This window comes from Falco punctatus (genome assembly GCF_963210335.1).
Source record: "Falco punctatus genome assembly, chromosome: 5".
NCBI lineage: Eukaryota > Metazoa > Chordata > Aves > Falconiformes > Falconidae > Falco > Falco punctatus.
The window spans coordinates 55,067,735-55,121,601 of NC_137584.1; the positions used below are offsets into that span (position 1 = coordinate 55,067,735).

Sequence of the window (53,867 nt, forward strand, 5' to 3'; positions counted from 1 at the left end):
TGCATAATCTGTCTTTTATTCTGTGGAAGTGGATGAGCCTATTTCTTTGGTGGGTTAATGCCGCCTATGCTGCCACGTAAGGACTATGCCATAACATCATCCAATTGTTGACAGATCTCCTTTTTGGCTAAACAACAAACAAGGCTGGAACAATGGAGAGAGGGAAAAACAGAACCTGGAATACTGATATATACAGTGACAATGGCAGAGCAAACAAGTGAGAAGGAAAAGCTGCTAAAACTCTGGGGGTAACCAGAACTGCTTTCTCGATTTTCTGACACCACATTTTGCAACTATCATTAAATAACAGTTTAATAATTATCCACCTCTGTCCCCCTGCTTTTGGTGTCTGTTTGGTTTACCTAGCCAAACTCTGTCAGAATGCCTTTGTGTGTTTTTTTTTTCTTCTCCACGTTTCAAAAAGCAATGAAGGTAATTAAGAATTGTAAAATGAGAAGGAGTTGCTTCATCAAATGATGAAGATTGATTGCTCAACAATGACCTCAAATTTTCCAAATTAAAATCTATTGGATTCTATCAGAGCTAGTTGCTGGCCTCAAAGTCCCTATATTTTCTTATTTTTAATATTTTTATATTTTTCCTTCTGTAATTTTGTATTTATTTATCTGAATAAAATATTGCCATTTAATTTTATGCCCTTTATAACTCTTTATCATTTCTAAATGGTCTGGCTTAAGTTAAAAAGATTATGTATTTGCAGGTACTACTTAATTAAAGATTGGGCTTTGAAATTATAATGTCAGCTCATTTCATTAGTGCAGATGAAATGCATATAATATGGTCTTCGAAAATTAAACAGAAAGGCAAAGTAAGACAAAGGAAGATTTGAAAATAAGTTGATAGTAAACTTTTTTTTTTTTTTTTTTTTTTGTTAGGAAACATTAATATTGGGAACAGATTTTTTCTCTGTTTATTTAAAACATATGCTACAGTGTTAATTACTGCTGCTGGAGACCAAGTACCAGCCTAAAAAGCATGCAAATGGTCAATACAGTTTTTTTTAAACAAATTTGGTTTACAGGCCATTCTGTAATATAATTAACCCATAAGCTTGTTCAGGCTGGCAACTGTCAACCATCATAATTTTGACAGCATCAGGTGTAATAGGAACTTAATCTCATTTCAGGTTCTGTAGCAGATATTTTAATTAAATTAGCAAATGGAGATGATGACGACAATAAGAGGAATTCTTCCTGATGGTGGAATGCATCAGTAAGAACTACCTGGAGAGCCCTGCTCAGCAGTTCGCCGTCGGTACAAAATACTGGCAGCATTGCTCTTAATACCTAAAGGTAGAGGCACTCAAGTAAAATACGATAGCAGAGGATGAGATTTCCCCATAAGGTAAATTACACACCACGCCCTGGAAGGAGAACACTCATCAGGAATACGAGGCCAGGGCTGGGCTGCTTCCCCTTCATTTCATCATGCGTTGTGCAGGCATGGGGAGCTGCACGGAAATGAGTGCTTCGCTCCTGTGTCACCAGCAGCCTCAATGCTTGTGCCACCCACACTGCTGGGCCCACGTATGTACTGGTTAGGTGTCAGGGCAGAAGTAGGAGAGGGGAGGCAGAAATACAGATTCAGGAACATGGGACAGATTTGGATACTGGGCTAGGAAGAAGGTGTGCTCTTTCAAAATTGAACTGTGCTGGTGTGGTTTAACTTCCAACTCTTTCAAACATCAGATATCATACTGAGTGTGGATTCTTAAACAGCATGTGTTTGAAGTGACATCCCTTTTAGTTCAGTTTTACACACAATAACAGGAATATAACTAGCAAATACTCTGATCTTTGGTCAGTGAATATCCAGAGCATTCTTCATGGTATGCCGTGCCTATGCATAGCAGAGTCTCAACATTTTCCCCTTTCTTTCCCCAGAGCTTTCCCTGTTTCTTTGAATCAATTGATATCTGATCACACTCCAAAAGTAACAGTAAAAGTAAATGAATACATGATTCTGAACTCAATCTCCAGGCAATGCTGTTGGAAGCTCTAGAAAGAAGCTGATGAAATCAGTTTAGAGATAGAATTGTATAGCAGCACTTCATTTCAGCATCTCTGACAGTAACATTTAGAGATGGCTTCTTTACAACTCCTCTCCGTGCACCATTGCTAGCAGAGGAAACTGAAGGAATCTTCTTGTTTTATATAAAAGGGCAAAACAGTGCACATTCTCCAAGTGAATGGCTTTTCTACAGGAGTAAACAGAAATCTTCCAAGGATATAACATGCTCTTAGCGGTATCTGATCTATAAATAGGACTTTCTGGCTGGTCTAGTAACTGTATCTTCATAATCATTCCATATGATAATATTAAAGAGGCTATTTAAATATTTTCATAGTACGGACAACATTTTAATGAAAAGTTTGCTTTAGAATCCAGATTTTCCTCCCAGGCTGTAACATCTTTGCTGGAACCGGTTAAGTTAAAGAATCATATCACAAATATTTTTCATTATTTAACAATAAAAGGTGGATGATGATGGTAAGTGAGCTAACAGCAGGTGAACACCAACATTTTGTTCATAAAATATCCAGCATCAGTAGAAAGCATTTGGATACCCCTTTTCCATAGCATGAGAATGAACATTGATCAGTGATGACTGTGATGCTTCAAAAAATATACCCAAGTAGTCATTGCAGATGAAGTATTCTCAGTAATGAAGAGTCACTTCTTCTAATGGGAAATGCATATTTGAGATCAGATAGCAAAAGATTTATTGTTTTGTGGAGAAAAACTGACAGTGATTTTATCTGAAGGTTTATAAAGCAAGAGTGACTGGGCTTTCACTGGGCATTCAGAAGGGATGTTCATTATACTCTCATTAGTGAACCATCTAGTGAGATCATTTTTTATCAGCTTCAGTATGTCAACAGCATGGGGGCAAACCCCTGCGCATGTAGCAGCATTAAGATTACTGCTAATCAAAATAACCTATTAAAACTAGAACGAAGATGTATACAAGATTCCTGCAGCAAACAGAAGTATCACAATGGTTTTTTCCTTAGTAACTGTAATTTATGGAAGTGAGAAAGACATTTCTAAGCACCAGTTAACATAGGAACTAAATACAGGCATACAAGTCTCAGAAGGTATGTTGTCTCTCAGCATGCTTTGAGACACATCAGGAATCACCTATGTAAAGGGTAGCCTTGTCTACTTCAGGCCTCAAACTTCACTCTATTGCGCTAGCAGTTTATTGGTCTTTTCTGTTAAGTGTTATTTGGTTAAGATGTTATTAACATTTCCACTTCTCTAGTTATTTCTAAATCCTAGCAATGACCAAGATCTGTGATGTGGCAGAAATAGACTTGCACTTTCCAGCATCTGCAGCTCTTCCCTAGGCAAGGTTGGGCTTTGTGGGGGAGACGGTGTTCCCAGAAATCAGGTGCCATGTGCTGGTTTGTCTGCGGTATTTAATGCACTTGGGGGTACGCTGCAGATGAAGCAGCCTAACCCTGGGGCTCTGGGGAGCACCTGGTCCTGTAACTTTCCCTCTGAGGAACTGGGGCGGATACAGAAGCACCCCAGCTGCTCCACAGGCGGCCTCAAGGCTCACCTGTTGCTTCTTGCCAGGCAGCTGGCTCAGGCGGAGGGCAGTTTCCCTGTGTCCCTGCTCCCGTCGCTCCCAGGAGCCACAGCTGCCGCCGCCCTGGGGCCTGCTGCCGCGGCCTGCCCAGCCCAGCCCAGCCCAGCGCCGGGCACCGTGTCGGCGCACCCCTCATCTGTCATTGTTCTGGCATCGCTTGGCCCCTCGCTCAGCTAAATATAAATCTCTTCATCTAGTGGCACCTTTAAATGTACTTTTTCGCTCACCTTTTACTAAGTGTCCATTCTCATTTAAAGACAAAGAGACTAAACTGAAGGCAGCGCTTCAAAGCGGGGTATTAATGTACTACCACTGTATTTTTCACTGTAATGTTGTTTTCTTACTCAGGTTTTCCCCTTAACCCCCGGCACGACAGAACCTTTCCCTTACATTACACTCTCCCCCGCTTCACTTTTGCCACCCGCACAGGGCTGCGGCTCCCGGAGGAGCCTGCGCGGGGCGGGATCTGCCCGTTCCCGGAGGGAGCCGACGGGCCCTGTCAGCAGCCGCAGGCCCGAGGGGGGCCGCCCCTCAGGCGCCGCAGCCGGGAGACCCGCCGGCCCGGCCCCGCGGCCCCGCCCGCCCAGCCCGCCGGGCGGTGCAGCGGCACGGCCCCGCCTCCCCACGCCTCCGCCGTCACGGCCGGCCGGGGCGGGAACGGGCCGGGGCCTGGCCGCCCCTCCCCGCCCTGCCGCCGCCGCCGCCGCCCGCCGCGCCCGGTGGGAGCAGGTTCGTCAGGGCCGGGTAAGAGCAGGGAGTACCGGCTGGGTGCTGGGGGTGTTCGCCGCCCGCCGGGAGGAGGGGGCGCTCAGGGCGGTGTCCGGCTGGCCGGGAAGGGGCGGCCGGCCCGGGAGAGCCTGTCAGAGGGCGGCGGGCAAGGCCGCGGAGCCCCGCGGGCCTCGCTAGGGTCGGGGCCGCCGCCCCCTCCCCCGGGCCGGGACGGCCCGGCGGTGCCGCCTGGCCTGGGGCGAGAGGGGCGACTGTGGGCGAGCGGGGGTGACCGGGCTGTGAGGCGGGCAGGGCCGGGGCTGCGGTCGGTTGTGTCACCGCCACCCTTTCCCCCGCACCCATCGCCGTGACAGCCCCCCGGTGTCGTGGCCTTGGGCTTGGCCTTGACCCTGATGCTCCAAGGAGAGACTCGGGGCCTACAGCCGGGGTTTTACAGCAGCTAATGTCGAACTGTAAGGCGGGATGGCCACCTTTGCTGTGTTGAAATGCTCTCCGTGCTGTTCCAGATCCGAGGTGAGCAAAGCACATCAGTAGGAGGAAGGCAGATATAAAAATCACCTGTGTAAACAGCGAGCCTGGGCCTGGTACATCAGGCCCCAGGCCCGATGTTATGACTGCTTGCCTGGTGAACCACCTACCGCTGCATCAGAAACGGGCACTTCTTGAAACTGTCGAAGGAAGCGAAGGGTTTCATCCTGCTTTGCATGGAATGCAAGGTTCTGTGGCTTGACTGAAGCTCATTTATAAAATCCCAGGATACTTTTCCAGGAGTGATGTGCTCACGTGTTGCGAGCCTCTCCACTGATGAACAAGCTGTGCAAAGGCAGCATGCCGTGCCAGCAGGGCGAGCAGAGCCCTCCTGGCCGATCGTCATCCAGGTGTGTGCTTTGCTGGCAGCACAGCCCTTCTGCTTGGAGCTTGAGGTTTTGTTCAAGTGCTGTTAATAGAAAAGAAGAAGAAAAAAAGTTATATGCTATATGTTAAAATTAGAAGAAAGTGATGCTAAATGGTGGCATTGTTACAAACTGTATTTGTGTTCCTGTCACGAAGACATCTCTTGTGATCTTGTATCTGAATATTAAGTAACGCTCTTTTTGGTGGCATACATTGAAGTGAAACTCTTTGGGGGAGGAGAGGAAAAAAAGGAGACCATGAGCTATATGTAGTCATTGGCATCCTGGTTGACCTCAGAGAGACTAGACATCCAGCACAGTCAGATTTTGTGCGAAGATACCTTCTGCCTCAATGTTCTTTATCTGAGCATTTGGTTCAAAGTGAACAAGCTGCTGTTAGGAACTGCTGGACATCTTGTGGTTCTGGTCCTGCTTCGTTTTCCCATAACATGTTGTTTGTCTACTAACAGTACAAGAAACTGTTGTCTTGGGTCTGTTTTCAGCCCTCCTGTTCCCTCGCCTCCACAGTAGTTCCAGTGCCCAGTGCTTGTTTTCCTATCTACTGTCAGGCCTCTAAACGCTCTGTGCACTCCTAGGGAACGTAATTCCCTTACTCAAGGCATTTCCTCAAGAACTGATATGTTATGTTATGCTTCTGAAAGCTATGTGCTTCCTTCACCTAGTTCCTTATAAATATCGGCGTGGATGAATTAGACCAGCATAATTTTTTTAGCTGTATATGCTAAGTGTTGGTGATACGTTACGCTTGATAGTATTTTAGGCTTCTGTAATTTAGTTTTGCACATTGGGCAGTTCTAAATGCCACTGTGTTAAATTACGTCTTTGTTTGTAGGGAAAATGACTAAAACTAACCAGTGGCACAACCTAATAATTTTTTTTTCTTTCTAAAAAAAACCCCAACTTCTAGCCATTACACGATGTAAGCTTGACTTTGGTGTGTTTCAGGATGACTAATGTGGCAAGGCTAAGAGAACTGGGCAGAATGGAACAAAAATTGCCCTTTGTCATCTTTTATGTTAGTGTTGCTGCAGTAGAGCAAAGACAGTTTTAAATAAAATGAACTTTGCTTGCTTTTCCCTACCCTGTATGGTTTCAAGTTTGACTTCTGCCTGAAACTTGATGATAAAAGAAAATCTGGAAACTTTTTTTTTTCTTTCAGCAAAAGGAAGGATTTAATTTACTGCTATTTTGTTTGCTTGTTTATTATACTCCATGGTTGGTTTTGTATTATGGAAGTCTCCAGCCTGCCTTTGTGGACCAGGATTCCAGCACATTAGAAGTTGTAAAAACACCAAGCAGGAAATGCAATCTCTATTTTTAAATATTTCAGCCTAAATATAAGAGGAAAAAAATAGTTAAATTCAGAAAAAACTTCACCTCCGTCATCCCCACTAGAGGAAATAGTGACAGATTTAATGCTCACCTGTATATTGCAAAGTCAGTTGGTATGAGTCAGTTATAAGAATCCCTCAGGTGCTGTAACAGAGTACTTATCTTACAGCATAGGGTCTGCCCTTTATTCCAAGAGTGCTGGGGGGGGGGTTAAGGTTAATTTTGCTTGCTGCAAAGCTGCTGCTAAGGTCAACAGGAGATGCTGTCTGAAGATGGTGATGTGTTTCGAGTTGGCTTAGGTAGGTGCCAGAGTCACTGCAGCGATTTACCTTGTCTCATCTCAGTATTCGGGTGGTAAAACCTACTGAGGTGAAATAGATCAAGCAGTGTTACGTTGCAGAAATTGTACTAATCATGGACGTAACCATGATACAAATTTCCTGTAGCTAACATTGTGACTGGCTGCAATATTTTTTTGCCAAAGTTTTTCAGCAGTTTTTCATCTTTGCCTGTGTTTTCACCCTGTTTGAAGGGTTTTCACTCTTTCTGGCAGTAGTTTACAAAGGAAGTCCCATTTAGAAGTTATTTGGAGAAGCTTTGTTTCTGTGACTTTTATTTAGGAAAAAAAATAATCACATACAAGTCCCATGACTTGTCTTTGGATATTTAAAGGCATTAAATCCTAGTTCAGATCAGATTTAAATTTTCAAGTGTTTCTATGGAATGCAGCATGTACATTTTGTTCTTTGAAAGTGAAGGATCCGTGTAAACGTTTCTAGGTACTGATGCTAAAGAATTGCTTAAACACTAAAATTATTGCTTAAGGATTCTTATCGTAGTGTATATGGGCTAGATTTATAGGACAGAAAGAAAACTTAAAATATCTAAATGAGAAAATACAGAATAGATTAGGTATTTATAAACTGTAGCAGACTGGAGCCTGCAAGATATTTAGGCAGCTACTGCTGAGATCTAACGTGTGCTGTGCTTCTCACATTGCATTATTTTGTCCTGATGGAACTTTTGAGAATGGCATTGGGGAGCTGCTCGGTGGTGGAGTTCCTGTATTCTTGTCTCTTTGTTCGACAGTGATCTGACTGGAAATACCAGAGGAAAAGTATGTCTTTTCCTATGACTGACAAACAACTTTTCTAGAAAGCATGTTGATGATAAGGTTCATTTTTCGCTTGGATACGGAGTGACAGTGTGATGCAGGAAGCAGTTAATGCAGAAAATTAGGAAAAATGTATAGCAAACCTTTGAATTCTTTAAACTTCAGGTATGTACAGAGAGGTCTTGCTTCAGTGAGCGTTGATGAAGTGTTCTGATTCTTTGTTTTGTTTGTGCCAGTAGTTCTTCAGACTTCCTTCAGCAGCTTGACAAGCCCAGTTGCTGCTAGGTATACTTCCATTCAAAGACAGAGATGTTGAGTGGAAGATGAAAAGTACAATCAGAAGCTTACACCTGACTGAAACCTTTAGGGGAACTGAAGACTTACCACAAATGCAGCTCTGTTCCAGTTTGAATGCAAAGTGTACTTCCCTCAACTGCAGCAGGCTATTAACTTGCCCATTTAAAAAGTTATGCAGGCAATAATACCAAAATATGTCATGACAAGGTACTTAAATGCTGTGGAAGTGAGAAGGGGTAATTTCTATGGAAGTTCAGAGTCTTGATGAATGAATGATCCTATCACCTTGGTATGGAAGGAAATGCTTGGTGCACATTTGTTTCCTTGTGATTGAAACCCTGACCTTGTCAAAGTCATTAGCAAAACTCCAGTTGACTTCCCAAGGGCTCAGCTATCTGTGCTTTCAGAGGAGTTTGAGTAGCTCATCGCTAACAAGCTAAGGGTGCGTGCGTAGAAGTAGGGTGTTAGTTTGGTTCAGATGCCCATGTTGCTGTGAGAGGTAGAATGGGAAGGATTCACACTTCCCGTTTAATAATAATCAAATACAAAATGTATCTTCTCTATGAGCAGTTCAGTTTTGTTTTTCTTGACTTGGGGAGTTTGTGGTGAAGGCTGGAAGGTGATGAGAGCTGATGGCTGAACCATTACCTTTCTGTCTGTTCCCCAGACCAGTAGCTTACCTTGTTACCAACCTGTATTATTAATGTGCTCAGAAATAGCATTGCTGGTGGATTGATGAGTTTGCATGGAGTGAAACAGCTGTGAATTTACACTGCTATCCTTCAAATTTGCTATACATTTCAATTGAAATATGTGTGTTGATACAAAGAATTGTATCAACAATAAAAGAGATCTACAGGTGCAGTCAAAAAGCTGAACTATATCCTGTGGACTTTGTAGTCATTCATCTGAACATCCTCTCATTATGTGTTGTGTTTGGCTGCCCAACTATGTAGCTAGAAAGTTGAAAAGATCAAAGTCTTAAGTATTGTACAATTTGTCCATTTGTCAGTGTAGCTAGTTTAAAGAAACTTGGCTGTAGAAATTGTCAAGACAAAAAAAGTAAGTCAATCACTTCTTTTGTCAAGACTTGGATGAAATATTCTGTGTCTATCTCTTGATTGTAATGCTGTTGCTGAGGACAGTGTTACAGGCAGCTGTCTGGTGAATACAAATATGAAGGAATTAAAACCAATTGTAAAGAATGATTTCAGTTAGTTCTGTAGGCTTTCTACACAAGGTAATTTGGTCTTTTGATGTCTCTTCTCCCATACAGCTGCATTTTAATGTTTACCATTTAACATTAAATATAATATTTAATTAAATGCATTTTTAGCCAGTGCTAGTGATGTAGTTAGCATGCTACTAACATATCTAGAAATAGCTATAACTTTAAAAGAAACTGTCAACAGTTCTGAGAAATCTTCTTTTTCAAACTAGCTTATTTTAGGTGGCTTCTTTGGATTTTATGCCTACAATTGTATTTTCCACTAAATTTGTAGGTTTTCCTTACATGTGAATACACCAAGGCATAGAGCCATTTATTTGCTATAAAGTTTGCATGGGTTTGGTCTTACAATACAAATTCAATGAAATATTACCTAGAATTTCCAAAAAAGATCAAGGGTTGTTATGCCAGCCTCAGACCAGGTAAGTGGGATTTAGGCTGGTTGACTGACTACGGTCTTTGTCTGTACCACATGCAGATTCAAGTTATTTTGGGTCACAGACTGAAGACAGGAAACAACACTGCAGAGAGCTAGCATGGCTTGGACACTGTTGTGCAGCAAGTATGTAGAAGAGTGCAAATACACTCCCTGTGGCCTCATCTGCAATCAGGTTGTTCATTACTAGGGGATACTTCAGGGCCTGAAGACTCCAAGCACAATTTGGGACCCTCATGCAGCAGCCATTTCAGAATCATGCAGGGTTTGTCTTCATGGTAGCTGCAGCTTATCCAACCAGCAGAGGTAACGTAACCTGCAGGGTGGCAGGGACGAGCCTGACCTCTGTAGTTACATCCCTGGTGAAATTCTGGTGGAAAGTGCCTGACCAGTGCAACGTCTTGGCAGCTCCACTCTCTAGAGATACTTCATATCAGAGAGAGATGAAAACAGTCATGTTTTAAAAAAAATCAGGATGTTGTTGTGCTGTTAATACAGGCATTTCCAAAGGTAAAAGAATATATTTAGCAACAGGGACTGTTTATTTGTTTTAAAAAAAAGTTTGTAAGGACTTGAATCTTCAAACTGTAGCACAGCTGGTATCACACTTGACAAATCAGTTGGCCTTTTCATTTCCTTCTTTTCTTTTTAAACATTTGAATGTACTTTTTTTCTCTCCCTGAAACTGAATTGTGGCAGTACCTGTAACCAGAAGCTGACAGGCCAGGAGAAGAGGCTGGTGCTTGGAAGGCATGTGGTTTGGGTTGAACAGTGTAACTGCAGGGAACTGGTGAAGTTAAAATGTTCAACCCATGAAACTGGTGTGCAGGAGGGTGGAAAGGATAAAGTTAAGACTAAGCACAGCCTGGGTGAAACTGGGGGATTGTGTTGGGTGTGCATGTGTTTGATTAGCCTGCATTCTCACTGCAGAACAGATAAATTGCCACTGCATGTTATCCTTAGGTGTGTACTGTTAATTTAGATTTAGAGTATCTTTGAGCTTGTGGTGAAATGGGGTCTGTATGGATGGAAAGAAGGCTAAGACATCCCTAGTAGTTACATGCTGCATGATTGTATATGTGGGCTTTTAGTTCAAATGAATTGGTGTGTATTTGTGTTGTCAGATTTTGATCTGTTTAGATAAGATATGATAGCTCTGGGTGCAAAAAAAACCCCACCTCTAAAAATGGATTTGTGTACCCACATTGTTGAAGAATTAGTTTGTATTGAGAAACACAGCAGCTGAAACAGGATAAAACAAATGATTGCTGTTTAAAGGGAAGTAGGTACCTCCTTCGTTCTGATCTCTTGTGTGATATCTGCTGGATTTTCTTCCAGTGGTTTATATATGCTAGGTTATATTGGTGGGATGGGTGATGCGTGGTATGGAAATAACCATATAATTGGCTTGGGATGTAATTCATCAGAGGACTTGGCATGGACATAAAATGTACAGCTTTTTTCTGGAATGGCAACTAATGAAAATGCATACTTCTTCTTTGCTTACAGTGGGGGAAATACATAACAAGTTTGTCAACTGATGTAATTTCTGTGATATAGCTGCTGTAGAGTAATTGCAGATCTGAAGCCATGTGTATTACTAAGAATCTTAATAGATTTATTATAGGAAATTCAAAAAGGATGTCATATTCTTATTTAATACTTTTCCAAGAAAGCATTCCCTTAAATTCTGCATTTGCAGTACTGTGTTTTTGGAGAGGCTAAATGTTAGTATACGGAGTTTTCTGTAATCTTTTCCTATGTATTATTCTTTAAGATTACGAAGACATTTGTAAACCAATGACCAAGACATAACTCTGTTTTCTGGGGTGGGGGGGTTGGTGTCCTTAACAGGTGGAGACTGTCTGCCTTATTCCCATCGTGGATGACTGTGACAGCAAATCTACTCAGCCATGTCATACAGTGCAGGTTTTGGGGATCCTAATCAACTAGCCCAACGCATAACTTCTAACATCCAGAAGATCACACAATGCTGTAAGTTGCATTTATGAATGTTTTATGTAGAACTTTAATAATGGTGGTGCCCCCCATTCAAAGTTAGCTTCTCAGATCCGTTCATGGGGATTCATTCTTTGACTTCATCTGCTCATTTGACAGATTTGTGGCACCCCACACAGCAGATGGTAGATTGAGATGTTTGCTGAGCAAGGATTGTGTCAAATATTTCCTGGAGCTTGAATTGTTTAGCAGGGACAGAAGCTGTGCCTTGCAGCTTACCCTTGGAAGTATATATTAGATATGAAATAAGGTTTTGCAAGATTTAATATACCTGTGCTTAGATTAATGCCACCTAATTTTTTTAGCCACCTAACGGGAGTGTTTGTGTTAGCAGTAAGTTAGGCTGCTAAGATTTTCAGTCCTTTTCCCTTACCCTCCGTTTTCCATTATATTTTTAATGTGTGTGTATATATAAAGCAAATAGAACTTGATCTCACAAATTAAGCCAAGTGTACTGTTCATCAGAAGGGAGCTAACCACAAATAGCATATGGCTAGGTTTTGACATGCATGTTTTTAATGTTGTGCAGGACATAGTGTGCATGAATAAACTGGTAATTTATTATTAGAATTCATTTGCAGTTTTGTTTGGTGAAGTATGTCAGTTTTTATGAAAACTTTGGTCTTTGTTTCTCAAGACAAGTTCTAGGAGTTGGTGTTTATAGCACAAATTAATGGCACAGATTGGGCTTTTGCCTGGTTTTTCATCTACTTTTTATTTCTTCCAGAAAGAATTTCTTTAAATCTCAACAGGAAGAAAATTTGCAATTTTGCTTTATTGAAAAGTTTCTGTTCATCTGGGTTGTATTTCCTCAACTTAAAATTCTCAAACTGTCTCTATAAAAGCTCTTATACTTTGTTTCCTAAAATCTGCTCAGTGAACTCACTCAGTCTCATGGTTTCTAACTTGGTATTCCAGAGAGGCCTGCCAATTGTGACAGATACTGAGGGTCCAAGATGTAGAAAAGAAGTCTCAGTTGTCAGGTGAAAATGTAAAGTGAAATCAGTGGTTGAAACTGGAGCACTGTGAAAGCAGTCTCTGAACGTAATTAACCAACTTGTTCTGGATGCAGTGAGTCCTTAGTCTCATTCTGCCTCTTCCATCTCCCTTCTTGCTTCTGCTGTGTCTCCCTTCATGACAAACAAGGCATACTGAAAGCAAGCCGCCGAGGCTTAGAAGAGACATGCCATGAGGCTTACCTGCAATCCTGCTTTCCTTTCCTTTTTTGAAATTTAGATGGCTAAAATATGAGTAATAGACAGGTCTTCTGCCATTCCAAGACCCAGACCCAAATCTTTCTTAGCCCTACTGCTGCCTGGCTTCAGAAACAGGAGCTTTGCCTTTAAAAGCTCCAGCCAAGCGCTTTTCAAGGACTGGTAGGTACACAGCTGGATTCAGTCCCTCATTCTTCTGTGGATCTGACTGAACTGTAGCCACCCAGTTACTCTTACAGTCCATTCTCTTCTGGTAGATTTTACGAGGATCTGGATTCCATGGGCGCGCTGAACATGTTTTCTGGACTGAGCTCTGTAAGGGCTTATGTACACTTTTTTTAGCTGTTTTGTTTCCATGTGTAGTATGTGTCTAGGTTTCTGTTCGAAGGTGTGAGCTGCAGGAACTTCCAGGTCAAATGGGGAGAAACCTGCAAGCTTAGGGACCTATAGTGCTAGACAGCTGCTGAGCAGTTGTCTCATAAACTGCAATTTGCGATCTTGGTTAGGGAGGGAGAGGGACAGAAATAGAAATCTTGACCCTAAATCCATGTATTTCCTTCTAAGCAGTTGACTTGATTTTGCACTTCTGTCCAGAAATGCTTAGCATTTGTGAGATGTGTCAACACGTTTGAAATCTTGGTTAACCTGGACTTGTGTAGTTATTCTGGTTTTCAGAGTGAGATTAATAGAGTGAGAGAGTTGTTTCAAATTACCGAACCATTTCAGGAGGTCCATCAATACTAATTTACACTTGTACTAACATGTAAGCAGTGAATACTACTACAGAGATATAGATGAGATACAGATCAGTTGGAAGGAAGCTGGCCCTTTAACTTGTGAGAGAAACACAAAAGCACTTCCTATATTAGACAACATTCTCCTGACGAGATTTCATAATACACCAGGGTTTTATAGGAAGTAACATTGGTCAGAACAAGTTTTTACTGTAACGTTTCTTCAGGGTTGAATTATTACAAATACCTCCTCTAAGTAATACATTTGATGGTTCTTGATTAACTGTTTTTAATATGCCATACATTTTTAATATGTATACAAGTAAAATACATATATTAAATACCTCAAATTTCATAATGCATCCACATCAGGCTGCTGTTGTATCAGTACTTGTGATCCTTACCTTCCATCATGTTCATGTAGCCCATCGTTACTGATTGGCAAGCAAAGCTCATCTCTGTGCTGGTTTAGCACACCAATAATTGAATTGCAAGAAAGTATGCTTTTTGGTTTGGGTTCTGTGTTAATGGAGAGAACCTTTATTTGTTTCAGGTAACAGCTGGGTTAATTTGGCACACTTTCAACTGGAAAGAACAGGTTTTGTTGATTTGTTGATCCAATCATGCAGTTGATTGTTGTGTTAAAGATGTGCTAAGAGTTGTAAATTGCTTCTGCCTTGCCTGAACCCTGGTGAACCACTACAGTAAATGCAGTAGTGGGCTGTTTGAGTTTCTTTGGAGGGGAGGGTGTTGGTGGGTCATTTTTAGGACCTTGAAGATGTAATTGAGCTAGCTAATGGAAGGCAGCATACACTGCTGTCTGCACTCTGAGCTCTCTTGGAAACTTAAGTCAGCAGGGCAAACAATATACGTTTGGGATCCCAAACCCCAGAGCATTCTATGAAAAGAAGGTTCTTTCAGCTGTTCTTTAAACAAGGATCTGTTTTGTGTCTCCAGCATTTCTGCAGAAATAAGTGATTATAACACCACTTAGCAACATCTAGGGAACAAAGTCTACTCTCCTAATCCTGAAACTCATGTTTTATCAGTGACATCTCCAAGCTGAGAGATTTAGGGAACTAGTCTGCCAAGCAGTTCTCCATGCCTTTTGTTAAAACTGTTTCACTGAGTGGCTGGAATTGCAAAACTTAAGGTTCTTGTTGACATCTGATGTAGAGCAGCAGGTCTCGGGCAGGAGAGAGGGAGGGTTAGGCTCTCGTTTTGGAGAATCCATGTGAGTCTGAGCAGTGCTCTAATATGTGAGGAGCCTGAATTACCTGTGCTTCAACGAGCTGCAGTCTTGTGTGCTGAACCTCAGCGAGGTTAGTGATGCCTGCAGGCTATGTCTCAGTGGTTTGGTTTTGGTTCTGTGTTAACAGCGATGAGAAGCAGATCTGTGAACAGCTAAGGAAACTTCAGAATTAAATAATAAAACCAAAGAAGTGTATAATGAGCTTTGGCACCTGTTAGGCAGCTGCTACATTTCTGTCTTACTAGAACACGACTTATGATTAAGGTTTGAAAGTCTGTCTGTTCAGAATCTGGTCCAAAGTAACTGTATTTCTTATTCCAGGCCTATCTTATATCTGTTTATAAAATCTAGGTGACACACGTTGTGTTGGAATTCTGAAATATATGCATTTAAAGGTGGTTGAGATTTGTCCCTAACTTTCTGAATATGGAGCACATAAGGAACGATGCAAGGTATAGAGTTCCAACCTGTCTGGGCCTTGCAGATGGAGAACCTATAATCAAGGTGTTTTAATCAGTGTTTGCTGAAGGAGCGGTAGTTCCAGAACTGGGTTTCATAGGTTACACTCTCACTTATGTGGCAGCTTAATGGCAGCTGCTGCCAACTTGAGAGAAATCTCAATGCCTTCCTTCAATATTTCCTTTAAATATTTCCTGTTGGTCACTCATTTACAGCAACTGGATAGACAAGGAATGAGTGCGATGCACAGAAACAAAATGAGCTAACAAAAAATATCTTTGTGTCAAAACATGTCCTGCCTGCTTAAAAATCTGTATTTCTACGAGACATGTTCATTTACCATACTAACGATATGCCTAGTAGGATGAGAGCCTTGAGTCCATACTGTGAGTTTTTTTCTTAAACTTTTTTTTCCCTCTTCCTTTCTTGAAGAGCATGTAGCAAATTGTACAAGAAGAAATCTGATCTTCCAACAAACAGAAAAATGAAAGTAGAATAAGTAAAACAAACAAAAAGCCAAATTTGAAAGCTTTAAATATGTTCAAACTTCTCAAACCGTGAAGATGAGGGGGAGCAGTTCTTTGAAATCTAATGGTTTTCTGCTTTTTAAAGAATTGATTCTCTGTATGTAGTAAAATGAGGGAAAGTATTTTGTTTAAAAAGATATTCCCAAGAGGGAGCAAAATGGGATTTGCATTCGGCTACGGGGATAACACCACACTTACACGAGTAGGAAGAATATGCCTAGAATAGGGGGCTCTTCTGCTCAGCTGGAAAGATTTGACTCATGTCTCTGACAAGAACTGTGCAAGAAGTAGTAACCAGCTGTGGTTTTTCCTCTCCCCACATACTTCTTGTTCTTGAGTGTCTCTCCCATGTATGGGTCATTGAGGAAGCAGACTTGTATGCCTTTGTTTTGCTTTGCTCCTAATATTTTCTTCATAGCTACCAAATACATCATTCAGTGCAATTCCTGAAGAAAAGCAACAACACTACAGGCTAGATGAAAACTTACCACGTCTCTACTGGCATCTTAGGTGAGGCTTTGGGAACTGTTGGTTTAGAAGCAGTTCTAGTATGCTGCCTTTTGCTTGGGAACACAGAACAAAGCCTGGCATTAATAAAGTACACCCAGTCTTTGAGTTTTAGAAGATTTCTGGTTTGCAAACTGTAATCAGCTACATAACCTATGCTGAACGAAGTGAGGCATTCATATTCTCTCTTTACCTCTCTCTTCCCCACTCCACCAGTTTATAAAGGTCGTGGCTGAATTTTGTGCAGTGGTAGTTCCAAAGTCAGTAAGAATGGCATTATCTACCCTTGCTCACTATTGGCAAGGTCAGTGATAGGGTATTTGACTTGTTCATGCACAGTGAAAATCAGTCCAGCTGGAGAAACGTATGCTGTACATACTGCAAGACAATTAAAATAAAATAAAATTCAGTAGCTGCAATCCACATATGGCTAGAGGGAGTCTGCCTGGCTTTGAGAGATACTTTCTCATAAGGACTCTTGCCTTCTGCTGACTTTTTTCCTGTTTGTTAAGGTAGTGCAACCATCAATTCATATAGAGCACATTCCCAGAAAGTCAGCTTCAACCAGCAGAGATCCCTCTGTCATGTGATGTCTCTTCTGTGACACAAGTTTACCCAGTTTCTGTTGCGTCCCAGATTTTCTGTAAGCCAGTATTTTTGCTGAATTTTACTAAAATGGGAGTTTAATTACATCAATCGTACAATTTTCCCTTTCACTTTATGTAATTGTAGAAAATCATAAGCATAGATTCACTTATCATAAGACCCTGAAGAATAACAGAACCTGATATATGCCTTTTATTTGTGGTTTAAGCCCAGTAGGTAGCTAAAACACGCTGAAACATTAATGAAAAACTATCTGCCACTATGTAGCACCAACAAATTTGCATGATTATCCTTTAGCTACAGAAGGATACAGATGGACAGGTGAAAAGCAAATGAAATTGCCAAACTGTTGAAATCTGAGCCTGTATGAAAACAAAATTCTGTTTTGTCTGTATTTAAAATGTGGTTTTGTACATGTGTGGTTTTAAAGCAAATAGGCTTAAAGTAGATCTTGTTGAGACTTCTAACAATGATATTGTCAGAAATTTCCAATTAGCTGCTGTTAACCAGAATTTAACTTTGTGGGAAGATACTAGTTGCAATAAATTTTTATTTTTAATGTTGTTTCTGTTGAAGTTTCAGTAAAACCTGGAAAAGGCTGGTAGGGGTTTTAAGCACCTATTATGGTCCTCCACATTCCATTTTGTGGGCTTTTCCAAGGCTGAGCAATTGAACGTGAATCTGCTATACCCAAGTCATAACCTGAATATGGAGGATAATAGGAGAAGGAATTCAGATACTTTGGGTCAAATGCCTATCTTTCTGCAAGAAGGTGAGGTCATGAAGCCCACAGTTCTTCTGGGGTCTTTTGACCAGTGTCCTGGATTTGATTCCTCTAGTGAACTGTCACCTTTGATTAAAGTAGGGTTAGCAAGGTGTACAACACTGTGGCATTGTGATTTATTTAAAGTTTTAGTGAGTGTGGACTACACTAGTAGCTTTAAAGAGATGCTTATGCTCATACAGAAAACTTTAATCTGCTGAATTTATTGCCACTACATTAGGTTGCTTTGTGTAACAGTTTTATAAAAGATTGATCCAGGAATGTTTTCGGCAGCATCTGTCCATCTTTAGTCAAGTACCCTCAGTTTAAGTGCAGAAAGAAAACATGTTGAATTGGATTTGGATAAATCGAGGGAGTCTGTTGTCACAAGACAGTTTGAACTGATGTAATTTTTACAAATAATTCTTCTATTCCAATAACCTGCTCTGAAGTGACTCTAAAGTTTATTAGATTCTACACAACTTAATCTGTAACTGGATGTGCTGTTTGTTGACTCACTTGTTCAGCTGGAAACAAGAAGGAGATTTCTTCATAGTTACCCTAAAGGTGGCAGCGAGCGTAAGGTCTTTGACAAAGCATTTTTGAATGTGACTGTCCTGGTGTTGTATTTACTGCTTATTTGCCTTATGAATCCATAGCTGAGCCTGAACCTCATGTGGAGCAGACTTTGCATGTGGTATGCACAAAGGAATGCTTTGCTGATTCTGTTTATTCTGCTTGGGCTCAGGAACTAGGAAAAAGACTGAAAATCAATGGCTTTAAGTTCTCATTATTAGTTTTAGTCCTGTGAACGTTATTCGGTGAGTTAAACCTTATCTGTCCCTTTTTAAATAAAAGGTGGAGGGGACATGACACCCTCACCATTAACAGTTGATACTCAGGAACAGCCGTAGCTGCTGGTTGGAACAGTGTTCTGCTCCTCCTTCCTGTGATAGGTCCTAAGCCTTGTGGTTCTGTAAGGCAGGTTTCCTTGTACTCACCCTGCCTGCTTATCTGGTTCTTGTCCTCTGCAGTACAATGCCTTGGTGTTTGTTCCTCCTGTTGGTGCTGGTGTTTTTTCCAAGCACGCCCAATGGGTGCTGCATTTCCTGTGGAAGCAATTAGACCGTAGCTTTATGAAACTGGGCAATGTGGTGGCTCAGGCTTGGACTGTAGCACTGAAGAAAACTGCTGCTGCATGGCTATGATGCAGTCTTGTGTGATCCAAGTAAGAAATGAGATTCTAGGTTGCAAAGGGATAATAAGCAGCACTCATTAAATGTATTTTTTACTCCTAGTTTCATACTTCTATGTTGTAGCCTTCTTTTTAGAACTCTGGTTGATTCACCTTACTTTCCAGCTGTAAAGCTGCAACAAGCTTGGTCATGGCCACTTGAGGATTTAAAGTTTGGTTAAATAGAGTGGAGGTTAAGATAGGAAGACGGCTGGTTGTAGGTAACCTGGGAAAGCTTCTGTCCTGTAGCTAGAGTTACTGTTCAGTGTTCCAAAGTACAACCATCCTCAGTTTCCCTTGTCGCATGCTAGGGATGAGCATGGTGCTTGGACACTTCTCAGTGTCTGTCAGAGAAGTTGGGTGATCTGCAGTCTGCTCTTCATCTCCCTCCTCTTGGTTAGTTCTTTGCCTTTCAAACATTAGGATTTTACTGAAGGGTTTGGTTGGGTTTTTTCCCCACCTTTTTTTCTGCAACAATACTGTGGTGTTATAGCCTGTACAGTGACTACTAATTCTCAGTTGGAGATAACATTGTTTGCTCCTGTATTCTTAAAAGTAAGAAGTTGTTTACCTTTTGGTCTTCATTGTATTACTTTATTTATTTGTATCTTTATTTTAAGTTGGAAACTTTCTGTGTGATCCTTAACATTTTCATATTCAAGGAGCAGAACCAGTAGTTACGCCAACTTGGATTTACCTGTGATAATGGAAAAGCTTTGCAGAGCCAGCTGAAAAACAAGGGAAGAGGAGGAGAAAGGAGATTTCCTATCCAGCTAAAAGCTAGCTGTTAAGCAAAGATAGTGTGTGATCCAATATGTGAAATACGTCTTTATTTACAGAAAAATAGTATGTGTGGCAGATCTGGCAGGAGCATGTTTCTCAAATACTTTTACCTGTTAAAAAATTTAAGTGTTTCTGCTGTAAATCTCACTACTTCTGTAACTCAGGTAGAGAAAAGGAGGTCTTCTATGTGAGATACTATTTTTTTGATGTGCCCTTTTTTTTGTTCTCTAACTAGTGGGAGAGCTTTCACCGACTAGAAATGGAACCACTGTTTGGCTTAGTAAAAGTAAACATGAACTGACTCTTAAATAATTTTCTCTGCAGGAATTCAGGTTAGGTCTTAATTGTTTCTCTGGCTCATCATTAACCATGTCTGACCTGTTTCGGAGCATGTGACTGTTCTGAGAATAGCTTTCATCAGCTAATAGTTTTGTATTACGAGATCTAGACAAAGAGATTTCACAAAGACAAGTGAAAAGCCTTACTGACATTATATTGCTTCTTTATGATACAAGACTCATTTTTAGGTGGAAAGAATGAGATTCTTTTCATTTACATGTGAGACAGCAGTTGCTTGGAGGAAATGCATTTTGCTTGCGTGGTATCATGCACCCTGCTTCCTGCACCTGCTCGGATCCCACGGGGGACTTGCCTTCTGTGCTGGCTCCTTGCCAGCCCACAGCTGGCAAGGTGCTGCTCCTGCAGGTTTGCAGGATAAGCCCTGGAAGACTTGTTGAGCTTCGTTATATGCAAACATCTACCCCAGGGGGTCCTCAAACTACAGCCCACGGGCTGGATATGGCCCCCCAGGGTCCTCAATCCGGCCCCCGGTATTTACAGACCCCCCCCTCCAGGGGTTGGGGGGGGGAACCAAGCAGCCGCAGATGGCTGCCTGACACTGCATCCGCGTGCCGACCCCTGGTTAAACAGTTTGAGGGCCCCTTATCTACCCTGATCTCCAGTGTGGAAGTGGCCACAGGAGTTTGCATGCCTGTGACAGAGACTGCTGTATCCTGGTAACTTTGGCGAAGAATGCCTACGTGCACACAATGTGTGCCCTTCTGCAGCTCCTGAGCAAAGTCCAGCAGTTAGCTGTTTGTATCCAAGGAACCCGAGCTAAAGTATCAGGTTTTGCACTGAAATGTGTTAAAATTGTGCACAAGGCCCAGTCAGGCTCTGTTGCAGGATTAGTGATGCCCAGAAGGACAGGAGGGACCTCTGGTAGTTGTATTACTCCTGTCTTTCAGAGCTCCTTAGGAAGCTGGAAGAATCAGGAAGTGCGAAAGGGAAAACTAAAGGGTGAGGTAACCTAAGAACCTGTTGAAACTGTGCTCTGATCTTTGGTCCCTGACTGTTACCAGTATGTTTATAGTGCAGAGCTAGGGCCTTGTGAGTTGGGCCTAAGACTTTGGCTCTCCAGGACACTTGAGCATTACTGATGGATTGAGAGGTACCAAAGCAGCTGCCAGGTGCCTTGATGTGCCAGCCTGGACTCCCTGCACAGGGGTGAAAAGCTGGTTAAACGAGGGAGGCAGCACCCTTATGAATTCCACCATCAGCAGTGAAGCAGGAACTTAGGGGCCTTTGTTTTATGAAAAGTAATCCCAGGTTTTCCAGTAGTTTTGCTCTCCTCCTTCAGTGCCAAGGCCCTCTCCCTGCTTGTTTCCCAAATGGAGCAGTGGAAGGAACCAGCAGAGGTGTTTCTACACTCTGACCTTCAGGAGGAGAGGCTAAGGCTATCCTGCTTTTCCCTTGAGGAGAGGAAGTGATACTGACTTTTCATCTGAGAAGTTTTGAAGCCAGTTCTTGGTTTCGGTCAAGTTCTGTAAGATCTCTGTGTCTACAGGTGAGGAAACAAGACACTTTACCTCTGTGATCCAGGTGGTAATATCTTAAAGCCTATTTTAAATTTTGTTTATCAGTAAAGCTGTACAAGTTCATGAGTCTGGACGAGTCATGGAATCATAGACTGCCAGGTTGGAAGGGGCCTCAATGATCATCTGGTCTAACCTTCCTTGGAAAAAACATGGTCTAGACAAGATGGCCCAGAAATCTGTCTTGCTGAATCTTAAGTGTCCATTGTCTGTGGTTTAGGTGGTTTCGTGATTATATGTATAATATTATATCAAATGTCTGAATGAGTAGTAGCCACAGTGAGAAATCTGTAAAAAACCAAGCCAAACCAAAAGAATTAGAAGACTATAAAGAAATACATTTTTAAGCCTGTATGCACTCCAGCATGTTTATATTATTATTATGGAGTACAAAGGATGGATTTCTTTAACACATCAACTGTAAATCAAGATTTCGGGAAGGTCAGCTTCTCTGCTTCCTGTGTTATACTGGTCCTACCAACTTGCTTCTGGCATTTTTATGAAGACAGTCTCAGGAGTGCTGCTGAAGACTGTTGGCCAAAATTTACCGCTTCGCCTCTTTTCTGTTTGCATTCTTGAATAAGCAATATTTCACTTTTGAATGCAGTATACTTCATATGAACAAAAATTTGAAAATACAAATGCTATTTTTTTCTGAATAATAACCTTATTGGGAAAGGTTAAGGTGGAAAATGCTAAATTACAGGAAGCATAGAAAAATTGATGTCAGTTCAGTCCTTGCTTTTTTTTTACTTTATTTTTTTCCCCTTGAGATTTGAAAGCCTGTTAGCGCTTTGCTGTTTTGATGCATACTTAGACTCCTTGGTAAAATGTGTTTTAATTTTGTGCTGAATTCTTAAATTACAAGACCTGAACTGGGATAAACTTTCCTCTGCCCAGAATTGTGTAGCTGACCAGCTATGCAGTGCTGGCTTTTAATTTCCCCTCAATTATCTACTTGTGTCAGTTTTAGAATTAGGATAGATATCTAATTAACTTGGAATGTAAATATTCTAAGTATAGGCTTTGTTTCAGAGAAGTTTTCAAGTGAGAGCCTTTTTTTTAAAACAAACCTGCATTTTCTTTATTTGCAGTTAAATAAGGCATCTCTAGGTGGCGGTAGGACACACGGGTACTTCCTCAGTCTGCAAAACAACTGTTAACAGAGTGCTTGCAGTTTTGTTCTGGTGTTGGTGTTTGTTTGTTGGTGGGGTTTTTTTCTCCCTGTAACAGTACATACAGGATCACTGAGCTCCTTGGCTCTTGAATTAGAAGGGAGAGTGCCTTGGAACAAATAAAGGATAATTTGCGATCAGTTTTAGAGGTATTAAAACTTCACACTGTTGGAGTTAACACCTGCCAGTTATTTTTTTCTTTGTTTTAAAAGAATGCATTACACTGAACATAAAACAAAGGCTTAATTATCCAAAGTCGGTATTTGTCAGTTGGTGTGACCAGCTCCAGTTGCCCAGACAAAGCACGGTGGGCCAGGCAGGAATTGGCTGGTGCTCGGCTGCAGGTGGGAACTGTAGCCAAAATTCAAAAATTTTCACTTATGTTTTGCTGTTTTTCAGCTCAATTGAGATACAAGCTGCGTGAAACACATCTTACAGTGATATTCCCCTCAGTAATTCTTTCAGTAACTTATGTCCACTCAGTTCCCTCAAAGGCTTCCGCCTTGAAGCATTTGATTTTTACCTCATACAAAACTTAGGTACTAACTTCCCCTTTTTTTGATGCCTTCATTACCTGGGTGTTAACAGAAAGAATTGCCTATAATAGTTGCTGACACTGGGATGTTATGTAAAGCAGTGTAGAAAATCCAATATAATCTAATCTACCGGTGACTTGTTATGAAACAAAGATTAGAATTAATATTACTACTAAAAATTTTCTAAGGAATTCCAGTTTTAACTAACTGGGTGATGTAAGTCACAGGTAACACTCTTCTTGTAACTGAAGGTCCGTCTGTTACAGATCTCTTCCATAGTATATGAAAAAATACCTGTTTTTTAAATGGTTTTCTTGATTACTTGGAGATGCTTTTTGTTGCAATTCTGACTGTATTTAGAAAAAAAAAAATATAGCGTGGTAGTAAAGTGAGGATCCCATGTACTGTCATGTTATATATTTTCTACTGACTGTGTGGTACACCAGTCTGCCTGGGGAGGGCCACAGAAATACAGCAAAGACCAGCCTACTCCTAGCTGAGGTTGAGCAAAAGTAAGTTGTTTTGCATATGTATTCTTTCATTGTAGGAGTTGTGGGGGTGTTAAGCTGAGATAAAGTGTGTTGAGGATACGAGTTCTGCAGTGTGATAAACTGCATAACCTTGAAGTGTGTGTCCATTTTTCTTCTTGCTTTCCCATGTGACATGTAAAATAATTAAGCTGAAAATAAGGCTCAGATGTGTCACTTCCTGCCGTTCAAAACTAGTGTATTATGTGAAATACACTTTAAAATCACCAGTGGTTTGTATCCCACATTTAGAAATCTAAGGATCTCAAAGTTACAATTTAAACCTGGACTTCGGAGTTTGTTGAGGGTTTTTTTAAGGTACTGTAAGCCCGTTAATGCTTTGTTGCTCTTTATTAATGCACTGGTTCTGAAATATTTATGTATGATAATGTCATGGCCGTCTTTCATATGGCTTTCCAAAATGATATGCATAAAATATAATTAAACCAGAATGAGAATTGTGCTGCTTATTTTAAAAATTAATATTAAAAGGCCTGATTTATACTTATAGTGAAACTATTAACTGATCTTTAAATTGCCTGTTTCTACCTAGACACATGAATACATTCCCGTCCTTTACAAGAAACCCTGGGCTTTGTCTTTGATGTGGCAAAATCCATTCACTAGTTGGTCTGACACTTTTTAAGGGGATTCTTTGTAGTAGGTAGAAACTGCTACTCAAGACTTTTCAGTCAACTCTTGTGGCTTCAGAATGGTCAAGCAAAAATGCATAAAAATAAAGCGGAAATTGTCTGTGCCCCTTTAAAATTTCTCTTCCTCTTCACAAACAGCTGCTGAAATACAAAGAATACTACATCAGCTTGGAACACCACAAGACACACCTGAGTTGAGGCAACAGCTGTGAGTACTTCACATGACAATGTTTAATTTCATTGCATTGTAAACAATCTCCTGGTAGGTGATGAGGTATTTTTTTTGTTAGGCAGAGTGCTTGATCTTGCTGAGAAAGGTAAGTATAGAGAAATACTTGAAACTTAAATGTTGAGATGCACTTTTTAAAATTAATGTTGGATAGTCTGTAAACTAGTCAGCTGGTTTGCCCATGTGCATTGCCTGCCATATTAACGCATCCATAAAATCTATGCTATATATCAGGAAAAGGAAAGTGTCAGGACCAGAAAGCAATTTTATTGTTTAAAAAACAAACGCCGGCACCCTTCCACTCCAGTCAGCTCTTCAAATCTAGCTGTGTAAGTTTCACAAGGTAATGAATATATTGGATTTTTTGGTGAGATGTGATACTGGGCAAGTCTTTTGAAATGTCTTTTTAGTGATGAAAGCTACAGTAAGGGATGACATTCTAGAATAAACATGTACCAGAAATACTAAAGTAGCAGAAGTGAAATCAAGCTCAAAGGCAGAATGCTGTTCCGTCACTTGAAGGCGGACTGCCATTAATGCACCGCTGGCAGAGACAGTCAGCTGCTTTCCACTTCTCTGCACGGTCCAATGAACTGGTATGATGTGTTCCTTTAAACCCCTTGACCACATTAATCTCAGCATCATAAGTGCACATAAGCAATGTGTTGTGTTAATCCTGTGGGTGAGAAAGTTGGCAGTTTTCAATGTGGTTGATGCCACACTGTGGCTGTTGAATAGTAGTAGGTGTATATTGGACCAAAGGCATCACATTCGTTTTATATGAACAGCCAAATTGCTTTACAATAGCCTGAGCTCAGGGCCCGTAACATTCACCAGGCACAATCCACAGTGGATATCCTGCTGGAGTCTGTGAATAGGTGAAGATCAACATAGACAGTTTATGCAATACATACATTGCATACAGACAGGATCTAGGCATAAATTCACAGCTAAACAGGATAGAAACTGTTGCAAAGGACACATTCCAGTCCCTTTATGGAAGTAATAAATATGGTAAGCTTCCCTGATTTTTCATCTGTCCCTTTTTCACTTGTCTGAATATTTGGGCTTTCCTTTGATGTTGGTATGTATCTGAAGAGTTATTTGATTATTTTAAATATTGATGTTGGTTGGTGCTAATAGCTTTCTAGATAAAACCTTTTTATATACATGGGAGAGCAGGATGCAAAAGCAGGTAAAGAATTTGAGTTCCTCCAGGAAAAAATATAAAGGTAGAGTGTGTGATAACATCAGAAGCAGAGAGACAAAAAAAACCCCAAAATAGCAGTGCTGTTGAAGATCAGGCTTCTTTTTTTAAAGCAGTGTTGAAGCTGTTAGCTGAAAACTTTGTTATTTGTTAAGTTTGCAGCTATTCTGTTGTGTGAAAATATAGATTTCTTTGATTAAGCTTCCCAGTAGCTATCAGGAATTGACATTTCATGGGCTGTGGTAGCAGAATTATATTCAAGCCATGTATGTTCTTCCACACCAAAAAAACTTGGTCTTTTTTACAGTTATTCTGAACCATAAATGGTAAAAAATGACCAGATATTTTGAACTATTGACAGTCTCAACAGCACTATGAAAAGCATGTCTAGATATATGTAATAACTAGAAACCTGTTGCTGCACATTAGGAAAAGAGAGGAAACCTCAAAAAAAACCCAAAAAACACACAAAAAAAAGGTGAGGAGTGATGCTGTCCCACTGAGGAACAAAACTTTAGCATCTGTCCTGTCTGGAATCCATGATGACACACCTTTACAGTGAAGAACAGAATAAGATGTCTTTGTGCACTTTAGAAAGCATTTAGTACTCGGGCTTTTCTGAGAATTGGTGAAATTCAAAAACAGTAACCCAGTGATCTCTAATGAAACTTTCTATTTGTTTGTAGGCAACAGAAGCAGCAGTACACCAACCAACTTGCCAAAGAAACTGACAAATACATTAAAGAGTTTGGATCTTTGCCAGCAACAAGTGAACAGGTATAAAACCAAAGAACATGGCTTTATTTGACTATTAGGTTGGCTTATGTAGAGTATCTGAGTGACTTCAGTTCTGCATACCTATTTTTGTGCTGCTCACCAGACTTTCAAAGCGCTGTTTAGTTAGTCAACATACTTGTACAATGGGGACACTTAAAACATAAGAATGTTTTGTTGCAGTCCAGACTTGTCCCAAAGTTTGTTTTTATGTATCAGGAATGAGGTAGTTTGACTGAAATGGTATTGTGGTGTGGTTGTGATTTCAGGTAGTTGGGCACTTCGTAAATCTGTTGCAGTGATGTTAAGTCTGACTCCACAGGCACTCTGGCTACTTCCAGGGTCAAGGAATTGTGTGCCAAAGCCTCTTGCAGGGCAGGTGGTCAGACCTGTTTACCTCACTGTCTGAATCATTTCATTATGCACAGTAGGTCTGTTATACATCACGCAGATCAGTTTATGTGCTATGTCTTGTCCACAGGCTTTTTCTTTCTTAAGAGGAGTGAACAGGAGCTGTTCTTAAAACAACTTTTGCAGTCTTTAAACTGCTTCTTTCATAGGTCTGTGTAAAATCTCATCAGGAGGTAACATGCAAAGTGGCTGTTGTTATTAGCACACTGCTCTCTGCCATCCTATGGTTTCTATCCTAGAAATAAAAGAAAAACTATCTTATGGTTTCTTATCTTTTGCTTAAGTAAGGAAAGAGCAACAGGATCCTAGAAAACACAGATTCGGGTTATTGTCACTCGAACGGCTTGCCTGGCCTGTGGGTGGTGACCAAGGAGCTTTTAGGGAAATGAATTGTCTTGAAACACTGAATTCAAATGGCAGGCCATGATCCATGTGGGTTCATTCTGTCAAGTGGTAAACTTCTAACAGAGGTGTTAAAACTTGGTCTTTGTATATAACCTCTAGTTTGGGCAAAGTGTATTTGGGTTTTTTTTCTATGGTTTATCTGCTTCTTCGTCTTGGAGCTGAAAAGTTGGTGGTGAGATATTTCACTGTTTAATTTTACTCCTTTTATCATGAGCATCTTCATCAAAGCTACCTCCCAATGAAATGCATAAATAACAGACTGATGAATGGCAAACTATAGCCTATCAGAAATTTGGAAGGAAAAGTTAATGTAACATACGCATTTAGGGATATATGGTGGATGTTCTCCCGAGTGCCTGGTATTCCTCCTTCCTTCCCTACATCTTAGAAAAAAAACCCCGACAAACCCTGAAAGGTTAAAACGGGTATTTTGATACCAGTTCTTAAGTACTTGAGGGGGATGTAAACCAGCTTCTGGATGCAGCTCAATATATTTCCAGTGTTTATGTAAAACACATGTGAAATGAATGCCCTGTTCTTTCTTCTCTGTGCCCTTCCCCTCATTTTGTCACCTTTGCATGTTTTAGCATCCAGGTTTTAAAATCAGCAGATAATAAGAAAGGTAGAAGCTTTCTTGTCCCTGCCCATTTCTCATTTCCAGCTGTTAAATGAAAATAAATTCATTGGCTTCCTCTTTAAATGCCTTAAATTGTGCAGAGTTATGTGATCTCAGAGGGAAGGAAGGTTTGGCCATGCAGTTGCAAATGGTTTTGTAGGCAGCCTTCCCTTACACATATTTAGGAAAAAAAAAAAAATGGCTTAGCATTGAGCAGTGTGGAAATGGCAGAGCCTTGAAAAGCCTGAGCTCATTTGACTTGGTAAAATTTTTTCTTTTATAGCGTCAAAGAAAAATACAGAAAGACCGTCTTGTGGGGGAGTTCACCACAGCACTAACAAATTTCCAAAGACTTCAAAGGCAAGCTGCTGAGAAAGAAAAAGACTTTGTAGCCAGAGTAAGAGCCAGCTCAAGGGTATCTGTAAGTATCAGAAAATATGCCATTATACTTTGTTTACAATGGTGTTGGTGGTGTTTGATGTCAAACTTGCCCCCACAATGCTGCTTACAAAGGCTCATATCTGACCCCAAATAGTGTAGCGAGTGTGCTATGTGATTTTATAGTAAAGGCTGAATGAAGTTGTAATAACACCCCCTCTGCCACAAGCACACTGAGAACTGTTACTTTTCCTTGCTTTTGTCACACAAAGGCATGAACTGCCCCTGGGTTCACGTCACAATCTTGCAAAAGCAATTTTTAATAGATTTTGAAATGCTTTTGCTGGACCTTTAGATAACAACAGATTCTTCCTACAGAAAAGAATCACTTGCCAGATTTCTGTGCAGTATGAAAGTAGGGAAGTACTGAGGGAGCTTGAGATGTTGAGCTTTTCCTTGTTAGCATACCAATTTTGCCTTTTCGCTCTGTGCCAAATACACATTGCTGTACTTGTAAATTTTAGCAGGCAGTTACTGAGCTGAATGTTTTTGCTTGTATTTCAGCTTTGTGCATGCATCAAGCAAAATCAGGATGAGAGCATGTTAAATCATGTTTCAGTTTGAAGTCACTATAAACCTTGTAATACTGACTTCTTACAGAAATGCTGACGGTGCTTCTTTCAGGACCATAATAATTTATTATATTTTTAAACACTGATCATGTAGGGTGGTGCTTCTGAAGATAGCCACAAAGAGGGAACACTTGTCTCTTGGGACAGGTAGGCTGAATTTGTTAAGTCTTTACCTAGCTCAGAATAAGAAGTGGCCTGCAGGGAAGCCAGCTGTTGATACGATTATTTTTTTTTGTCTTATCAATTGCCTTTTTCTGGGGGGAATTGGGATAGGTTGTTCAGTTAGGCTTTCTTCTATAAGGCAAGCGTAGAGAAGAGGATTTGGTGAGATAGTTGTGAAGAAAAAGGAACAGTTCACATCATCTCCGTGCCCCCCCCCATGCTTCAGCTTCAGTCATCTCTTTAAGCTTCCGTAAGCCTGTACTGGGGCTTTCTGAGACCCAAATTTAAGTAAGCAGTCCAGCCTGTGAATAGAGTAAAACTTTGAAGTTGCAATAAGGGTCCAGTGTTTACCCCATTGCTTTCATACTCTCCAAGAACTGCTTCTCAGTCCCAGATTGTTTTGTTGGCTAGCTGGCTTTTGCCTCAGATGGATATAAACTTCGCAGTTTATAATTCAGAAGAAACTTTGCCCTTGTATTCATACTTGGATTTTCCACTTACCTCAGTGCTATGTGCAGCACTGCTACAGCAGCAGCTTCCTATACCAAAGGCGTGACCGTTAGACCTTCCTTGTTAGCTAGACAGGCAAGGGTAAAAACATGCATTTTTTTAACCAGTAATTATGTAAAGTATGTGCTATTTACTTAATTGTCATTTTATTTTTCTGAGTTATTTCTCATTGTGTCTGTTCGATTCTGCGTGGTTGTTCTTTTTTCCTTTGATAGTCAACCGCAAGTACAAGTGCAAGATGAAGAAATCACAGAAGATGACCTCCGTCTTATTGAAGAGAGGGAATCTTCCATTAGGCAGCTTGAGGTAAGCACCTGTGGTTTTACAGCAGAACGTGCTTTTAGTATTTCCAAAGAAAAAACATTTCATAGGTGCATGAGCACTAATTGCAGACATTAATCTTGAGGAGTTAGGGTTTTGTCGTGGTTTAATCCCAGTCACCAACTAAGAACCATGCAGCTGCTCACTTGCTTCCCACCTCCCCTGGTGGGATGGGGAGGAGAATCGGGGGAAAAGGTAAAACTCGTGGATTAAGATAAGAACAATTTAATAATTGAAGTAAAATGAAATATAATAATAATAATAACTGTAATGAAAAAGATAAAGAGGGAGAGAGGAATAAAACCCAAAAGAAAAATACCCCAACAAACAAGTGATGCACAATATGATTGCTCACCATCTGCTGACCGATGACCAGCCAGTCCCCAAGCAGCAATTGTGAGGCCCTGGCCAGTTCCCCCCAGTTTACATACTGAGTGTGACGTTTTATGGTATGGAATATCCCTTTGGCTAGTTTGGGTCAGCTGTCTTGGCTGCATCGCCTCCCAGTTTCTTGTGCCCCTCAAGCCTTCTCAGTGGCAGGGCCTAAGAAACTGATAAGTCCTTGACTCAGTATAAACATTACTAACAACATCAGTGCGTGATCAATGTTATTCTCGTACTAAATCCAAAATGGCGTTGTACCAGCTACTGAGAAGAAAACTAACTCTATCCCCGCTGAAACTAGGATACAAGGTTTGCCTGTGGGTGTGGTTTATCCTTCAAAACTGCAAATATTGCCTTTAGATGTGAAATGTACGTTAGAAATCTACTGCATCAAAGCCATGTTTTGATACTGTGTTTAACTTAACTAGTTCAGTTGTGCAATAAGAAAGTCTTCATATGATTGCAAGAAAAACTACATATAATTTTTTTCCAACATAGTGGTCATATTATGTAACTTTAACAGTGCCTATAAATGAATTATGCCTTTCCTCCCAGGTATTTATTCTCAATGTATTGTTCAACATCTTCATTTTGTAAGCAGCTTTTTTAAATGCTTCTGGAAATACAGACATACTCTGTTTCATTCAAACTTTAGCAATCAAGGGCTTGTCAAAAAGTTAAAAATGTTTAAAAACAAGATGTAAACTACACAAAAAATTGTCATGTGTGATGAAATACTGACATCAAGAGACTTCTCTGAAGACAAAATGAATTTTTCCAGCCAGTCTGGAACTCGCATCTCTACTATGAACAAGATAGATGCTGCAAGTCTTGCTGATGCATGTGACAAAATCCTTTCTATGCATAAATTTTTCAATAAGCTTTCCCTTGCCACCCACACTCTAACTTACAGTGAATCAAACCAAGCGTGTATCAGTTATCAGTTAAGAAGAGATCATATGCACAGTGGTAACGTGGCATCTGTCACTTCACCATAACCAGATGGTAATAGGATAATGTAATACAGGTGCAATAGCCTGACCCTGTTATGGAGGTAATTTGTGTAAACTGTTATGTTTATGAAATTTCCATGTCTTTAATAGGTGCACAGTACTTTCTGCACATGCTTTTATTAATTTGGCTTAAACGGGTAGCTTTTAAGCAAAGCTGGCCTGAGCCTTTCCCTTCAGTTAAATTAATACAGGTATGTGTGTAGACAAGCCCTCGGCAATGAGAGGTCCTGTTTGTCATGTGATGTGAAGTGTACTTTGTGCACATACTCATCTTCAGTTAGTTTGATTATGATAAACTTGGTCTTGTAGTACCTAAAAGGCCTTCCAAATAAACATATTAAAGTGGGTTTTTTTTTACCCTGTAGTGTAGAGTCATGGATACATACTTGGGAGGAGGAGTAGGAGTATTTGTATCTAAATGTACAGAGATGGTAGAATATATTATGTCAATTAATGCAATGATTTTTTTTCCTTGCAGGCAGATATTATGGACATCAATGAAATTTTTAAAGATCTAGGCATGATGATTCATGAACAAGGTGATGTGATAGGTAAGTCCAATTCAAATATTCTCTGAAACTTTTTTGTTCTCTTTCTCTGGAGAGCAGCAACGTAGAACTTTCTTTTTCTGGAAAAATTCCTCTAATGATAATACCAGTGCTAAAGCAAATCAGGTGCAACCTAATAAACTGGCTGAGATGAATGGGAATACATTAATAAAGTGGGTTTAAAAAGTAGCTTTTCATGTGTATAAAGCATCTTTAAAAGCAGGGATTTTAACTGTTTGTACATAAACTTGGAGTTCATGTGGGGAGTTTTACTGTAACGACTAATGATATAAGTGTGCAAATTCAACAAAGGTTCCTACTTTGCCCTTCAAGCAGACAGGTTTATTCTTTTAAGGAAATGTGTTTGGAAAATACATTTTCTAAGTCTGCTGCTAAGCCATGCTGTTGTCTTATGTCCAGCATATGTTTTCAGGGCTTTTTCTATTATCTTAGCTTGTAATCTGTTTATATTTTTCCAAGGAAAAAAAATAAAAAGTTGTGTCAGTATGATAGAATACCAAAGCATAGTCATGCCTGTTAGGGTGTTTTGTGTGTCTGTTTCCTCAGATTTCATAGGTCTTAGGACTATTTTAATCTGAGCAGAGGGTCGTCAGTAGCAAGATGAAGGACAAGTTGAAAAAAAACAAAACATCAGAAATAATGAAAGTTTCTACACCAGTTGGTATCTAAGGTTCAGCTCTGCATCTAGAACAGGGGAGCTGCTACTGACATGAATTCAGCCACTTATTGTCTGCACGGTTCTGAAATGAACTCAGGCATAAGTACAGGACAGGTCAAACTTCCATAATACAAGGTATAAAACTTTGGGTGTTGATGAGGACACCAGCACTTGGGCAGCAGCTATTACATATGCTTTCAAACCTTTGAATATGCATGACAAACCTTTGGCTAGGTTATAACTAATCAAAACTTGAAATTTTTCCTCTTAAAGACAGCATAGAAGCCAACGTGGAAAATGCAGAGGTACATGTGCAGCAAGCAAACCAGCAGCTGTCAAGAGCAGCAAACTACCAGGTAATGTCAATGCTGACTGCCAGTTTTGCGTAACTGTCCTTTCTCAGTAGTCATGGCTTCCATTTTCCTACAGAGTTCAGATTTTGCTTTTTAAATTCCTCAAGGCTTGGAGACTTACTTAAAGGTTTATGTTAGGCTATGATGGTATTTCTAGGTCACTATAAAACAAAAGTCAGTGACCTCTGAAAGCTTCAGGTTTCCTGTGATACTAGCCAGGCTGTTTCAGAGCACCTGGAGTTATACCTTTATTAAAAAAAAAACAACCAAAACCAAAAAACCACAAAACCACAAACAAACCAACCCCTCCTTTTACAGCTCAAGAGGTAAAAGGTTCCTGTATATGGAAGGCAACTCTCGAAAGATCAGTGGAGTAATAGGGAAGATAGGCAAGAAAGTCTTCTGAGGATGCTGCTAGTTAGCAACAATTTTTGCTGTCTAAAATATTCTCAAAGCTGTGTATCCAGCTTCTGTTAATTGCTACCCTAATGCAAAAAACATATTTCAGACTCTCAAACTTTAAAAAAAAACCTTTTAAATACCACTTCTTTATATATACAAATATATATATAAATGCCACTTCCTTATAACATTTTTGAAACTCATTAGAAATAATCTTATTAGTAGTAAATCTTCCCTCTTCAGTCAGTTAGTCCTTAGACTTTTTTTTTTTTTTTTTAAATCCTCTTATGTGTAGACAGGACAGTAAATCAATGACAAAATGTCTGAAGGATTTCCTGCTGATTTCAGAAGTGGGAGAGGGAAAGGGGTGGATGCATCCTTGAACTGTGTTCTAGGTGGCACTAATTGAATTGGCACATTAAGTATGTATGGTTGAGGGTTGATAGCTCCTATTTTGATACTGACAGAGTTCTGGAAAAAAAACAAAACAGTAGCAGCCAAAATTTTGAGGAAGATGTTAGTTTTCTGGATGAAATTTAAAATGAAAAACCTCACGCTTTATCTCAAAGAGGAAAGGATCAATATCTTCTGATCTCAAAGGAAGGTTATCGAGACTTTTGACAAGCTTCTGTTTAGTGGGTCTTGCAGCAGAGACCAAACACTCTGCAGAACTGGCCTGTGTTTAAAGGGATTGTGTAGTCTGCTTCAGATTTGAACTTTCCTTTGCTTGAAAACTCACCCTTGTTCCAAGACACTGAAGAATCATTTCCACTTTCAGTAGACTTAGTTTCAGCCACTATTATATCTGTATGGTCTGACCCTCCCAAGGAAGCATTAGAGGCTGGCCCAGACGCGCTGGTGGGGTGAGGCTGCACGTGGTTGGTACCCTCACAGCTCCTCTTTGTGCCTGGATGAGGTATACACCACTCATTGCTGTGTGGGGTGCATTCACACAGCAGAGCAAAGCCAGGCTCCACTCCTCTTCTTGCCCGCTTTACCACTGCCGCTTTGGCACTTGTAGAAGTAATGATCAGTTGTATGAGAAAATAAAATCACTATGTCTTTAGTCCAGTACCTTGCTTAAGTAGTGTTACAGGGGAAATGTTTGACTTCAGTGCAGTCTTGACAGGAGGTGGTCTCCAGGATGAAAAAGGAGGAGACTGGGAGTGCAAGGAGACAACTGACCAGAGGTTTAAAAAAAGAAGGTACTTCAGCAAATGGATTGAGTTCTAGCAAGTAAAACGATGACATGAAGAAGTCTTAGCCTGAATGGGAGAAATGGCAGTGAAATACTAAAGCTAGAAGAATAGTTAAGAATCTTGGTAGTCTGGGTGGTACTGGGCAGAGAAAAGGCAGCTCTAATGAAAAACGGAGGGGGGGGGAACCCAGAAACCTCTAAAACACCCAGGCAGAAGAACCTCTGCCAAATAGAGTAGAGCCTGGCTTTGCTTCTGGAGCTGTGGCCTAGTATCGCAAGACTTGAGTGTTGTTATCCCTTGGCTATCAGCAAAAGCCTGATAAAACCAATGGTAATTCCCTTTCCTGCTGTAAAGGAAACTTTCAGATTCTGTATTCATCAGATAACAAATGATAAACTGCTGCATGTCCTGCATGCTCTGGTATCTCAAGTTAAAAATCTGTATGGGAGATGTGAAATTTCTGGACATGCTCATAACTTGCACTTTAATGTTGTAAACATTTGGTCTTTAGTCAGGTCTTTTTGGGTTTTTTAAGTTGTGCATAAGAAACTTGACAAAAACAACTTTAAAACAACTCTGTGAATAGATGCGAAGTCAATCTTTCAGAAGTCTGAAATTGTAGTCCGTTGTCTTCTGTATATACATTAATACTCCTTAAATATGTTGTAGCAGGCTATTTCTACCTCCACCACTGTGCAGATAGATTGTCCATTCTTCTTTGTATGTGGTTACCTGCTCTCATGTTTTCTTTCCCCCAGTGTTCTAATTACATTCATTTGTTATGTTACTGTGTTCTCTTTCATTATTTTGTTATGTATGCCAGAAAATACCACTGAAAACACTCTGTTGAATAATATATCTATAAGAGTAAGTTGTGGATAACTTTGCTCTTTCTCTTGAACAAATTCATATGACTTGTTAGTAAGGACACGATTTATTTAGATTATGCAACCAGGAGCACCATAAAAGCATTTGACTATTCTTCTGATGTGGTGGTGCAGTTTCCAATCAACTTGTTGTTTTCTCTATTGGCAGCAAAGGTCCCGAAAGAAGATGTGCATCCTCATTATTATACTTGTTGTTGGAGTATTACTTCTTGGAATCATCATATGGTTTTCTACAAAACAAGCCTCTGGCAAAAGTGTTGTAACTGGTATTTAAATTATGAAAGGAAATTCCTAGTCATTGTTTGCTCAGTGTGAAGCTGAGTAACATAATGGTTCTGTACTTTGTCACACTTTTTCTATAAGACTTTTTGTTTTAACCTGAGAAGTAACATTCTCAGTACTACTGTCAGTATAACTGCCTGCCCTCTTGGATGTGGGTGCTGTCTACCAGAAAAAACAGTCAAGGTCAGAAACTGTTCCGTTAACTTAAACATAAAAAAACTTCTTAAGGTTTAGGGGCTAATCAAAATCCTGATAAATTGTTTTGATGGGTCAGGTCATTATCTTTTGTGATGTTGCTAAATGTTGCTGCCAAAATAAACTCCGGAATTGTTGCTTAAGGCAATGAATTCACATCTCAGAATTTATTTTTAAGTTAAAAATGTGTCTCTATCTCTTTCCCTTCCATCCCACTCACCTGCCTATTTGATACGGGTGGTTCAAAAATAAAATGTAGATTGCTGAAGTTAGTGTGATCTCTCTTTTATAACTGAGGCCTTTGAATGAAGCCTTCAGTTTGCCTGAAATCTTTTAGATACTTCATATATCTCATTATCTGGCATTGAGTATGGTTATGTCTGGAAGCCTCTGGCAAAGGTGGGTAGGGTGGATGATGTAATTATGTGGATTTTTTGTTTCAGTTATTTCATTAAGAAATACTGTGTTTTATGTGCACACGTCTGGTATCTTTGCATCTGAAGTGTGCATCAATGAGCTTGACTAGATGAAAGTAAGCTCTAGCCTATGAATTCTTAGATTCACTGGGAAGAATAGAAATTCCCAACTTCCGAACTGCACTTGAATGTCACTGTTCTGAAACTGCTGTGATTCAGTTACCACGAACAGGTCCAAAGTTGTATGTGAGGTTTTTCATAGAGCTGAAGAAAAGAAGATGATGAGCCATTCCAGGTTCAACAGTAGTATTTGAAATTAAGTTGAAATCGGTTGAACTGATTCAAACTGTTTAAGATGTTTGATGCTTATAGCCTTTAAAACAAGCTTTTTCCTTTTGTGCCATTTTGTACTAATATATTAAAAATGTAACAACACTTTTTTGCCAATTAATCTATTTGCCTTTTTAATTGATCTTGGTGAACTATTCTGGAAAGTGTGCAGATGAAAAAGTCACTTAATCTCTATTTTATTAAGTTCTTGTACACCAGACTGATAGAAAATGCACTGTTTACAGGCTGAGTTATGAAATACTATTTGGGAACAAACTAACAATAAGCATAAATGAACTTTAGAACTGTAACCGTACAACCAAAATAAAGATCTTTAAAAGAGTACCTTTTTCTAGTAGTTCCTTTTTTCAGAATCCATCTTTACAAGTACTGCTGTTGTCTTTGCCTTTATGTAAAAGAATGAAATTTCTCTGAACAACTCCAGAGAATTTCAGCTCTGCTGGCTAATCAGCCCAGAGGGACGTCATGTCCTGCAGCTGTGCTGCACTTCACATGGTTAATGAAAATGCTCCTGGATCTTGCATTCCTACCTGTGTGAGCCCAGTCTCAGGAGGAAAGGCTGCTTTGCTCTGTGTGGCTGGTGACAGTGGGTGCTGAGGGTAGACTGTGACGGGCTTTCATTTGGCATAGCGTGAAACTTGAGGGATGGGAATAGACGGTGCAGGCAGGAGATTTGTGCTGCTGTATTTGGATTCTGAAAGCAACGGAGGAAAAACAAGTCCTGTGAAACTACATGACTGTAAAGTGGAAAACATCTCTGATATTGAAAGGGGAATTCAGATTAAGTTGCAGTATAGACTGTGTGTTGACATCCCAGCTACTGTGTTCCTGTGGCTGCCTTTGTGCTGAGAGCGAGGCTGGGACTCCATTTATCCTTACTTGTTAACCATCAGATCTGCTTTGGGCCACTACCAGCCGCAGTAAGGCTGGCACTAGTGATGCTAATGCCTTTTTTTTGTTATTTGTTTCTTGACTACACCACTCTAAACTAGAGGAGCAGTCAGCATTTTGGCTAAGTAGCTTTCTCACCAGTGAATTGTCTAAAACTGACTTCAGAAGTTTCCTGACCTTAATGTTTAACAAACTCTTTACACCATTGCAAACAGGTGCAGAGGAATGGCTTGATCCTACTTGCCAAAGACAAGATCCTGTTCTCTGTTGCAATACCTCATACCTGCTTCTGTCAGTGACTGACGGATTCCACTGACATGCTGGGGAAGAAAAGGCAGCACTTCAGCAGCAGATCTTCAGCTCTGACTCCTGGCAGATCAGAAATTCTGTTCATGCTTAGTACTTGTCACATTTCATACGCATTTCAATTCGGTTTTCTGCTAGGAGGGTTCTCTGTTAAAAAGTTTACCAAGTTGAAGGATATTGCTCATCTTGGGGTTAAACGGTGTATTTACTGATTGCCTATTTACCTTATAAAGGGATGAATACCCTCTTTTACCAAGTTTAGCCCGCAGTGACTGCAAAGCAGAATAGCCACTACATAAAACTTCGTCCGCCTGGAGCTGCTGAGAATCAGGCCAGTGCAACAGTTTTGAATGACTTAGAAATTCTGTGAGTTGCAATGCATTCTATTTCCCAGACATCTGCTGCAGCCTGCTGCCTCTGTTGTCATTCTGTGTCTGATCTGCCTGCGTGTCTTTATTTCCCATGTGGAGTTGGCTTTGTATTTTCAGAGTCATGTGCCTGTTCAGATGCTCTCCAGTGGTAGTGGTGTGGGCACTGTCAGGGAGAAGAGCGCTGCTGAGAGCCGTGTGTGCATTGCTTGCTTTCATTCATGATCTACTCAGAGTTTGCTTATGGCATGGGGGTGCCTCGCCCGTGTGCTCTCAGATGAAAGATTTCTTCCTATCTTGAATCCCAGTGGAGGGGGGATGCTGGAGTCCATCACCTCTGGAAGAGATGAAGGGCCAGCTGTCAGAAGTCACAGGGATGTCTCCACCTGGGTACACTGATGGGGGCTGGCTGGTTCCAGCAGGCTGCGTGGCTGCTGCTGCCGCTGGTCCAGCTGTGTGGTGGTGGTGGTGGTGGGGGGGAGTTGGCACTGGAGTGAGTATTCACACACAAGCTCCTGTACCTGTTGGAGACACCAGCCTGCAAGGCCCTAATTAAGAATCTTGGTGCTACCAATTTTCAAACTCGATAAGGCAGAAACAAAGGGTTGGGGAGTTTTGTATTTAGAAAGTCCATGTTGGAGAGCATAAATACTCCTTTTCAAGCTGCTCTTAATGGAGCCCCTCTCTACCTTTTCCCTTCCCCTGCATGCCTACACTCTTAAATGTATAAAATGCAATTTCCAAGTATTTAAAGAAAGTTTTAATATCTATTAAGAACCCAGTGAAACATCTGGATGTAACATGTGTGGTTTTAGAACAAAGATTTTGGCTGTTCCAAATTATCCATCAATATCTGTCAGATTAGCAAGGCCAAAAAATGCAAAGCACCCTTCGTTTTACTGAAGGAACCTGGTAAGAATAGCTCCTTTGTAGTGATCTTAACCACACACCAGGGGTGCTTCTCTATTCTTTCTTGCTTTTCCAAAGAGCTGAAAATCACAGGGGTAGGCAGCTTTTTAAAGGCACTCCTCCCCCTCCACCTCCTCCTTTGGAAATGGTTTTTGATAATCAGCAGGGTATACAATATTCACAAACTAATGTCATACCTAAGAGCCTTCTTCAGTCACCCGCACACACTGTATGTGTGCAGTTGGCAAACATGCTTGATGTCTGATGCATGGGCTGGATTTTGGGTGTCAAAACTAGTTTGAAACCATGAAAAAAAATTTTATCTTGGGAAGTAAGGGGTCAAAAGGTGGTGGGAAGGGGGTAATGACATAATCTGTTAGTGAAGTTTGAAAGATTGAGTACCCTCATACTTGACTGCTGGTTTGGGATGTTTCAAGGACTGTGTTACTGGGTATCGTGTTTGGAAGCGATGACTTGTTTTGTTCTTGTTTAGTCCTAGCTGAACCTATTTGATGCTTTCAGGGTTAGAAGGTTGGTGAGAGAGGGAAGAGCAGAGATCTTGCTGGATATCAACAGCTGATGGCTCTCTGTTTCTTATGATACCTACAGTGCAAAGTGGTGCTTAAGTGCACACCATGCAGCTTTCCTTTTCGGTTTGCAATTAAGTCCAAATCTCTCACCCAAAGCTATTGTGGAGTGAGGAGTAATTATTCCCTGATGAGGTGCCAACCTGCAGAGCCATTCTAGATGCTATTGCAACATAGAGTTGCAAGAATAAATATCTGAAAGTGATCAACTTTCAGGCATCTTTGACCTTGTACGTGTCTCTGATGGTGCCCCTGAAGCTGCAAAAGTTTCTGTAGCTTAAGAATGCAGATAAGGCATTTATTTAGTTTTTTGTGTGTCCTGAACATGTTCAATAATAAAGGAAGCCAAGTGTTTGCACAATGTTAAGGAACTCTGCAAACCCAGAAATAACCAGAAAGAATAACAAAATGTTCATTTTCGAAAGGCATGTTGTATTGCCTTAAGTGGAACATCACGAGAGCACCAAACGATGTTGTAATTTGCTATTTATACAAGTGGCTCTGCTTTTCCCGTTGGCTATTTTGAATTTCTAGGCTTGAACACAGCTGCAGTGATTCATTTTGCTCCTATTCCAAATATCAGAAACTACTTGAAATACCAGAAAGGTACTTGGGGTTAGGGAATGCATCGCAGTTTTTGATATGGTATGGGTCCAGAGGAGGGCCACAAAAATAATCAGAGGGCTGGAGCACCTCTCATATGAGGAAAGGCTGAGAGAGTTGGGGTTGTTCAGCCTGGAGAAGACCGGTGAGACCTTATTGCAGCCTTCCAGTGCCTAAAGGGAGCCTATAAGAAGGATGGAGAGAAACATTTAGCAGGGCTTGTTGTGATAGGACAAGGTTAATGGTTTTAAACTAAAAGGGTAGATTTAGATTGGATGTAAGGAATATTTCTTTTATGATGAGTGTGGTAAAACATTGGAATAGGTTGCCCAGAGAGGTGGTAGATACCCCATCCCTGGAAGTGTTCAAGGTCAGGTTGAACAGGGCTCTGAGCAACCTGATCTAGTTGAAGATGTCCTTTCTTATTGCAGGGAGGGTGGCCTGGTTGAACTTTAAAGGTCCCTTTCAACCCAAACTATTCTATGATTCTATATTTGCAAGAATATTCTAAAGAAGAAATACTCGCTGTAAGTGTCTGCTCTTTAATAATCACGTCTCTGTCCATGAACACAGCACTTCTTTGCTAGTGCTGATAAAATAGATTTTTCTGATTGAAGAAGAAAACCAACCCAGATTAAAAGGCTTGTAAGTGCAAGAAGGTTAATAAGATCACAGCTTTGTTTATATTAACGTCACATTTTAAAATACATCTTGCAAAAAGTGGGTGGAAAACGGTAAAAATAAAAAACAAATTGGAAGTTGCTAGCAGCGTTGTTCACCCCCACCTCACCAAGTTCCTCAGGATTCATCCTGGACTGACTTACGATTATGTTTTTCCTTGATTTAATGTTTATGCAGATCATGTTTGGTCTTTGGTAATGCAGACTGAAATCTTAAGAGGTAACAAGGGTGGGAAGGAGAAGGCAAACTGAATAATCCAGGAAGTATAGATGGTAATATACCTTCCTGCCTTTATTCAAAAAAGGAAAATGTGCTGGAGCTATTACTGAAACTGCCAAGCTTGCAGTTTAGGAGGGAGGACTTGGCTACACTCAAGATCCACAGTGAGTTCCTCAGTGTCAGCTTCAGCTGCTTCTGAGCCCTGCCCACTGAGTGGACCTTCATCCAAAGGAGGTAAGCAGGGACAAGGAGAGGATCCTTTCTGCTCTAAAGGAGAACATCAGCAGCCCGCAACTTGCAGAGAGGATAGATAAATATATTCCTTGCCATCTGCTCTGTGTTGGCTCCCTCCCACCCACCCACTCTTCCTCTCTCCCCCTCTCCCCTCACATACACCTGGATGGTCCCTCTGCAGAGGGAACTGAATACCAAAGCTAGGTTCCCAGAGGCCAGCACAAGGGAAGAATTACAGCTTCCTATCCTGTGTTCTTCGAAACTTCTCTGCCACAGTGTGTCACTGAAATAGGGAGAAGCCTCACTGTCTGATACGGTATTCCCTGACAGCTCTTCTTCAACCAGATAAAGACTAAATATAATCTTGGAGACAAGCCACTGTGTTGTCAGGGAGATTTAGACTGAAGAAGCTTGGAGGATTAGAAATGTCTATTAAAAAGTAGATTTAAACTGTCTTTGTAAGATGACAAAAACAAGTTGAGGCTTACTTATCCTGTGTCAGCCTTAAGTTTTGATGTCTTCAGCAAATCGGTATTTACAACAATAAAATAAGAACTTTAAACAGAGAATGAAATGAAAGGATTTGTCTCTGATGTGCATTGTTTCTATTAATTTGTAAACTCCCAAGCAGGGAACCGCAAGCATTGAAGCTCTAGGGGGAGAGGGGTTATCTCTGCAGCAGTGAGCCACTGTCCTACTGCAGCCCCACGGTGGCATCCCTGGAAAAGGGCAATCTGGCACCTGAGTGGCCAGACAAAAGCACAGGGCATCGTGAATTTCCAAGTCTTAAGGCAAAAGCAGGTTTTTTACCTAAAGGGTGAAATAATTCTAAATACCATCTGCTGCAAGAGGAATAGATGCATGCTTCTCTGATGCCTGAGTTTTAGTCAGGGAAAGGGCTCTTCTGCAGCTTGGTCAGCCAGCATGTGCTGGGCTGGGATGTAGTAGTTACTTAAGCTCGTCTGGTTGAAAATAGGAATATAGTCATGTCCTTGAACACCTGAAAAATCTGAGACTACAGTGAAAAAATGCAGCTGGATTACTGGAGAGAACCAGCTGGGTATCTCTTAATAGTTGCTTGGCAGATGAGTCTTTTTAAAGTCTGTGGTGCCTTCAGAAGACTGAAGAATTTCATTGTTATGTCTTTGTGGAAGTTTCTTTCACAGTTTTGATATCTGAATGTTTTAATGAAGTGTAGAAATCACCTTCTCCTAACTTGTTTTAAGGAGTATGGATTTCTTTAAAAATATTCGTAATATAAAATACATTTTGAAATATACAGATTTGTTTTCAGTGCTGTATAAATTGAGGGTAGTGCATTATATGCTATTTGGGATTTACTCGGGAAAGATATCAGTATGATTCTGTAAGATATGTAAGATATTTTCTTTGTTGCTCCTTATGCTAAACTAAACAAGCAGCTACCTAGAAAGATGGGCTGTTTCAAAAGGTTTTCCACCACCTTTGTTTGGGGCAGGTCATGACTGTCCATAAGGACTGAGACCCTGCCAGATGCTGCTGGGTTGTTCTACTTAACCATGTAGTGTCCCTGTCCCTTTGAAACTGTCCCTGTGAAGCACTGCTTACTGTCCTTCCAGAAACTTAACAGGAGAAGCAAACACTTTTTTTTGCAAGGGGTGGCCGGGGGTTTGTATCTGATTCACAGAGTGGGGGAGCTGCACAAACCAGCACAGAGAAGGCAGACAGCGCTGCAATCTACTTCTCAGGCTTTGCCACCCTTGCAGCGGTGCCCTCAGAAACTGAGGTCCCTCTCCAGGACCCAGACTCACCTCCTTCAGCATCTTCCCTATGCTACCCACACCAACTCGCTCAGACAGGAGGCAAGTTTGTTTTTTTTTTTTTAAAGCAACTCTGCACAATTTATCCTGATCTTGCCTTTCCTACTGGCAGCTGTTCCCCTGCTCCAGCCTTTGCCTGGAGCCGGTATGGGCAGAACCAGCTCTGCTTTAAGGTTCTGCCCACCCCATTGTGCCGACTTTCTTTCTGCAAATAAGGTCGTTTAGGTTGGCTACATGATTGCTATGCAAGTCAGTAGTTCTAGGGTGGGAACAAACGTTTTATTCACTCAGTGTCAAAGGCATTCAGTGATGGAGCAATTTGACATCATCAATTCAGTAACTTCCATGAACTTCTCAACCAGTTGTAGCCTTGATCCCAGCATAGCTCTTCCCAGTAAAGAAGAAAATTCAGTTTGTTTTTTTCCAGCAGACGCTGCAGGGAGATATTTTTTTTTAATCCCACAGTTCTAATTTTGTGATGGAACTGCACCTGGAAACAGGCAAGTGCCCACTGAGCCAAGCATTTCCTTGCAAGTCAACCCTCCTGTCACCTCCCCTGCTTCCCCCTAGCTGCCCCCAAATTTACTTCTGAACATTGCCAGGACAGTGGAAGTTTGACCTCAAGTTTCTCTTTTCCCCCAGACATAAGATATATATAAATTCTCTAGCTAAACTGCACCTCCTCTGGATTTTCGGTAGAAATTCTTTCTTAAAAAAAAAAAGGGGGAGGGGGTGTGTGCGTTTGTGAGTCATCCATTTGAAAACACAACTCTGCATAAAAAGGCTAAAGGGATATTTTGTAAACCATGCACATATACTAGAAGAGCTTTGAAAACCCAGAAATATTACATAAAGACCACAGGACTAAATGAAAGTATGAAAAATATTTGAAGAGAGAGGATGAGGTAGGGGAGACAGGAAAGGATCTTTCTATAGCTTGTGCTATAGAGAAGGGCAGAAACAAATATAACAACTGTAGGTCTGAGAAACTGGACATGACTGCGGAGGGTTGTGCTGAACAACACTGTGCCACATTGTTCTGGGCACTAAATGGTGGCTGACTGTCACGCAGTACAGATGACTCAAATTTTGGAAATTGCTCTTCTATGAATAGCCTTCTAAAGCTGGCCTTTTCTACAGCCAGAAAAACCATCTTTGCTGTTGTTTTACAGCCTTGGGAGAGAAAAAGAACAGGAACTTGCCTGCATATTGTGTTTTGTTTGTATCTTGAGGATTCAGTAGTCTGGCGGAGTGATTTTTATGAGTCTAGAGAAGTGCTCAGATCCCTGAACTTTTCTTGACTTCCCGGTTACGTTCTTGTTTTCTGGCAGGGGTGTGTTTGGAGTGAAAACCTAAGGAGGATTGGGGCAGAGGCAGGATGTCTTAGGAAGGCTTGTAAAAGGATTAGGAAGACCAAAGCAGTGGTATCTTAGCAACATCAAGAAATTGAGATATACAGGCATAATTCAGTTTGGCTATTCATGAGTTGTTATAAAACAAAGCATATACCGTTCCAAAAAACTTAGCACTTAACAAGTCCATTATTTTATTAAATCATATTCAAAATTTCAAGAAGGCATAAATATATTTGCCTTGACAGCATCCTTAAGGTTGCAAAGGGCCCAAGAGTGTTGGTCTTTTAATTACTTTTGTGCCTCCTCATCTCTGCTGTTCTATTGGGAAGGTGCTGGTGAAGGAAATGGGCTGTTCCCAGTTCATGTTTGTTCGTTTGTGCTTTTTGCCGTGATTCCTCTGCACCAGCATCATCATATCTGCAATACTCCTGTGCTATTATTTTGGGATGTTTCTAGCAAGAACTCTGCCCCAAGCTGTGTTGTCCGCTGGATGCAGCAACTCTGATCCCCAAAGGAATGCACATGCAAGACTGATCAAGACTGATTTTTTGAAAGGTGTGTTCAAAATACCACGGCAGGTACTGAATATAAGTAAATAAGCAAAATCTTACACTTATCTGACATGCTGCTCTTTGATGCCAAGGACACCTTGAATATTTTCATCTGGCAACTAAACCTGGGGTTTTTTGGGGGTCCCCAAATTTGGGCTGGCCTTCAGTAGTCATTCCTAAAGGGAGAAGTGAGAAGTTTCCTCAGCTTGGTCCTCAGTCTTTCCTGGTTAGGCTTTGCCCTATAGATACGTACACAAGATCTTTTGATGAGGTCCTTAACAAAATCAGCCTACAAGTGTTTAAGGAAGGCAAAAAGTACAACGTTATCAAATGCTTTGTCAGGAAACCATTTATTGGATGAAAAATTCCCGAGTACTAAAGAAAAAGCTTATGGAATTTGTAAATCAGAATAGGAAAGAACACAAATTTAATATGGTTTAACCTGACCTCTAACATCGGCTCTTTTTAGGAGGTGTTTGTTGTTTTGGTTTTTTTCTACTTATCCAGGGTTGTAAAACTTTCTGAGGACATGCATTACAGAATGCTTCCCACTGCGCTGAGTAGTGCTTAATGAGTATTAGTCATTATGGTGCTAATAGTACTGATTTGCTTTTAATGGGTGCCGAAGTACCTTGAGTGTTTACTTTGTTAAAGATGCTGTGGGAAAGGGGATGCAGTAGACTTAACGGGATGACACAAGACTGGGGCTACTATGGGTGCTGCGTGTGTGTCACCTCGGATGAGAACAAGTAGGTGACAACTGCACCTCAGAACTGTGCTGCTTCCAAGGAAGTCATGAGGAAAACATTTTAAAACATCATTTTAACAAAAACTAAGCCAAAACAACAAACCTTAACTGTCTGCTTGAAATTCAGGCAACATCCTAGGGGTAGAGTCTGAAGCCCGAGATGCTGTGCCATTCCTACCTAGGCTGCCTTTTCACTCACAGAGGGTCAGAGCAACCTGGACAACCTGCACACCAGTCACCCTATCGGTGACATTTTTCCACCAGCTATAAGATCACAGTTTGGTGATATGCAGGGCAAGATCTGCCCAAGATCTGCAGCCCAAGATCTGCACTTGCTGCCTGGAAAACCCTTGAGGGTGTTTTTTAGATAATTAGTCCAGATGAAGATTTGCTAGAAGAATAAACAGGTGACTGTGGATGTCTCTTGAACTAGCAGTGATGAACTCCACAGAGAAACCTCTGACAAGAGGCTGCAAGCACATAAACTAGCAATTTGCAGGGAAGTCTGGGTTTGGACTGTAACCTCTCATCCTACCAGGGATAACAAAAGTATGGTGTTAAAATAATATAGAACCTCCTGAAAAATGCTGAGGAGTCAGACTCTGATCTATACTTGGCACTTCGAAATTACAGTACAGCACCAACAAACCAAAGTTCATTACTCGTAGGCCATCTATTTAATGGCCTTGATGGAAAATCTAGAGTTTGGCTGTTGCAATGTCAGGCTTGTAGGAGTAGAGAAAGATGAATGAAGTTAAATAACAAAAAAGCATTATGATTTAAAGTCCATGAAATGCCACTACTTACTGAAAATTGTGCAGCTAGGTTGGAAAGAAGCAGTTAACAACAGCATTGGTATCACGTGAGTTTTCTGAGGTTGTGACCACAGATGGATGTGTACTGTGACCTCCTTCATCTTCCACAAAGGATTTGGGGGAAAGCACTGAATTCACTGCTTCCTTGAGGAGCTCTGCTTCAAAAGCAGAGCTAATATGGGTCCAGATACGTGAGCTCCAGAGCATTATGCTGCCAGAACAAATCACTGTCTGCTGGCAATAGTGGTATTGATATTTTAAAGTAGATGTGTAAAACACTAACAGGGCAAAGGGCCATCAAAGCAAATGCTGTTGGTAAGTTTTGCCGATAAGTGCTGGTAGTGTGTTGCCTGGGAAAGGAAGATGTGGTATCGGGAACTGGTGTCTTTAAAGGGCTTAGCTTTAGAGATGGCAAGTCTGCAAAGCGGTGGTGGAAGTGCAAGTTCCACTGGGCAGAGTTGCTGAGACCAGTTCCTGATGGAGAGCTATCCTGTGCCCAGAGCAATTCCCCAGCGCTGCTGTTCTCAGTGGCCTGTCTGTTTTTATCATATATATTCCTTCCTGAAGAAGAAAGTTAGGTCCTCTCTAATGGAATTGCCCCTCCCAGCAGGGATTGTAATTCCCTGTATTTTTCCCTGCTGAGCAATTTCTGTATCCAGTTGATCTCAATAGGGTGATTTTTCTCTTACTGGGAGAAGGAAAAGGGGGGGTGGGGGGGTGGGGGAGGGGGAAGAAAAGCTTCTTTTCCTGCTCTGAGCTAAAGTACTGTATGAAAATATCACTTGTTTTCAGAATGCTGTATGATACAGGAATCATGGACTGTGGAAGTATGTTCTGTTTGCAAGGTGCTTCACGGGCCATGGCATCACACAGCATCACCCAAGTCAGCTGCCTGAAATCTTGGCACCAGTATGGGGCATTTAAGGTAAACAATCCTTTGCAAAAATGCAGTTTGGGGATACAGCTACCTCTGACCTTCGTTGGGAGGGAGGTTTGAGAAGATTTTTTTGTACCCACATATTCCCATATCCAGGCTGCTCCAAAGCCACTGCTCTTATTTTGTGCTGGTAATAGATTGCTTGTGCAATGGGTGCAGGAGCCTTGCTTGCCCAGCCCCCAGCGCAGCCCCGGAGCCGCCAGCTTTGCGAAAGGAGCCCTCTGGCTGATTTACAGCTTGTCGACTGGCCAGCTCCAACCATCAAGCCTGCAGGAATGGGGAGCAGAGCAGTTTTTCCTATCTTTATGCCTTTTTCGCATAGAAATCTTTTCTCTCTGGGAGTGGGGAAAGGCCAGCCCCTGCTTTGACACTTCAGTAGGAGAGTAAGAGCAGGGATGGGATCTCCCTGTCTTCTTGTGCAACCTATTCCCTGCTTTCCTCCACCCCAACCATGAGGTGACCACACAACTTAACCTGAAGTAAGTTTAGGTATCAAGTAATTAGTCCTGATCCTTGTATTTAAAAATAAATATTTTCCTAAGTAAAAATAAATATTTAAGTTTTGTTTTGTTTTGTTTTGTTTTTTTTTTTTTGTTACTTGTCAGCTCTTCATATTAAAAGAACTGCATCTCCTGGAAGTAGTTCAAAGCAAGCTCGGTTAGAGGGAGAGGTAGTTTCTTTTTCCTTCAGACCAGTGATGTTTTGTCAAAATGAGATTATCCATGTACTTTGTGAATACCTTGACTTGTGACTAATACAAAAGGAATTAACGCCTCAGTTAAAGCAAAAACCAGCAAACAGGCAGTTGCTTCTGCGTGATCGTTGTTCTCCCCTCACACCCACGCAGCTTAGCTCGCCAAGAGTCATCTGATGGCTTGTAAAGCAAACAAGGACCCAAATTTGTATCTCCGGCAGAAAGAGTTAAATACAACTCTGCCCAGAAGCCCTCACAAATAGTCCCTGGCTATTGAGCTCAGCTGGTACAGTTAAATGTAGAAAGGTTTCTTATAGAAGTATGGGTTTCAGGCTTCAGTCTTATGGCTATATTAACAAACCTGTCATCACCAAGAATTGAAATAATACGTATTCATGCTTTGGATTGGTATTTTGTCCTCCAATGATTTGTTTAGATTTTTTCGGAAGTCTCCAGCTTTGGTGAAGTGAGCCCTAATTTGAAAATGTTTGTGCCTGTGAACATTAGAGAACTTCCAGTCCATACAGTAGTGCTCATATGGGAACATCTGACAGCTGCTTTTCTCCCGATGTTTAGAAGAAATGTCTGAGATCTGCTGTGGTCTGGACTTAAAACTTTCTCAGAAAACCTAGAAATCACTCCATCATACTTATTGTTTCTTCTGCAACACTTGCATGATGTCTTTGAAAAAAATGTCAGTGATTCATAAAATAATATGTAATGATGACATTGTATCCTCAACATAGCTGTATTATAAAAAAAATAAGGATAAAAAAGTGTAAACAATTCTATTACAGTAACTCCTAAATGACAAAACTGAGCATTGGAACATGTTTTACCAGATAGGACATTCTTGTATGGTCATAAACCATTTGTGCAGACCCCTCTCTATACAGCCAGCTACTGAGAAGGTGAATGATGGTGTTGCAAAGCGATTACAAGATGTCCTTGTACAAATATGGGACAGGGCTGTATAACAAAACTGAAAAATAAAGTGATTTCTTGTCAAAACCATGAGCTAGGCTAGTTTAAAACTTTAAAAGCACGATTTTGTGTCTACTCATTTGGAAAGCACTGGTGTCATTGTTTAACCCCAGCTGGCAACTAAGTACCACACAATGCTCACTCCCACCACCCACCCCTCCTCAGTAGGATGGGAGGAGAACTGAAAAAAGGTAAAACCCATGGGTTGAGATAAGAACAGTTTAATAATTGAAATAAAGTAAAACATAGTAATAATAATAATAATCATAACAACAATAACAATTGTAATGAAAAAGGAGATAACAACAACAAAAAAAAAGATAGGAATAAAACCCAAGAACAACAAGTGATGCCCAATACAATTGCTTGCCACCTGCTGACCGATGCCCAGCCACCCCCTGAGCAGCAATCTGCCCCTTCTGGCCAGCTTCCCCCAGTTTACATACTGAGCATGACATTCTGTGGTATGGAATATCCCTTTGGCTAGTTGGGGTCAGCTGTCCTGGCTCTGCTCCCTCCGGGCTTCTTGTGCACTTGCTCGCTGGCAGAGCATGGGAAACTGGAAAGTCCTTGGTTTAGACTGAGCACTACTTAGCAACAACTAAAACATCAGTGTGTTATCAACATTATTCTCATACTAAATCCAAAACACAACACTTTACCAGCTACTAAGAAGAAGAACTCCTCTATCCCAGCCAAACCCAGGACAGCTGGGTTAGGGATTGGTTAGGGCAGTAAACTGAGGAGCAGAAGCAGTGTAGGGAAGGAAGGGAACGATGAGGAGAAAGTGGTGATGGTGGATATGTGGGATTTGGCTGGGAAAGCAATTTTTAACCCAGCTCAGATGCTGCAAGAACAGAACATGTGCAGCAGCTTGAATGTGCTTCAGAGTGTATTACTTTGATTAAAATCTTACAATGATAACTTGTTTTTAAGCATTGGATTTAACTTTCCCATGAAGAATTTTATTTAATGTCTGTGTCCTGCTATCTCTTGTTGATGTAAAGGCCAGAACAGCTACTGTGACTCTGATGCCTGATTAATATGAAATGTTGCCCAGAAATTTCTGCACTCAGTTCACAGCCCCGGGTTGAGCTGGCACATACCTGCATAAGGACCATGGGTCCTGCCCTGAAGCCTGCAGGGCCTGAGTACCCACCACATCGTTTGGGAAGCTGGTCAGGCATTTATGGTTACTATTTATCCTTCCATACTGTTGTCCTTATTTTGAATTTGAACGGCTTTTGCTTTCAGTGATGCAGTCGGGTAACATCTGTATTTACAGGTTACATTTTTTACTGTAATTTTATCCATAGGTATTTACAGGCCATAGTTAACTCATCTTTTACCTTTGGCTCAGAGCTAAGAAATGGAAGGAGATTTTTGAGGCCTTCAAGTGAGTCTTTCAGTCATTTTCTGTATATTTTCAGTTTCTTAACCATCTTTTCAGAGTGTGGAGCCTGGCATAGGGGACAGAGTGCAGCAACTCTTGCTTCCTTCCCTGGCAACACAGCCAGTTCTCCTCTTTCTCATCGTTTCACGCTGGGGGTTCCTGCTCAGTACATTTTTTAGTCAGGTGCCTCAGTCTCTTTAAGCATCACTGCTGCCAGGGTACTTTTTCTATCACATGCCTGTAACTATTTTTTTCTACACTTGCTGTTATGGTCTTGCATTTTTGTATTCCTCCTCCAAATCTGCTTTGTGTCCCCTGAAGTTAGTGAACCATTGCTGACATCACTAATGACAAGAGGTGATGTCATTTGTCAATTTTAAGGATTTTCATTTCATTGCTTCTTGTCATATTCCTTTCACTTTCATAGTAATAGCGCTTGTCATTCCAGGTTTTAAACTTGACAAAAACATCTATGACCATGACAAGCAACTCAACAAACCCAGGAGAAAAATCCAGACATTTTAATGATGACCATGTTAAATACCATCTTTTGGAAATCTTACAGTAAACTTACCTTCAAATTAGCAGGCAAGAATCTCGTTCTTCAAACAGTACACACTATACACATACACTTTATTCACAAACTCCATATTTCAACAAAACTTTCTTCTCTGCTTAAATACAAGCCATCTTGTGTGTGCAAAAGTGTTTGGGGTGTGTGTTATATATACAGGAACAAAATGTGTTGCATCTGTTTTAAGTAAAAAAACTCAGCTCAGCAGAGTGCTTCAAAGTTTTAGAGATGGGTAATTTTTTTCCACCAAGGAATGTTTTCCTTCTCAAAAGCAAGGTTACTTCTCCTGTTTGCACTGCGAATTTACCACTGACTTCAGTGGAAACAGGACTGGGTTCAAGTTTGCTGTGTTGAAAAAATCTGGAAACTTTTATGTGATGGAGTAACTGCAAGCTAATCTTCATAATTTGTTGGCAAGACAGATGCTACCATTGTTGTCCAAAGGATGCTGTATATTTGGCACCCTCTTTCTGCTACATTTTTGTTTCTTGTGTGTATTTGTAGCTTTGGCTGGCTATGCAGGCTCTTTGCACAGAGGGCAGTGCATGGGGGTGCTCTCCACCTCTGCAGAACAACACATTCCCCCAAAGGCACCAGCTCCCACCTTCTGCTCTCCTTCTGTTTTGTGTTTGTTCTGACAATTTTGACATTATAAATAAGAGACAAAAATTAAAACCAGAGGTAAGTTATGCTCTGTGAATCCATCTGTCTGATTAGAAAAGAAGTAAAGATTGTTCATTTAGATTTAGAAAACTGGATGCCTGTTGAGCTTCGTGAGGGCTGCACAGGAGGGATGGTCGTCAGCCATTTACCGAAGTCATGGGTTGAAAACCTGTATCCACTAGCTGGTTTCTGAACTGTACCAAGACAGAGAGCAAAACACCAAGGGGTAGGGACCAGGAAGCACCTGCCTCCCCTCCGAGAGCAGCTGTGTTGGCATCCACACAGTTGAATAAATACATAAGGTGCAGAACAGCAGTTATAGACTTAAACTGCTGCTTCCAGAATTAGCCATCTAAAAGAGCTTCCCTATGAGAAGAATGGCGGTGGATTGAAGTGGATTCTATCCAAAGGGAGAAGAAGAAAGGAGAAGAAAAAAAAAAATATCTATGCTGACAGACAGTGTGAAGGGGAGCTAGGCAGACACCTCTCAGGGCTGACACAGGTAAAAGGTGACCCTGCCCTGGAGTCTGGCTTTGGCTCAGGTGGTCTCAGGAAGTTAATTTTCACCTGGGAAATGCATTACTCTGATAAAGACTTTAATTTTGATTTTAGCCAGTCTGTTTTAAGGAAAAAAAAATAAAAATCAACAGGTCTATTCTCAGTTTGATGATTAATTGACAACCTGCGTTATTTACTTTCTTTTTTTAAATGAAAGATATGTTAATATTAAATCACTATTAATCCATTAGCATATACTCTTCTCTCCGAAATCTAGTATTATGTGGTGATAGCAACAGACAATATTTAATTAACCAATAAAATCTATGATAATCTCTCTACAATCATGTTATAATCAGTAAAAAAATGACTTGAATAATCTTGGTTTTCCAGATTTCTACTCCTGTTTGAACTTACAAAGGCACAGCAGAGAGAAGCAGTTTGACTCAACTTTTTTCACTGGTGTCATCATCATGGAAGTCCACCCGGTACCAGTTGTTCTTCTTCCTGGGGCTGACTGGCTTCCTGCACTATGCCTCTACTCTAAATAAATGGATTTATCTGGCCCTATGAGAGGAAGAGTATAGGAGATACTTTTTAGATGAAGAAATATTAGAAAAGAGAAATTATTTTAGAGTGTTTAATCCAGCCAGATGTTTTGTGTGATCACCAAAATCTTTGAGATGGAATTTTTAATGGCACTAGGAGGAACTAATTTAGGGGTGTACCATAAAGCACCCAAACCCAGAAGCCTCAGACTCCTCGTTTGTTTTGAAAAATTAATGTACTTAATTCTAAATTTGGGGATGTTAATTTTTTTTCAGCTATGGTTTGTGTGCATTTAAGGTTACAGAGCTTTCTCTCCAATATATATGCTGTTTTCATACTCATTATATATAATGATTTTCTCATTAATTCAGGCCTACACATTACAATCGTTAACATCTGTATGTAAACTAAACATGACAGCTTTTAGTGCTCTGTGGAATACCCAGGTTTAGCAGAGCTCTGGGAAATAAGATACACTTTGCCTCCTGGTGCTACCCTGTTGAGGATGCTCCTAGGTGTTGATAGGAGCTGGGGAGCCAAGAGCAAAGAGATGATAGTTCTCTATTGTTCCTTAATGAGTTAATTAATTATGCAGATTTAACCCGATCATGGGTAGTGACCTAACA

General features: G+C 40.8%; 1 protein-coding gene and 1 long non-coding RNA gene across 6 annotated transcripts; one reads left to right on the forward strand and one right to left on the reverse strand.

Annotated features, from left to right (window-relative positions):
- Positions 1-3,930: 3,930 nt before the first annotated feature.
- STX7 (syntaxin 7) lies at positions 3,931-37,207 on the forward strand. Of its 5 annotated transcripts, none has more exons than XM_080390365.1 (10): positions 4,220-4,360; positions 11,521-11,661; positions 24,668-24,737; positions 26,652-26,742; positions 28,455-28,592; positions 29,276-29,328; positions 30,069-30,159; positions 32,050-32,122; positions 33,072-33,154; positions 35,788-37,207. In XM_080390365.1, the coding sequence occupies exons 2-10, from the start codon at positions 11,580-11,582 to the stop codon at positions 35,911-35,913; spliced, it is 807 nt and encodes a 268-aa protein (XP_080246491.1). In that variant the 5' UTR covers positions 4,220-4,360; positions 11,521-11,579; the 3' UTR covers positions 35,914-37,207. The 5 variants fall into 5 exon arrangements, with proteins under 5 accessions (XP_080246490.1, XP_080246491.1, XP_080246494.1 ...); XM_080390368.1 differs by having other exon boundaries at positions 35,793-37,207; XM_080390366.1 differs by having other exon boundaries at positions 4,231-4,345.
- LOC308065000 lies at positions 4,434-9,684 on the reverse strand. The gene is made up of 2 exons (XR_013928618.1): positions 4,984-9,684; positions 4,434-4,842 (listed from the first exon to the last, which is right to left on the reverse strand). It is a non-coding gene; the product is annotated as an uncharacterized lncRNA (long non-coding RNA).
- Positions 37,208-53,867: the final 16,660 nt, after the last annotated feature.

What these genes read in the sequence shown, in the direction of transcription:
- STX7 (XM_080390364.1), top strand. Translation starts at nt 3,946, where the DNA reads ATGTTGTTTTCTTACTCAGGTTTTCCCCTTAACCCCCGGCACGACAGA. An exon ending in TGCCAGCAACAAGTGAACAG is followed by an intron (nt 26,743 to 28,454) that starts GTATAAAACCAA and finishes TTTCTTTTATAG; the next exon opens with CGTCAAAGAAAAATACAGAA. An exon ending in ACACTTGTCTCTTGGGACAG is followed by an intron (nt 29,329 to 30,068) that starts GTAGGCTGAATT and finishes TTCCTTTGATAG; the next exon opens with TCAACCGCAAGTACAAGTGC.